Raw genomic sequence first — 71,867 nt, 5'->3', positions numbered from 1 at the left:
CTCAGGTGGGAGAGTTTAAAAGGTCTCTGGCAACTAGATTGCAGGGGTCTGCTGACAACTCAAATATGACTTGGTCCGGTCAGGAGGACCCACTCAGCAAATAGATTAGTCTGGGAAGGTTGATGCCTCCTTCCCCAACTTGCACCTCTGTCACACCCAGTCACTGATAACCCCACAGGGCTGTGACCCAGTTACCTCCAATGAGCAGATACTCCAGGGGGTTGCACCTGCCTGAATCACAAGGAAATCTATGTCTCCTCAGCTAGGCCACTGCTCTCTCCCTCTATCTGGCAGGGGGAGGTGAGGCCTGGCAACCTCAGGTGCTTGATGGAGGCTGTGGGTGTTCACTCAGTGTTCACTCAGCCCCACCCCTGATTGATGTTACTGACAGAACAGAACAACTTTGCAGAATCTGTTTCTGTCCCGGCTAAATTCCCCTGCAGAAGAGAAGCTGTGTTGAGTTCACAGAATCTGTACCTCAGGCCCTGTCTTTGTTGCTGTCTGGTAGTTTGTATTTGCAGCATGGTTAGCTGTTAGTTCTAACCTCCTGCCCTCCTTTGTCTAGGCTGATGATCCCCTGGGGGCCGGGTGTGTCTTAGGCTAAGTAAAGTGGTCCTCTGGGTCAGCCCTGCCCTGGGAGTTGGCCAGCACTGCGCATGCATTTTCTAGTCCCTGCACTCCACCCAGGCTGGTACTGCCTCAGGCAAACCCTTTCCTCACAGGGCCTGCGTTTCCATCCCAGATCTGTTCCGCCAGTGGTTGCCACCTGAGAAGATGTCCGGCCTCCTCTGGTTGCCCAGAGAGACAACCAGAGGGAGTGTGACTCCAGAATATCCAAGGGTGAACCCTATTATTGCCAAAAATGGCTGTTGCTCTGCACCTCAGGGCACCACTGCTCCAGTGTGGTTCCCTCTCAGCTTACTGTCCTCTCCTCACTCCCGTGCTGCAGAATCAGCACTGACCAGCTGCAGTCCAGGCCCTGTCCACCCCCCTCAAGAAATCATCCAAGAATCTGGACTCCTGGGAGACAGGCCTCCAGACCTCAGAGTGAGAGTGGAGGGGAGTACGGAGAGCTCAGAATTACAGGTAGAGAATACATACAGTTTTACACAGTTTTATGCCTGGCAGGAGAGCACCATGGCATCCTAGTAGGGGAAGTTGGTCCAGTTTTTAGACGATCTCTCCCATGGAGCATAATGGGAGGACTTTTGAACTCTGCTCATTTGTTTATGGGGTACTCCATGCTGTTCTCACGGGGGAGGGGACTCCCATCCACTTGGTGATGGATTTTGTACCTTTTGTTTGTATCCTTGGGGTCGCAGCTCATCTCAGCAGGGTTGATGTGCATTCTTCAACCTTCTCTCTTGGTGCAGTTCTAATCCACCAGGTTACTTGCTAAATTTCTGTCCTTTAACTCTCCTTCTGGACTCTTTGGAGAAACTCTTTGGAAAGCTGACTTCAGTCAGCCATCTTGCTCCACCTATATCGTCTAAAACTCTTAATGCTTGAACTTTTGAGGGTGTTTGTTTTTTTTCTCCTATTCTGAACATTGTTACCATGAACAACCTCATACATATAAGAGTGCCTTTTGGTTATGTACCAACTGTTATTCAACTTTACAAGATAATGCCAAGTAGGTTTTCAAGGGGATTGTGCTAGGTTACCTTCCCATCAACAAGGTGTAAGAAATCCCCTGTCGATCTCTCATCTTGGGTCATTCATACTGGCTGTCTCCTCAGCCTAGAATATTTTCTCCCAGGCATTTACACAATTCACTCTCTCACACCCTTCAAGTCTTTCTCAAATCTCACCTCAATGAGGTACACTCTGACTCCATTTAAATTAAAAATGATCCCACCATCACTCTCAAATGTCCTTATCCTCTGATATATCTCCCTTTCTAGCGTATTATAAATTATTTAATTATTACATGTATTGCCTATTGTCCTCGTCCTTCCAGAAGAATGTAAGTCACCACAAGAAGTGGCATATCTGTCTTCTTTGTTCACCTAAAACAGTATCCAGTGCAAAGTTGGACTCAATACATTTTTATTGAATAAAAGACTGTAATTTTGCCAATTGAACAGATGCATGTTAATTAATTGTGGTCTTACTTTATCTTTCCTTCATAACTAATGAGTTGAATGCCTCTTCATGTGTTTATTTGCCATATCTATTTCCTTTTCTATGAAACCCTTGTTCATGTCATTTACTCATCTCCCTATTAAGTAGTCCAATCTCTTTTTATTAAATTACAGGATTTCTGTATGTATATCAGCTGATCCTTTGCAACTTATATGCATCCCAAAAGTTTCTCTTAATATGCAACTTTTTTTTAAGATGTCTAATAGAAATTCTTTATTTTAATGTTTATGGTAAATTTTTTGTGTGTCTTTTCTTTAAGAATAAACAATTCTTCTCATGCCAGAGAGAAGAATGCTCGGGGTGAGAGGCAGTCCTTTCTTAAAATTTCTTTTTAATTAAAACCTTTTAAAACTTACTTTATTACAGAGGGGTCTGTGCATTAAATTCAAGGCATTACAAAGAACTCCAGGCCCCTCCAGAGAGACAAGCCCACCCACCCCTAGACTAGGCCTCTCTCTCTTACATTCTGCCTCTTCACCTTCTCCCCTCTAGCAATGTCATGAGAAACTACACCATTAATCATGCCTAAGAGCTGCCAGGTGGGGAAGAGGTGGGGGAGAAAGGAAAGAGCCAAAGGGAAGGGGCTGCAGCTTAAAAACACCAACTAGCAGAGGACCCCTCCTCCTGTCAGAAGACCGTGGGCAAGTCCCAACAGAGGGGCACTCATGGATTTGATATGTAGCAAAAAAGATAATAATGGGGGTGTTGCAAGGATAATGTAAAAGGAGAGCTTAGGCTAAGACAGAAAAGACTCTACTTTTGAAGAAAGAGACACCAAAAATGCCCTTGAGGTGGGCCCTTTCAAGGCAGGTGATGGTTGTGGTAACCCCCTTGCCTCTGAGACAGCAGCATCTGGTGTGATTTACACACTGGTACAGACTCCTAGAAATGAGTGGAGAGCCAAAGGCGGGGGAGGGAAGGCTATGGGGATTATTTGAGCTCAAGGGCTATCAACAGCATTTGTACCTTGGTGCTATTGCTCACTGATCATGGCTTCTAGCAGCCTCCTCGGCTTCACAATCCAAACATAAAATTTGTCCTTTATGAAGGAAAAATGGGGAAATTTTAAAACACAAACACCAGAAGGCGCCTTGTCCAACTTTCTAAGATTAGCGAGGCTGTCAGTTTATACCTGCAGGGATTTCTCAGGGCTCTGAGTGCCCCTCAACCAGATAATTCACTAAATCCTATTTGAAGTGTTCAGACTTTGCCTACAGTGAAATTTGGCTTTGACACTTTCTGTCATCTTGCTAAGACCAGAAGCAATCTCCAGTCACTGCTGCCAGAGTTGGCCAGGGGCGTAAAGTAAACCTCTCACTTCAGGTCATCCGACCTCTACCCCTGGAAAGACAGCTATGCTGAGCAAGACTGACAGCTAAAGGAGCTTCTCCTGGTCCCAGTCCTTCCCGTAATTAGCTCAAATCCTTATCTACCTAACAAAGGAGTTGGCCCTTTCTTCTTGGACAAAGAACAAGCTATGAAATTGAAAGGCCATCAGGCAGACAGAACAGGATCCAGGCCCCTTCATCCTACCCCACAGGCTGCAGAAAGGATAAAATATCTGGCAAAAATAATACAAGGCATGCAGAGGAAGCCCACTTTGCTCAGGGAATTCCCCCAGCCTTCAGCTGTCATCTGATTGTGATCAGAAGGAATTTCCTCTCAAGGTTCCTTGCTGTCCACCAGCCCATCTCCATTTCAGGAAATAGGTGCCTTGAGCAGGCAGACAGCACCAAGGCATTAGCCCTGATGGGACCCACATTGTTCACAATGTGCTGAGCCCTTAGACCCTAGCTCAAGAGCCTGTACACACAGCAGCCTACCACAGCATCTGAAGTTTGGCAGCAGGAGGGCCACAGAAGTCCTTCCCTCAGGAGCCCCCATTCTGAGAAAGAAATCATTGATCACGATTCTCCTGATCTAAAGGATGGGGTAAAGTCCCTGCTGTCAGGCTAGAAGCCTCCACCGGAAAGTCCAGAAAGTTCCTGAGTTCACCAGAATAGGGATGTTGGATATACCAAATAAAACACAGGGTGCCCAACTAAATGTGAATTTCAGATAAACAAGAAATAATTGTTAGTATTATATATGTGTACCTATACATACATATATATGTTTTGTGCATTATGTGATACCTAAACTAAAAATGAATTAATCCCCATCTATCTGAAATTCTAATTTAACTGGACATCTTGCATTTTATCTGGCAAACACAGAACAAAGTCACAAAGCCCAGACCTAAGTTCACATATGTGGCAACATGTGAGCATCAGAAAATTAAAAATCATGACCTGTGAGGATAGAAAACATAAGGTTGTTGGGAGTCTGCAGGGTGCTTCTGGGCCTGGTGGACTGTCTGGGAGAGCCTGGGTCGTCTGCCTCAGACTCTGGCCTATCACCACGCTGCTTCTGGCTGTGTCCCTGTGGGGCACACAGAGCTTGGGACACCGGGAGAGCACTCTGGGGGCTTGGCAGCAGCTGTGTCCTCTCGGGCCAGAGCTAAGGCAAGGCACACCAGGAGAGAGGATCCCAGGCAGGGCCCATGGGGGAGCGAGTGCCAGGACCTGGGAGAGTGCAGAAGGGTGCCTAAGGGACGGTGTGTGCTTTCAAAATAGAGTGACGGGAAATCTTCTTTGTTGCCAGGAAATAAACCTCATAGAGACTGCTGCTGCTAGGGTGCTGGTAACACTGGAACCTGAGAGCTGGGGTAACTGAAAAACAGGAAATGGATGCAATCCAGAGCAGAAGCCACAGACTCCGAAGGTCTGAGATCCCCACAAAGCTAGGTGACTGAGGCCCAGAGCCAGGCTGCCTCTTCCGAGGAGCCTGGCACCAGAAAGTCCCCAGAGAGCGTTCCACCCGCCACACCTGCAGACTCCCCAGTACCCAGCCAGGGGGAGCCAAGCAGAATAGCAGATCACCAAGTCAGGAACTGTTTTGCATCACTGCTCGCCATCACATCTGTTAACTCAGAGCACCTCCTTCTACAGAGGTTCAACTTTTATCCTCTAAGATGGGGCCAAGATGCAGCCTTCAGAAAGGCAGTTTTCCAGAGACACTTTAGCAATTTAAGTAAGAAGACAACTCAGCTTCCATGGCCTGAGGCTTGAGAACTGCTAATACTAACCAGTTTATAGACAGGAGCCTGAGGTCAGGGGAACTGCCTGGTGTCGTTTGAACGTCTCAAAACACCCAGAGTGAGAGAGCCAGCTCTCAGCACTACCAAGAGGCACGAATGCTGGCCGCTTCACAGAGCCTAAGGAGGTGGCACTAAAAACAGCCACCGCCATCACCACTGCCATTGTCACTAGCACTAACTGTGTGTCAGGCAACGTGAAGCCCTTTATGTACTGTCTCATTTACTGCACAACTTGTTGCAGTAGGCACCCTTGACTCCATTTTTCAGATGAGGACTTTGAGCCACAAGTGTCTACTAATCCGGACAGTTAACACTCAGCACGTGTCAGAGGTAGAGACCAGTGAGAGGAAATCTCACATCGGGTTAAACCCCTGAGTCTAAGTCCTTGCAAAGCTGCCCTGTAACAGCAGGGGGCGCCAATGTCTGACGAAAGCTCCTGTCACGGAAAGTCCACACAGTTGGAGCAGAGGAACGTAGACGCCAAACGGGAACCATGGACAGCCGAGCTCTTGGGCTCTATGGGCCCCCAGCATAGAAATTCAAAACAAAACTGGCCTGTGATGCGGGCACTCAGGCCCAGATTGACTGAGCCTTAGATGTCAGGTTGTTACGCCTCCTCAACTCCACAGAGCTCAGCAAATGCCCCTGGCGGGACACACCTCCCCTTCCTTGGGGGCTCCTCTGGCCTCTAGTCTGTCGCACCAACCTAGGGGGCCCCACAACCCCCTAGTTTTCTCTTTCCCTCTTGGAGTCTCCCCTGGCTCAGGTCAAGCCCACCCCATGCTCAGAATAGGCAAATCCCCCAGGGAAGGCGGGAAGGGGTCCTCCAGCCTAGGACAGACGTTCTCCCGTTCAGTTCATCTGCTGCTCTTTGCTTCCACTGCTCTGCGCTGCCTTTCAGAGTATGATTTTTACAGTTTACCCAATTTACTTCTGTTGCTGCCATTGTAGAGGTGGCCTGCTGCAGCTTCTGCATCCTGCCCAGGAGCCAAAGTCCAGATTACTTCTCTGGATTTCCGTTCCTTTGTTTGCGAAATGCTGGTGACTCTGTAAACGTTAAATGAGGGGAAGTGAGTATATAGGCACACATAGTGTCCAGGACGCTGGAGCCCCTTAGTAAGGTGTAGCCTTTCCTCCGCCATGGCAGGGCGTGGAGGGCAAGAAGGCGGTGTGGACTTGGTGGAGAGCACTGCCCTCGGGACCTGTGGCCCTGCTTTGAATCCCAGCTCCCCTGTTTGTAAGCTGTGTGACCTTGAATGGGTTCCTTAACCTCTCTGAGCCTCAGTTTCCCCCTCACAATGTTGTGAGGATAAACTGAAATAGCATATGTGAAGCCCTAACTCCATGCCTGGCTCTGAGTAGGTACTCAGTGGTAAATAGCAGCACATCTTGTTTCACTTACTGCATGAAATAAATACAGATAAATTAAGACATTATAATATTTGGACAGTGTCTATCAAAAGCCAATGAATAACGATTGTCAGAGAGGTATTGTCTCAGCTCATTCAGGCTGCTGTAACAAATTACCGTGAACTGTCTAGCTTATAAACAACAGTAATTTACTTTGCACAGTCCTGGAGGCTGGGAAGTCCAAGATAACAGTGCAGGCAGATTTGACTTCTGGTGAAGGCTTGCTTTCTGTTTCACAGAAGGTGCCACCTAGCTATGTCCTCATATAATGGAAGGGTGTAGGAGTTTCTCTTGGACCTTTCTTATATGGGCACTAATCTCATTCACCAGGGCTGTGTCCCATGAACTAATAACCACCTAGAGACCCTCAACTTGGGGGGCCATCAACTTGGGGGGTTAGATTTTAACATGTAAATTTTGGGACGACATAAACATTCAGACCACAATAGGTATAAAATAATGATAAATATTTCTTATGTTATACATCAATTTAGAAATTTTCTAAAGTGCTTTAACATTCTTTGTCTCTTTGTATACTCACCACCCCGTTAGCCCTCCACATCTGTGAGTTCTGCCTTCATGAATTCAGACAACTGCAGAATATGCCCCCCACGGGTGGTTGTGTCTGTACTGAACAAGTGAAGATTTTTCTTGTCACTATATACTAAGCAATGCAGCATAACAGCTATTTACATGGCATTTTACATTGTATCAGATATCTAGAGATAATTTAAAGTATACAAGAAGATAGGTGCAGTTTATATGCAAATATTACACCACTTTATATAAGGGACTTGAGCATCTGTAGATTTTTGGTATCAAAAAAAAGGGTTCTGAAATAAATCCCCCATGGATATCGAGGAAGGACTCTATATATAGTGAAGTGGATATTCAGATGAGGAAACTAAAGTTCAATGGAATTAAATGAATTAGCCAATGTCTACCCAGCTACACATGGTGGGGGGCTGACCAGAAAAATAATTCATTTTTATACTGTTAGTTCCTGCTCTCAAGGATATAATAATCCTATTACAAAATGAGCCTTACTAGAAGACTGTAATCAAGTGGTATAGGTGGCTATACCCAGGGATACAGCTGAAGGTCAGAGAAAGGAGAGCTGTAGGAAAACACGTTAGCAGAAACTAAGTGTGTGTGTTTGATCAAACCGTTCCCGCCATCGTGGCCTAGTGCAGGCCAGAGTCCTATAAAAAACTCATGAACTTCAGAAATCCTAATGAGAGAGGAAGATTGAGAACACAGGTTCATAGCTCGGTGGCCTCAAGGTCAGACTGCATGTTATTTTTATGCATTCATTCCACAGGAATGTTTGGACTCTACCCATGTACCAGACCCTATGTCAGATACAGAAACAGTCATGGACAGAAACACAGTTCCTGTCCTCCTGGAGTGAGGGAGACAAAAATAATCAAACAATCCACATGTAGATGTATAATCACAAATCGAGACAAGTGTCATGGTGGGAAAGCCCAGATGTGTTAAGAGAGTCCCTAACCTTATAAACCCGGCCTAGGAGAAACACAGGGAGGGCACAGGGAGGCAGACTCAGGGAGCAGGGCAGGCAGGAGAAAGCATGTGTGAGATCCCTGTGGTGGGAGACCAGGAAGCAGCCACAGAAGGGAGACAAGGAGGGTGAGGTGGGAAAGAGAGTGATGGGGAAGGTGGGATGGGATGGTGGGGCAGAGAGGTCAGCAAGGGCCAGATGGGGCTCATCTCTGTAGGCTGTGGATGGGACTTAGGTCTTACTCTAAAGGAAATGTCAAGCCATTTGCTATCATCTGAATGTTTTTGTGTCACCTCAAAATCCCATGTATTGAAGCTGAATCCCCAGTGTGATGGTATCTGGGAGTGGGGATTTGAGGAATTGATTCGGTCATGAGGCTCTAAGTCATAGTGGGATTGCTACCTTCATAAAAGAGGTCCCCAGAGAGCCCCTTGTTCCCTTCCACCTTCTGAGGATGAAGCAAAAATATGGTCTTCAATGAACCAGACACTGAATGTGCCAGCACCTTGGTCTTGGACTTCTTGGCCTTCAAAACCATGAGAAATAAATTTCTGTTGTTTATAAGGCACCTAGTGTGTGGTGTTTTTTTATACGTAGGTCACTATGAAAGTTTTGAGACACACTGGTTATGGTCCATTATTTCACTTCCAAGAAACACAGTTGACAGCGTCCTTTCTGATTCACCCAAAGAATTTCAACTTGCATGGCTTATCAGTGTTGCAGGGAGGGCTTCATTTGCTTCTGTTTACACATATTTTATGTTTCTTGATTTTTGTGTATCTAAAAACTTTCATAATGACCAGCGACTATGACACCATTAAAGAGCCTTAGATAGGGGAGAAGCCCAGAAGAGGATCAGGAAGAGGAAGTAGAAGGTGGTTTTTTCAGGGTTCTTTGACAATGAGCAACTGTAATAGAGCCTGGTTTATTTACTTTACATTAGAAAAAAACTAATGTATTGCAAGAAGATGTAGCATCAAAGGAAAGGCTAAACAACTGGGCCTTGAGATGGGCAGGAAAAAAGGAAGTGCCACTGGTGCAGGTGGCAGGGATTGAGACCCAGCACATCAGGACGGGGCCGCTCCAGTGCACTCCAGTCCTGTGTTATCTTCTCAAGATTTAATTCCCCAGAGACAGACTCTGACCGCCCCACCCTCCCACAGGTCATAGGCTCACTTCTTGGCTGAGAGACAACACACCAAGACTGACATCTTTCAGGAAGGAGAGGGTGTTCCCTAAAGGAAAATCACAAAGAAATTGGGGTTATCTCAAAGAAGTAGGGAGGGATTTTGGACAAGCAAACAGCATCTATCAGACATCTGTGACAGATTCTGAAGGAAAGGCTGGAGGACCATTAAGGACAAACTGGACTTGCCTTGGTTTTGCATAGGAAGCAAACCCTTGCAGGCAGCCCCTTGTCAAAGGGGGAAGCCATGCGGAGATTTGGGAGATGAACAGTAGACAAAGAAGCTGCCAGATGGTATCTCAAATGAGGTCACCCATCATACAACCCTCCCTTGGGCCTCATTCTCTGACTCATTTGTAGCTTTCAGAGAGATAAGGCATCGCTCAATAAATAAGCCACCAAATATAGCAGAGGTGTTGGGAAACGGGGAAGGCATTTATTCATCACACCAATAATTACGTATTATATAAACCTATATAATGAAGGCTGGCCCCAAGTGTTCCTTTTCCATGGAAGGGTGAAGGAAGGGATGGCATTATCTACTGAAGAGATTCTAGATGTGCAGGACAAAGTGCCAGGAAAACAAGGCATAGGATCTGTCAACAGACCTTTTGGCAGGAAGCATCCGACACGGGCCAGAGCCACTTTCCAGCTCCAGAGATCCATCCATCAGACTAGCAGGGTGGCTTCCCTCCTGAATAGACAAGTTCTGCTCAAAATATGTTAATTCAATGCGGACTTTCTCACAGGAAGAACATATCCAATGTGGGTCGTAGTACCTTAAGAAATCCACAGTCCCTCAGAGAAAGTAGATGTTGCAAAAGGGCTGAAGGTAAAAATTGCACAAGAGTTGCACCTTGGGATGGGCTGGGGAGCCGTTTCTTGCCCCGGCACTACTTAGTTTTATTGAGACAGAGCTCAACTTTCTTTGTGCACTGGCCTGACACAGTTTCTGGAAGTCTGATTTTTACCCTTTTTCATAGAATACTTCTTCCATTGCACTTAGATGAAAACTTTTTATTTTTTTTTATTGTTGGGGATTCATTGAGGGTTCGATAAGCCAGGCTACACTGATTGCATTTGTTAGGTAAAGTCCCTCTTGCAATCGTTTCTTGCCCCCAAAAGGTGTGGCACACACCAAGGCCCCACCCCACTCCCTCCTTCCCTCTCTCTGCTCTTCCTTTCCCCACCCCTCCCTCCATCTTTCTCTCTCTGCTCTCCCCTTTCCCCACCCTCACCGTGACCTTAATTGTCATTACTTTTCTCATATCAAAACTGAGTACATAGGATTCATCCTTCTCCATTCTTATGATGCTTTACTAAGAATAATGTCTTCCACGTCCATCCAGGTTAATACAAAGGATGTAAAGTCTCCATTTTTTTAAATGGCTGAATAGTATTCCATGGTATACAAATACCACAGCTTGTTAATCCATTCCTGGGTTGGTGGGCATTTAGGCTATTTCCACATTTTGGCGATTGTAAATTGAGCTGCAATAAACAATCTAGTGCAAATGTCCTTATGATGAAAGGATTTTTTTCCGTTTGGGTAGATGCCCAGTAATGAGATTGCAGGGAGGTCTAGGTTGAGTGCTTTGAGGTTTCTCCATACTTCCTTCCAGAAAGGTTGTACTAGTTTGCAGTCCCACCAGCAGTGTAAAAGTGTTCCCTTCTCTTCACATCCACTCAATGCAATGATTCTAAGGAAAGAAGCCCGGAGATGAAACTGTGACGTGTAATATGTCAAATCTGTAAAATACCCCTGCCAAAATTCAAGAAATGTCTATTTTGCACAAAGGCAGTAAGAGAGGTTGTGGGATCTCCCAACAGCAAGTCTCACCTCCATATGAAGCAAGCTGATAATTTACAAGGAGAGCTTGAGCAAGGATGGGGATTAGGGAGGGGCACGCACGGAGGTTCCCTGGGAAGGACATTCTTCTACTAATGCATCGTTGTAGTTTCCTTACTGGTCTCTCTAGCTCAGTTCTCTATTTCTTCCAATTTAATCATTTTATACCAGTTCTCAAATTGAACTTTTTAATGAAGCATTGCTTTTGTTTTTTTATTTTTTTTTTAATTTTTTTATTAAATCATAACTGTATACAATGATATGATTATGGGGCATTAGAGCCCCTATCCTCTGAAACCTTCCTAAACTCCTTACCTAAGCTCCCTCCCAAACTTTCAGATACTTGCATATTTCCTTGATGATTTTTATTACATGTATCTGAGCACCACCCACATTATTACTTTTTGGTAATTGATTAAGTTGCCAAACTTTCTTTTGTCATTATAAGCAATATTATCATTTTTGTTTAAATACTTTGAATGTATATTAATATAAACACTCACAAACTTAAAAATGTGGCCAGGTGTGGTGGCTCACACTCTGGGAGGCCGATGTGGGTGGATTGCTTGTGTTCACAGGGTCAAGACCAGCCTGAGCAAAATTGAGACCCCTGTCTTTACTAAAAATAGAAAAACTGAGGCAAGAGGATCGCTTGAGGCCAAATTGGAGGTTGCTGTGAGCTATGATGCTACAGCACTCTACCCAGGGCAACAGCTTGACTCTGTCTCAAAAAAAAAAAAAAAAATTTAAAAAGTAACACAAAAACCTATCTAAGGCAATGTTTTTCAATCTTTTTTTATCTCACACTTGAACCTATAGTTAAACCTCCACAGCACACTTAAATTATGTTGATCAAAAGAAGGAGTAAAGAAAAGAATATTCTTACATTGGTCTTTGAACTTCTTTCAAGAGTAATTTAATTAATGATATTTAAAAATGTTCATGGCACAGTTAGGATCCTCTCACAGCACACCAATGGAAAATCACTTATCTAAGGCATCCTGGTGGTACCACACTTCAGGAATCATATTTCAGCTGCCAATCAAGGCCTCCCCTTCACACATTCAGCACCTGGATCAAACTGGACAATGGCGTTCCACGCACTCACAATGTTTGTTCCACCACCCATCTCTGCCTTTCAAATCCCACGAATCATTCGAGACCCAGCCTTCTAATACCCTGCTCTCTTTGCCCACCCCTCCCCATCCTGAAGGAATCCCACCTCTGAGAACTGTCACTGCATTTAGAGCACTTGAGATTTCTCACATTGGACTCGATGCTGGGTCCCTCAAAATACGAGGTTTGGTGGACAGCTTTCCGTTCAGAACACAGGTGGGCTTCCCAAGGTCAGAGGTCATATCTAGTTACCTTGTTAGTTACCTTGTGCCAGATGAATGTGTGCTCCACATCGTCCAGTGCTCATTTTTATAAAACATAGATGTGATGATGTCCTTCTTCCGCTCTCGGCAAAATAAAGTCTCAATCACTCAGCAACCACAAAGAGACAATGTCCTTTCCAATGTGGCCCCAAATGCCATTTTATTCATTTCTCCCCCATCACCCCATCTGCCTACCAGCCACCCACCCTCCAAACACACACTCCATGCTCTAGCCACTCCCAGCTCCTTGGCATTCCCTGGATAGGACAGTTATCCCTTGGGATACTCCCCCTTGCTGGATGCTGGATCCATTAAACATGCTCCTTCACTGTCTGCCAGATTCCGGCTCTGTCCTCAACTGTTAGGTAGAAGCATGGCTTCTCTTCCTAGAAGCTTCTCTCCACTCCTTGAGTCCCTCCTCTGTATTCCCACATCATTCCATACATTGTTTTACTTGTCAATATTATGACTGCTTGTTTTGACCACCACTTCCATTAGCCCGTAAGTTCCACACAAGAGGTATCTTATTCAGCATCTCCAACGGCACTGCTAGGCACCCAGAATTTGATGAATGTCTAATGACTAATGTAGGGTTAAGAATGCACTCTCCGTAGCCAGAACTCTGTTATTCCAAATCAAGCACTGTCATTCTGTAGCTTGGGCAAATTACTTATCTCCTTTGAAACTCAGTTTCCCATTTTCAAAATAGTAATAACTCATAGGGTTGGTGCGAGGATTAAATGAGTTAATCACTGTAATGGTCTTAGAACAGAACTCTGCACATTAAGCCATCAATAAATTCTTTTATTCATATTATTCCCATCAAAAATGTACACATCTCTTCAAACCTTTTCATTTTTGGACCCTAAAAACTATTTAATGACTCAGGCATTTGTCTCTAGACTGGGTTCCTCGTGGTAGCAAAATGGCTGTAGCACTTTCAGGCCATGCATGTTCTTAATATCCAGCAAGAGTCCAGAACTTCAGACTGATTGAACCAATTTAGTTTAGATAACCAAACGTAGCCAGGGAAATGGGATTATTATTAATGGCTTAGCATAATCAGGGCCTATCCCTTAAGGTGGGGAAGGGTGTGTCAAGCCCACCCAAAACATATGGCTGCCACACCGTAAGACAAGAGAGGAAGATGAGGCCAAGGTAGCCAGCATTTTCTTTTTTTTTTTTTTCTTAATGTTGGGGATTCATTGAGGGTACAATAAGCCAGTTACACTGATTGCAATTGTTAGGTAAAGTCCCTCTTGCAATCATGTCTTGCCCCCATAAAGTGTGACACACACTAAGGCCCCACCCCCCTCCCTCCATCCCTCTTTCTGCTCCCCCCCCATAACCTTAATTGTCATTAATTGTCCTCATATCAAGATTGAGTACATAGGATTCATGCTTCTCCATTCTTGTGATGCTTTACTAAGAATAATGTCTTCCACTTCCATCCAGGTTAATACGAAGGATGTAAAGTCTCCATTTTATTTAATGGCTGAATAGTATTCCATGGTATACATACACCACAGCTTGTTAATCCATTCCTGGGTTGGTGGGCATTTAGGCTGTTTCCACATTTTGGCAATTATAAATTGAGCTGCAATAAACAGTCTAGTACAAGTGTCCTTATGATAAAAGGATTTTTTTCCTTCTGGGTAGATGCCCAGTAATGGGATTGCAGGATCGAATGGGAGGTCTAGCTTGAGTGCTTTGAGGTTTCTCCATACTTCCTTCCAGAAAGGTTGTACTAGTTTGCAGTCCCACCAGCAGTGTAAAAGTGTTCCCTTCTCTCCACATCCACGCCAGCATCTGCAGTTTTGAGATTTTGTGATATGGGCCATTCTCACTGGGGTTAGATGATATCTCAGGGTTGTTTTGATTTGCATTTCTCTAATATATAGAGATGATGAACATTTTTTCATGTGTTTGTTAGCCATTCGTCTGTCATCTTTAGAGAAAGTTCTATTCATGTCTCTTGCCCATTGATATATGGGATTGTTGGCTTTTTTCATGTGGATTAATTTGAGTTCTCTATAGATCCTAGTTATCAAGCTGTTGCCTGATTGAAAATATGCAAATATCCTTTCCCATTGTGTAGGTTGTCTCTTTGCTTTGGTTATTGTGTCCTTAGCTGTACAGAAGCTTTTCAGTTTAATGAAGTCCCATTTGTTTATTTTTGTTGTTGTTGCAATTGCCATGGCAGTCTTCTTCATGAAGTCTTCCCCCAGGCCAATATCTTCCAGTGTTTTTCCTATGCTTTCTTTGAGGATTTTTATTGTTTCATGCCTTAAATTTAAGTCCTTTATCCATCTTGAATCAATTTTTGTGAGTGGGAAAGGTGTGGGTCCAGTTTCAGTCTTTTACATGTAGACATCCAGTTCTCCCAACACCATTTATTGAATAGGGAGTCTTTCCCCCAAGGTAAGTTCTTGTTTGGTTTATCGAAGATTAGGTGGTTGTAAGATGTTAGTTTCATTTCTTGGTGTTCAATTCCATTCCAAGTGTCTATGTCTCTGTTTTTGTGCCAGTACCATGCTGTCTTGACCACTATGGCTTTGTAGTACAGAATAAAATCTGGTATGCTGATGCCCCCAGCTTTAATTTTATTACTAAGAACTGCCTTAGCTATACGGGGCTTTTTCCGGTTCCATACAAAACGCAGAATCGTTTTTTCCAAATCTTGAAAGTACGATGTAGGTACTTTGATAGGAATGGCATTGAATAGGTAGATTGCTTTGGGAAGTATAGACATTTTAACAATGTTGATTCTTCCCATCCATGAGCATGGTATGTTCTTCCATTTGTTAATATCCTCTGCTATTTCCTTTCTGAGGATTTCATAGTTTTCTTTATAGAGGTCCTTCACCTCCTTCATTAGGTATATTCCTAGGTATTTCATTTTCTTTGAAACTATGGTAAAGGGAGTTGTGTCCTTAATTAGCTTCTAATCTTCACTGTTATTGGTGTATACAAAGGCTACTGACTTGTGGACATTGATTTTATATCCTGAAACATTACTGTATTTTTTGATGACTTCTAGGAGTCTTGTGGTTGAGTCTTTGGGGTTCTCTAAGTAAGATCATGTCATCAGCAAAGAGGGAGAGTTTGACCTCCTCTGCTCCCATTTGGATTCCCTTTATTTCCTTGTCTTGCCTAATTGTATTGGCTAGAACTTCCAGCACTATGTTGAATAGTAAAGGTGACAGAGGACAACCTTGTCTGGTTCCAGTTCTAAGAGGAAAAGCTTTGAGTTTTATTCCATTCAGTAAAATATTGGCTGTGGGTTTGTCATAGATAGCTTCAATCAGTTTTAGAAATGTGCCACCTATGCCTATACTCTTCAGTGTTCTAATTAGAAAAGGATGCTGGATTTTATCAAATGCTTTTTCTGCATCTATTGAGAGGATCATGTGATCTTTATTTTTACCTCTGTTAATATAGTGGATAATGTTTATGGACTTGCGTATGTTAAACCAGCCTTGCATCCCTGGGATGAAGCCTACTTGATCATGATGAACGACTTTTTTGATGATAAGCTGTAATCTATTGGCTAGGATTTTGTTGAGAATTTTTGCATCTATATTCATGAGTGAGATTGGTCTGAAATTCTCCTTTTTGTTTGGGTCTTTTCCTGGTTTTGGTATCAGGGTGATGCTTGCTTCATAGAATGTCTTCGGGAAGATTCCTTCTTCCTCAGTTTTTTGGAATAATTTCTGCAGTACAGGAATAAGCTCTTCCTTGAAGGTTTGATAGAATTCTGGAGTGAAGCCATCTGGACCAGGGCATTTTTTAGTTGGAAGCTTTTTTATTGTTTCTTTGATCTCAGTGCTTGAAATTGGTCTGTTCAGGAGGTCTATTTATTTCCTGGCTAAGTCTAGGGAGAGGGTGTGATTCCAAATATTGATCCATTTCCTTCACATTGTCAAATTTCTGGGCATAGAGTTTCTGGTGGTATTCAGAGATGATCTCTTGTATCTCTGTGGGATCAGTTGTTATTTCCCCTTTATCGTTTCTGATTGAGGTTACTAGAGATTTTACTTTTCTATTTCTAGTTAGTCTGGCCAATGGTTTATCTATTTTATTTATTTTTTCAAAAAACCAACTCCTTGTTTCATTAATTTTCTGAATGATTCTTTTGTTTTCGATTTCATTGATCTCTGATTTGATTTTGGATATTTCTTTTCTTCTACTGAGGTAGGCTTAGATTGTTCTTCTTTTTCCAATTCCGTAAGATCTTTTGTGAGATTGTTGATGTGCTCTCTTTCTGTTTTTCGAATGTAGGCATCTAAAGCGATGAATTTTCCTCTCAAAACTGCTTTTGCAGTATCCCACAGGTTTTGGTAGCTTGTGTCTTCATTGTTGTTATGCTCAAGGAAGTTAATGATTTCCTGTTTTATTTCTTCCTGCACCCATCTGTTATTCAACAGAAGATTGTTTAATTTCCATGCCTTTGGGTGGGGTCGAGCATTTTTGTTAGAGTTGAGTTCCACCTTTAGTGCCTTATGGTCTGAAAAGATACAAGGTAAAATTTCAATTCTTTTGATTCTGTTGATATTTGTTTTGTGTCCCAGGATATGATCAATTTTGGAGAATGTTCCATGGGGTGATGAGAAGAATGTATATTCTTTATCTTTGGGGTGGAGTGTTCTATATGCGTCTATCAAGCATAGTTGTTCTAGGGTCTCATTTAAATCTCTTATATCTTTGTTTAATTTCTGTTTAGAGGATCTGTCCAGCTCTGTAAGAGGTGTGTTAAAGTCCCCTGTTATGATGGTATTATCAGATATCATATTGCTCAGACTGAGTAAGGTCTGCTTCAAGAATCTGGGAGCATTTAAATTGGGTGCATAAATATTTAGAATTGAAATGTCTTCTTGTTGTAGTTTTCCCTTGACCAATATAAAGTGACCATCTTTGTCTTTTTTGACTTTAGTTGCTTTAAATCCACATGTATCTGAGAATAAGATTGCAACTCCTCTTTTCTTCTGAATTCCATTTGCCTGAAAAATTGTCTTCCAACTCTTACTCGGAGCCTTAATTTGTCTTTTGAAGCCAGGTGTGTTTCTTGCAACAGCAAATGGATGGCTTGTGTTTTTTAATCCAGTCAGCCAATCTATGTCTCTTCAGTGGGGAATTCAAGCCATTAACATTTATTGAGATAATTGATAAGTGTGGTAGTATTCTATTCGTCTTATTTTGTGAGAGTCCATTGCTTAGTTTTATCTTTTGCATCAGTGTGGAGGTTAGGTTCTGTCCTTTGATTTCTGAGTTCTTACTTTGCTGCTGATCCATTGTGGTGGTCAGTGTGCAGAACAGGTTGAAGTATTTCCTGTAGAGTTGGTCTTGTTGTGGTGAATTTCCTCAATGTTTGTATATCCGTAAATGATTTGATTTCTCTGTCAATTTTGAAGCTTAGCAGGGTACAGAATTCTGGGCTGGAAATTGTTCTGTTTAAGTAGATTAAAGGTAGATGACCATTGTCTTCTTGCTTGGAAAGTTTCATTAGAGAAGTCTGCGGTCACTCTGATGGATTTGCCCCTGTAGGTCAACTGGCGCTTACTCCTGGCAGCTTGCAGAATCTTTTCTTTTGTCTTGACTTTGGACAGGTTCATCACAATGTGTCTTGGAGAAGCTCAGTTAGAGTTGAGGCGACCTGGGGTCCGATATCCCTCTGAAAGCAGTGTGTCAGAATCTTTAGTGATGTTTGGGAAATTTTCTTTTATAATATTCTCTAGTATGGCTTCCATTCCTCTGGGGCATTCTTCTTCCCCTTCTGGAATTCCTATAACTCGTATGTTGGAATGCTTCATAAAGTCCCATAATTCTGACAGTGAACGTTCTGCTTTCTCTCTCTTCTTTTCTGCCTCTTTTACTATCTGAGTTATCTCAAGAACTTTCTCTTCTACCTCTGAAATTCTTTCTTCTGCATGGTCTAACCTGTTGCTGATACTTTCCATTGCATCTTTAAGTTCCCTAATTGACTGTTTCAGTTCCTTCAGCTCTGCTATATCCTTTTTATATTCTTCATATCGTTCATCTCTTATTTGATTCTGTTTTTTAATTTCCTTTTGGTTATTTTCCACTTTATTAGCAGTTTCCTTCATTGTTTCCATCATTTCTTTCATTGTTTTCAACATGTGTATTCTAAATTCCCTTTCTGTCATTCCTAACATTTCTTTATAGGTGGAATCCTCTGCAGTAGCTACCTCCTGGTCCCTTGGCGGGGTTGTTCTGGACTGGTTCTTCATGTTGCCTGGAGTTTTCTGCTGATTCTTCCTCATGAGTGATTTCTTTTATCTGTTTCCTTGCCCTAATTTTCCTTTCACTTCCTCTTGCTCTTTAAGTTCTTGTGCCTGTGGACTAAGGGTTACAGGACCAGAAGGGTGAGAAGGTTGAAGAGCAAAAAAGGGATGAAAGAAAGGAGGACCGAGTGATAAGAAAAATAGAGAAAGGAGAGGGGGTGGGTAAAAGGAATATTGACAAAAAGAAGAGAGGCACAGAAAGAGGGAGACAGAGCAATATAGGTGTACAGTAGGGTACTTTGATACAACCTTAAAAAAAAAACACCTTCTGGGGGTGCCCAGTGGGGTGGTTCCCTCGAGGTCAGCAGCTCTTTGCTAACCTGATCAGACACAGTACTCCACCTCCACCAAGTGGAGAGGAAAGACAAAAATGCTATAAATCAAACCAAAACAAGCAAACAGAAAACTTTACGGGGATAAAATTGGGTGAAAAACCAAATGATAGCAGTAGAAACACTAGCAAAAATGAAGTTCTAGTTATTGAAAAAGGCAGCAATGGGAAATTATAATTAAACTAGAAAAATTGAGAAAGAAAAAGGGATCTGTATGGAAAAGATTGAAATTAAAAAACAAAAGAACATCAACAACGTCAAAATAAACAAAAAAAAACAAACAAACAAAAAAAGAAAAAATACACAACCAAAAACAAAGCAGTTTGTATATGTTATTGAATATTGTCTGGGCAACACGTGGTCTTCTGGGGCATGAGATGTTAATCACAGTTCTGATATGACTGGAGGCTGCTGATTTCTCAAACCCCAGCAGGTAGACAACCTAAATCTCTCTTCAGCCCACTTAAAAGGCACTTTGAACTTGTAAACTTGCTGAGCAGAAGCTTTCCCAGCTTTCTCGCTGGAATCACTGCTGAAGTGACTATCCACTTACCCAGTGTGCCAAAACCGGTCTCACTCTGCCCCTGAGGGTTAGGGCTGCAAGGCGGCTCAGACCCCACCCTTAGGCTACTTGGTTGCTGGGTTACCAGCTCCCACCCGTTTCTAGCTCTGCGACCCTGAGGGCGGAGCTTGCGGGGCAGATCACTGACAATGGTTCCGTGTGACCCACCGCCAAACACTATTAGCTCCGTCTGGCTCAGCGGCTCAGACTGGGGCCCTAGACAACGGCCAAAGTTCTCCGCACTCCCGCTCAGGCCTTCCCCAAGGCCGTTCAGCTGAGTGCCAAGTCCAAAGACACCAAAACAGTTCACAGGTAAGGCCTTTCTGGTTTGCAGTCTCGCTGCTGCTGAACTTACAGTTGTGGGCGGGTTTAGACGGATTGAACACACGCGACCACTTGCCGGTTTTCCACTGTTTTAGTCCTCCTCTGGGGGTCCAGAAGTCTCTCGCTGACTCCCTGTATCCTCATAGGAGTGATGATAGGCAGTTCCCACCAGCCAGAGATGCCTGGAGTCCTATCTCCCCAGACTCACGGTGCCCAGATGCAAGGAAGCTGTTACTCGGCCGCCATCTTGCTCCGCCTCCCCGGTAGCCAGCATTTTCACACTGCAGGTAAGTTTATAAACTCTGTTCTGTCCTTCAGCTCCTGCAGTATTCTCTCTGGCCTGTATCAACCCAAGGAAGAGGGCATTCATCCTTGCCTTTGAATGCCCCAGAGAAAACAGCACTCACGCAGGCAGTGTGAGTCAGACTTATGGCAGGGTAGGTGTTTGCAGTACAGCACAGCTCACATATTTTTAAATGTAACATTAGGCATCCTGTTTCTTTTTTAAAAATTTCAGATTAATGTGAGAGTACAGAGGATTAGATTACAGTATTTGCACTTGTTAGGTGAGGTCCCTGTTATAGTTGTGTCCTGCACCCAGGAGGTGTGCCGTATACCCTCACATCATGCCCATTAGGTGCAAGCACACCAATTCTCTTCCCTCCTCCCCTGTCCCTTCTTCCTTTTCCCTTCTCCCCTCCCCCAAACATGAATTGAATCTAGTTTTTCTCTTGTGTGGGTGTGTTATTAGTTCGTCTACTGGCTTCATATTAGTATTGGGTACTTGCTTCTCCATTCTTATGATACTTTACTAAGAAGAATGAGTTTCAACTCCATCCAGGTTAATACAAAAGATGTAAAGTCTCCATCTTTTTTATGGTTGAATAGTATTTCATGGTATACATATACCACAGTTTATTAATCCATTTATGGGCTGATGGGCACTTGGGTTGTTTCCTCATCTTGGCGATTGTAAATTGAGCTGCGATAAACAATGTAGCACAAATGTTCTTATGATAAAATGATCATTTTTCTTCTGGGTAGATGCCTAGTAATGGGATTGTGGCATCAAATCAAAGATCTATTTTGAGTTCTTTGAGGATTCTCCAAACTTCTTTCCAAAGAGGCTGTATTAGTTTGCAGTCCTAACAACCACCAGTGGGATTCTCTCTACATCCTTCCCAGCATCTGCAGCTTTGTGACTCTGTGATGTGGGCTACTCTCACTGGGCTTAGGTGATATCTCAGGGTTTAGATTACATTTCTCTGAGGCATCCTGTTTCTCATAAGCTTCTTGACTATTCTTGTGACTGGCATTTTACCACTGAAACACTGTTTTAGTCTTGGGCCCTAGGCTACCACCTTGTTATTGGTTTTAATTTATATTTCCCTCATTTCTGAGATTCAGAACATTGGCAAATATGTTTATTGTTCATTTGGATTTCCTCTTTTACAAAATACTCTTTTAAGTCTTTTTGCTTATTTTTATGTGGGGCAATCTGCCTTTTCTTATTTCTGTGTAGGAATACTTTCAATATTCTATATATTTTTTGCTTGTTGAGTGGTTACAGATATCCCCTTCCATTCTGTGACATCTCTTTACTCTCTTAATAGTACCTTCTGATGAACAAGAAATCTTAATTTTAGCATAAAAAATTATTTGTATTTATGGTCACATTTGTGACCAGCCTAACAAACATTTTTCTACCTGTGAGTAGAGAATATGCATGTATTCTCTTATTAAATTACTCTGGACTCCCAGAGTGCTAGGATTATAGGCATGACACACTGCACCTGGCCTTGATTGATTTTCAAACATAAATCAACACAGCATTCCTGGGAAGGGAAATCTTATATGGTTGTGATGCATTAAGCTTTTTACGTATTAATATATATGTTTTAGCTATTATTTTGCAAGGATTTTTCCAACTACAATCATAAGTGAAATTGACCTATAGTTTCCCTTTTTTATACTGTCTTGACTTTTTTAGGTGTAGGTTTCAAGATTATGCTACCAGCCTCATAATTTATTTTTTAAATGCTCTCTCTTTTTCTATTCTGTGGAAGAGTTTATATTAGATTAGAATTAATTCATACTTCAATGCTTGTTAGAACTCAACAATGAAGGGCAATCAGAGACTAGACTTTGTTTATGTGGAAAGATCACATGTAATTTCTTTAATGGGCATAGGACTATTCAGACGTTCTAGTTTTCACTGAATCAGATTTTTTTTTTTTTTTTTTACTAATATGAGGGTACATGTGTTTAGGTTACATTGTTTGCATTTGCAAGGTAAAATCTGAGCTGTAGTTGAGTCCTTCACCAGGAGGTGTGCCATATATGACAACATCAGGCTCGTTAGGTGGGAACTGAATGAACCCTCCCCTCTTTTAAAATGTAATTGTGTTTTTCTCTCATGTGGGCCTATAGCTATTAATCTACTAATTTCAACTTAGTATTGAGTACATGGGATGCTTGTTTTTCCATTCTTGAGATACTTTATTAAGGAAAATGCTCTACAACTCCATCCAGGTTAATACAAAAGATGCAAGTCTCCACTTTTTATGGCTGAATAGTATGCCCTGGTATAAATATACAAGGTCAGTTTTGGTAAGTTACTGTTTTAAGGAATTTGTCCATTTCATCTAGTTTCAACATTATTGGCATAGAGTTGTTCATTCTCAGATCTGAAATTATTAATCCCTTTTTATCCCTGACATGGGTTATTTGTGCATTCTCTCTTTTATCTTAATTAGTTTCAACATAAGTTATGGATGCTGTTAGATATTGTGAAGAACCAGCTTTTGACTTTGTTGGTCTTACTTTCCATTTCATCAGTTTTACTTTTAGCTTTATCATTTCCTTTTTTCTGCTTTCTTTGTTTTTCTTTTTCCTTTAGGTTTTTTCTTTATTTTTCTTTATTTGGTTTTAAACTTGAGATGAATGTTTATTTCATTGATTTTCAGTCTTTTTCTCATGTATACATTTAGGGCTATCATTGTCTAAGTTCTGTTTTAGCTGCATTCTACTTTGTTCAATATAGGATTTTTATTACCACTCAGTACACGATGATGTCTTATTTTGGTTATTTAATAGTATATTTCTTAATTTTCAAATACATTGAGATTTTCTAATTGTCTTTGTATAATTATATCATTGCCAGTATGTGAACTGTGTGATTTTTGCTGCTTGGAATTTGTAGAGATGTGTTTTATGGCCCAGTACTAAGTTATTTGTTGTAAATGACTCACGTGTGTTTGGAAAGAATGCATATTCTGCAGTTTTAGAATACCCTGCTATATCTCTTCTCCATTGCTGCTTATCAAACCACCCCCAAAACTTAGTGGCTTAAAATAGCAACCATTTTTATTTGCTGACAATTCTTTCATGAACTCATCAGGGACTCACCTCCCCATTTGCAATTGATTAAATTGGCTAGCAACTAGCTAGTTATAGGCAGACTTGCTCACATATCCTGGCAGGTAGTTGGGAAGGCTTAGCTCTTCACATGGCCTCTCCAGCCCACCAGCTTGAACTTGTTCATGTGGCAGCAGCATTCCAACCAGGCAAGAACAAAACCGCAGGCCTCTTGGGGCCTTGACTGAGAAGTCATACAGTGTCATTCTATTGGTCAAAATAAGCAACAATGTCAGTTCAGAGGCACAGGTTGGGGAAATATACTCAACTTCTTGTTGGAAGGAGTTTAAAGAAATGAATGTGTGGGCACTTCTAATCAACCGCAGTGGTACATGGTTTTCCTCTGATAGTAATATGTTATATCAGCTTCTCTTTCTTTATTTCTGTGATTAGTATGTGTGTTTCCATTCTTTTGATTTGAACTTTTCTGGGCCCCTATGTTTTATAGGTGATATGTCTCTTAGAAATAGCAAGTTTTGGGATTTGTTTTTGTCTTTATGTTTTCATCTGATCTAACTTTGTTTTTAAACTGGAGCATTTGCTCTGTTAATGTTTAATAAAGTTACTAATGCATCTTGGATGCTAAATTTACCATGTTATTTTGTGCTATCAATTCATCCTACCTATTCTTTATTTCTTTTGCATCATGAGATGGTTAATTTAAGTTTAATTTTTTTTTTTTTTTTTGCAACAGAATCTCACTCTGTTGTCCTGGGTAGAGTACTGTGATGTCATAGTTCACAGCAACCTCAAACTCTTGGGCTCAAGAGATCCTCTTGCCTCAGCCTCCCAGTAGCTGGGACTACAGGTACCTGCCACAATGCCTGGTTAATTTTTCTATTTTTAGTAGAGATGGGGTCTCAATCTTGCTTATGCTGGTCTTAAACTCCTGAGCTCAAGCAATCTTACTTCCTCGGCCTCCCAGAGTGCTGAGATTGTAGACATGAGCCACCTCGCCTGATGGATGGTCAATGTTATATGTCAGACTTGACTGAGCCATGGGAGGCCCTTATGTCTTTGAGGATGTTTTTGGATGAGATTAATATTTAAATTGGTAGACTGAATAAGCAGATTGCCATTGTGAGTGGCCTTCATCCAGTGAATTGAAGGCCTGACCCTCCTGTAAGTAGGAAGGAACTCTTCTGCCTAATTGTCTTAAGCTGGACATTGACCTTTTCCTGCTTTTAGACTTGAACTGAAACATCAGCTCTTCTCTGGTCTCGAGCCTGCCAGCCTTCAGACTGGAACTATACCATTGGCTTTCCTGGATCTGAGCTCGCTGTCTACAGTCAGATCTTGGGACTTGTCAGTCTCTATAATCATGTAAGCCAATTCCTTGTAAGAAGTCTCTTATATATGATGACTGACTAACAGACAGTCCTGCACTTGCTTTATAATGTACATATAATTAAGTACCTATAATTTTGCTCTCAGGCTTTGGGGCCTCTGTTGAAACTTAAAGTCAAGAAAAATCATGTTAAAATTATGCCATGCCAGGTGCAGTGGCTCAGGCCTATAATCCCAGCACTCTGGAAGGCTGAGGCAGGAGGATCACTTCAGCTCAGGAGTTTTGAGACCAGCCTGAGCAAGAGAGAGACCTGTCTCTAAAAATGAAAAAACTAGCCCAGGTGGTGGCACATGCCTGTAGTCCCAGCTGCTCAAGAGGCTGAGGCAACAGGCTATCTTGAGCCCAAGAGTTTGAGGTTGCTGTGAGCTACGATATTACCACGGCACTCTACCTGGGGCAACAGAGAGAGATCAGTCTCAAAAAATTGCATATATGCTATATTATTATTCTGTAATTTTTTAAGTCTTTCCTAATTCAGATAATTCAAATGAAGATGAATGATGAGGCACAATAAATACTCAGACTTAGAACTCAGACTTGAATGAATTACTTATATCCCTTTCCTTCCCCCAACAGCCTGTAAAACTGAAAACAAAAATAGGCCAGTTGTTCTCACAGGTCCTCTGGAAACAGTTATCCTTTGAGCTTACTCTCCTTTCCCATTTCATAGTCCCTTCTCTTGCTTCACACATGCCTCCGCATGCAGGTATACATTCCTTCCTCTCACTAGCAAATACCAGAAGCTAAAAATGGCAAAAAAAAAAAAAAAAAAAAAAAAAAGCTATTACTGCCTGAATGCTGCTGGAAAAACATTGTAAATGAGCACCAGCAACCTGTGACCATGGAGATGGCTTGTAATCAGCAAACTAAGGCCCTTGCTCTCCTTCCTTCTCTCGGCATCCAAGAAATGGTTGGTTTAGAAACCCTGAGCCCACAGACTATTTTCCACAATAGCTACACAGCAGCAGCATAATATTTAAAGTTTTAAAGTTTACTCCTGTAAACCCAAGAGTCAAAAATTGTTTGGGTCCTGCTTATGCTTATCAAAACCAAAGTTGTGATAGCAGGCACATCAGGCTTCTTTTTCTAGCAACAGGACAGACTCGATATTCTGAACCATCTTCTCAACTGCAAGGAAGATGCTGGATACAACATGTAAATGTTTAAAAATATGGCCACTTGGCTCAGTGCCTGTAGCACAGTGGTTATGGCTCCAGCCACATGTACCAAGGCTGGTGGGTTCAAGCCTGGCCTGGACCAGCTAAACGACGACAACTGCAACAAGAAAATGGCCAAGCACTGTGAGCTGTGATGCCACAGAACTCTATCGAGGGTGACATAGTGAGATTCTGTCTTGAAAAAATATATATATATATATACCATTTTGCTGAGCTAGAACAAAAGGAAAAGAATCTACAAAGGCCAAATGAAGAGAAGCAGGCACTAAATGCACCATTTGCTTCAAGTTTCTGTCTCCATAACTGCAGTGTTTTGGGGTTCATGAAGTAAAGCCTGAAATGCCACTAACAGAGTCTATTAAGAGACCCCACCCAAATCTGTTGACCCCTCTTCAAGGTTATAGTCTCAAGATATGAGTAGACAAGAAATAAATTTATCTTGCAAAAAAAAAGACTACAGAATGTGTATGTTTTGATCTTGGTGTTGAGGTGGGGAAAAATCTCCCCGAGAACTTGTCACCACCAGCCAGGCTTCCCACGGCTCTGCTCGCTGCATGATCCTCTACAGTGGTGCCCTGAGATGATTTGCAAAAGGTGAAGGAACAAACTCTCAACTGAAGAACTGAAGAATTTCCCATAATTTTCCAGGGAAAATAAGCATCTTACAGTTAAAAAAAGTCACACAACACACAAGGAACAAGACACTAAGGTCAACAGGTAGAAAATTCCACAGGCAGCGAAATCAGGTAATGGGGAGTTCAGATAGTGGGCTTACGAGGTATAGAATACAAAAATGTTTCTAGCACCCCATCCTTGCCTTTTTCTTTCTGTCTCCAGTGCAAACCTCCATCAGTGTCTGGCTCTTGGTTCCTATTTCTTCAGAGACACTGTTCTTGCTTTTCCTTTCTTTCGACCTCTCTCTCCCAACGACTATGAAAACATCTAAATCTTTCCCATGAAGGAAGGAAAGAAAACTTGCTTTCACTCATCTTGCCACACTGCTCACAGCTAAGCCTCTTGAAAGAGCAAATGATGTGATTCCCACACTATCCATTCTGCCCCAAACTGTGGTCCATCTTCTCCCTCCCCACACTCCATCTTCCAAAGTGGCTCCCACCCGTGTAGTTAGCATGCTAAGGTACCAGGTCACCAAATGACCTGTTGTTGCTAAGGCACTTGCACTGCGGCCACGCCCTCTGCCAAGAAACTCTTTCAGCCTCCGTGATACTTCATTTTTTCTGATTTTCTCTTACATCTCTGGTCGTTTCTTCCTGGTCTGCTCTGAGTGTTACATTTCTTCTGCCAGCTACTTAAAATACTATTGTTCTAAAGTTTCTGCTCTTGACACTTTTCACATTCTCCGTGGGCATACCATCTATTCTCGAGGCTTAAAATAGCTGTATGTCTCGGAGGCATGCATATCCTGAGATTGTAAGAAATCTTCCCAGAGGGTACTCCAACATGAACAGTTTTAAGAGAATCACTTTCCAGATTCTCAGTTTCTAAGTGTCTTTCTCCCTAGAATCAATCTGCCTGAGAACATGCCTGTGATCAAGGTGTCTTCCTACACAAGCTACCTCTCACCCATCCTGAATCTGGAACATTTCCCCAGGCTGTAAAAAGTTCTGGGCTACCAATTTGCAAAACTGCTGTAGGTGCTGAGGAAGTGAATAACTATAATATGGGTAATAAATGGCAATAAGTGAGAAGGGTTCCAACTCTATGCTTTCACTAAAACTTAAAAAAGGCCAAATGGAATTGCTAGCTGAATGACTGATTATTAAAAATACCTGGGGTTTTTTGAGACATCTAGGTTGGAGTGTAGTGGTATAATCATAGTTTATTATCGCCTCAACCTAGCTCAAGTGAGCCTCCTGTCTTAGTCTTCCCAGTAGCCTAACTAAATTTTTTAAAACTATTTCTATACAGATGGGGGGCAGCTGTATTGTTATATTGCCCAGGCTTGTCTGGAACTCCTAGCCTCAAGAGATCCATCACTTTAAGCCTCCCAAGCAGCTGGTTGAGGTGGCTCAGCTGGGCGAGACAGCTAACGCCTATAATCCTTATACTCTGGGAAGCCAAGGCAGTGGAGCAGTGGATCGCTTGAGCTCAGGAGTTCCAGACCAGCCTGAGCAAGAGCAAGACTCCATCGCTACTAAAAATAGAAAAATTAGCCAGGTGTGGTGGAGCACCCTATAGTCCCAGCTACTCCGGGGGCAGAAGCAACAGAATCACTTGACCTCAGGAGTTTGAGGTTGCTGTGAGCTATGACACCAGGGCACTCTAGCCTGGAGCAACAGAGTGAGACTCTGTCTCAATAATAAAAAAAAAAAAAGCCTCCCAAGAACTGGGATTTAGGCATGTCTGGCCCAAAATAGTTTTTGATGATGGACCAGTGCGTGAATTGGGGCATATAATTCAAGAGTTTAAAGAATTGATGGGCATTGCTATGACAACTTCTTTCATCTTTATCTACTTATTTCTCTAAATGAAGTTTTTCAGGATTAATATCAAAGCAACGAAAAATATTAAGGGAATTTATGCTAAGCTCTATATTGTTCTAGCAATAAGTAATACTCATTCATGGATACAAAAACTAGTAGGAAAAAATAGCAACTCCATCAATCTCATTAAGAGATGCATTTCCAGTAGTATTTTACCTTTATGTTTAATTACTGTTTATTTAAAATTGTATTTATTCTAATGAATTGTATACTAAAAATAATTATAACAAAAACTTAATCTAGAAGAAATTAATTAACACAGGCTTATGGTCTCAGGCTGAAAATTTCTTTTAATAAATCCAGTAATCTTTGTTCAGATGAGTATAAAAGGACATTCAAGAAGAATCTTTCAAGCATAAAAATGCATTACTTTAGGATTACATGTTGTGGAATAGAAATATAAGTTCAAGGAGATAAAGGAAAGATTAAAATTTTCACCCTGTAAAGAGGTTCTTGTTCATGTATTTTTTTTAAATAGATGAGACGACAGATTACACATTTATTTTCTATTGGATACATTAAAATGAATGATGTGAAAATCTTCTCTTAAAAGACAACATATCAGATACATCAGATATGACATATTTTGAAAATATTCAAATTTGCAATAAATAATTTTATATGTTAACTTAAAAATGCATGAGGGTAAATACTATATAATTCCATTTATATGAAATTCTAGAACAGGCAAAATTAGAATGAAAGAAAATCAGAACAATGTTTTCCTCTAGGAGGGCATGGGAGAGTAGATCAGTTGGAACAGGTTACAAGGGAACTTTCTAAGGTGATAGTAATATTCTCTCCCTTAATTGGGTTTGGGATTAGAAAGACAAAAGAATTTGTCAAAAATTATTAAATACTATACTTAAAATACATACATTTCATTCAGATAAGACGAACAAATATTTCATAAACAAATATTTGAACACTAGTTAATGTCATGCATTTTAAAGAGCTGAGGAGTGAAAGACATTGATGTCTAACATTTTTTGTAAATTCATTACAACGATATAGATTGACAAATGAAAGCAATGTAACCAAAGCAAAATGTTTATTATATTATAGAGTGGTGAGTGTATGGTGTTCACTGCACTATTTCAACTTTTCTAGATGTTTGGAAATATTCCTAATAAAATATTGAGAAAAAGTTCAAGGGGAATTTTTTTTTTTCATAATTCTTTTAGGGCATATGTGGGCAAAAGTTTGAAAATCACTGGCTTCCATTTATCACCATTTGCTGATAAATCTTTACCCTAAATTTAAAACCCTTTTTCTAGCATCCTAATCATATTTCCACTCCATCAGGATTTCCCACCAGATCTAAAATTCAGCAGATCCAAAAATGAATTTACCGTACTCCCTCTATTAGTTAGGAATATCTTCAGCTACATGAACAGAACACAAAATCAAACAAAAAGAGGGTTATTTTTCTTACACAAGAAGAAATCTAGAAATAGGTGGCAGCTAACATTGGTTCATTGGTTCCACAATGTCCTGGCTGGCAGGTCTGCAGTTTTTTTGGCTTTTCCTCATGGTCACAAAATGTTCCAGAGCTTCAAGCATCATGTCTGAGTTCAAGACAGGAAAAAAGGGGAAAGGAGCCATGCCGGTGATAATTAGTTTAAAGGCTAACTTCCTTCCTATGTCATTGAATATAGTCCCCTACTTTCATATAATATCGTCCTCTTGTAAATGTATCAGTTAGGACACCTTTTGGTCACCACACATGCACACACATGCATGTACACACACAAAAACCTGGACTACAACTGGCTCCCAAAATAGCTGACTCACTTACGGGGTAATGTCATCAATGGTTCAGGTTTTTTAACTTTCCACTTTGCTGTTCTAAATTTTGGATCTGTGCTCAGGCAGAAATGAAGATGAAGACAGAAACTCCAAGTATATCATCAAGATCCAACAACTTCAAAAGGAAAAAGATCATTTGGCTTCTCAAAATGAAGCCACACCACTCCTATCCCATTAGCCTGAACTAATTACAAGGGAAACGGGATTATTTTAGCCTACTCCTGTCAAAGTTGGTCAGCTTCTGCTAAGACACGTAACTTTGTGACAGGGAGGGCTGGACAAGTCTCTATTCATAATCTAATACTGTTACACTGCAGGCAGCCCCCTGTCTCTAATACATGTGAGCTAAAATTGTAGTATGAAAGCACAATAGATTCTCATGTTATAATAGGAACTCTGTTCCCAGAATATAGAATATATAATCTGGAAATATATTTTGTCTTAGAGACATAAAATTCAACAATATCTTTAAATTATAATATCATTGTTGCTTATTCAGTTGAAAAATTGAATGCCTGGATTGAAGCTAAAGAATCACCTCTTTCATCTTTGTCTTTATTTCAGAGTTTGACAATTATCCTTATTATCAGAATCAGCACTTTCCTTTTTCTGCCTTCTATTCATTTCATTATAAATAAAATTCTGTCCAAAGACACAGATATAGGCAAAGATACATGGCAGAAATGGAACAGCTAGCCCACAGTAACACCGTACTTATTCTGTGCCAGGCAACGTTCTAGGCTGTTTATAAATATTAACTCATTGATCTTTACAGCTCTGTGAGGTAGGTACTATTTCCCTGTTGGAGATGAGGGAACGGAGGCCCAAGCATGGTGCTGCAAGCTGTTCTGCTGAGGGAAAGCTGAGATTTGGCCCTCAGCCTTCCTGGCACACCTCCCCCTCTGACTTCACAAGGCTCCTGCTCCACTTGGGCTGACTGTGGTTCTCATCCTTCTTCAGGTTTGCTTTCCCCAGCACTGTGCTTTTTGCACGTTCTGTCTGCCTGGACTGCTCTTCCTCTCTGCTCAGACTTGTCTTTCCAGACCAGGTCGGGTCCATTCTCTTTCCCCACTCCTTCCCTTCCCTGGCCTACCAGGGCTGGTGAACCTGTGGCCTTGGGACATGTGGCCTTCTGATTTGTTCTGTAAAGCTTGGATTGGGTGGAGGGGTTGCTTTGGGGATCTGGAGGGCCATGTGTGTTCTTGAGGCCGCCAACCCTCCCAGCTCTTTAACTTACACATCTGTCTCTACCACCAGACTGTGGTTCCAGGCCCTGCTGTCTAATCATTGCCGAGTCCCCGGCACTTGCTACTATGCCTGGCTTATAATAGGCACTTAAAGTTGTGCTGAATCAACACATTAAGCTTCCTGAATTTTACACGTTTCTCTCTCCCCCATACTGTCTGACACCACATATTGTAGACACTTAGTCAATAGGAGTAGGAGCCTGATTTCCCTGCCAAGAGCCAAACTTAATAAAAACAAAGCAAAACAAAAACCTCCCCCTTTTCTCCCACCTCCACATCACAATTAAGATCATAAGAACTTGGCTTCCTTCCAAACTCTCCTATCAGCAGACCCCAGCAGGACCTGGGGAACCAGACTCCGCTGCACGGGCCTCCTGAGCAGGGTGGGAGCAGCTGTCACGGCCCAGGGCAGCCCCCTCCCGAGGGCAGCCCCCTCCCGCCCCTTCTCCCAGTTCTTGCCTATTAAGGTAAGAATCCTCAGAGGAACGCAGGAGGGGCGGGAGGCAGGGTCCCCTCTCCGCGGCCTGTGGGCTGGCCTGGCCCCGAGGAACCACATCTTCTGCCACTCAACCGGGTGCTCCGCGATGGGTCCAACCAGCATCGGGGAGACCTTATCTCTTCTACCTGAAGTCACCTTCCTACGGTTGCACATCCGTGTCCTTATCCCTCAACCATTATCGCAGGCATAGGGCGCTAATTAAATGGGCCCCGCGTTCCAAGTGGACGCTCCTTGGTCGCCAAAGAGCGGACAGCCGCAGGAAGGTTGGGAAGGCTGTCCCCGCATCAGGAGGGGAGGAGAGGGTCCGTGCGACCACGGAAGTGCTGAAGTGCTGCTTGGGGTGGCTGGATCTCCACCCTGGCGGTGCCCGCACCTCTCGCCTGCCGAGCCGCTTGGGGTCCTCGCAGGCCCCCGCCCCGCGCCCCGCCCCGCGCCCCGCCCCGCCACGACGCCCCGCCCCCTCCTGCCTGACGCCCCGCCCCCTCCCTGCCGGCGCTCGCTGCTGCCGGCGCTCCGAGCGCGGGCCTGGGGATCTGAGACTCGGGATCCCGCCGCCAGGGTCGCAGCATGGGGCGCTTCCGTGGGGGCCTGCGGTGCATCAAGTACCTGCTGCTCGGCTTCAACCTGCTCTTCTGGGTGAGACCCGGAGCCGGAGGGCCGGACAGGGGCCGGGCGGCGGGCGCGGGGCCGGGGTCCCCGGGGAGCTGACCGCGGCGGCGCCCGAGCCGCGCTCCGGGAGAGGGCAGGGTGTTCAAAAGGCGAAGGAGAGAAGGCGGCAGACAAAGAGGGCAGGAGGGATGGAGGAGAGAGAACCGAGAGAGAAAAGATTGATCACCGAAAAACGACGAGAAGGGGAGCGACATCGTGCGGCTGTCAGGAGCCCCCGCCTTGGTTTTTATCTCCCAGCTGGTGATGCCAAGTGCAGGGTACCAGCCCCTCCTCACCCACCGAGGGCTCGGGGCCCGGGCCCTGGCGGCCACCGCTCCCTTGCAGCCTCCCGTGCACACACCCCCTTCCGCTCCGCCTTCCAAGTGGAGCTGGGGCCTGGCCCAGGCAAGGGGAGAGAAACCCCCGCCCTTGGGGCTGTCTGGGGTGTAACCCTCCGAAGTGTGCGGACACGCCACCTGGCTATGATAGTTTTGCTTAGGAAATCGGGTGTAGGAGTGAAAATTGAGGCAGGGACGGTCTATTTCTGGGCACTGGGGAAGGGTACCGCTGGATGAGAGGAGGTGGTGGGGAATGGAGGGGCTTCCAAGGCAGCATCTCCCCACAATCGCCAGCCTGCTGCCTCTGCTAAATGCTAATACTCCCAGAGATGATCTCATTCAATTTTGCAGGGGGTTATGGAACTGACAGCATTCCTGGGATTAATGGCTCACAGAGAGATAGGGCCTTGACCCTTGTCTCCTGTATTAATGAGACATGATTAGGGCTAGACCATCACTAGATCCCTGGATACCCTTTCCCAGGCCCTGGAGGATTGAGAGACAAGATCTAAGAATTGTCTTTTCTGCACATTTTCTTTTGGGCTTTCTTAAGAGACTGTCAGCCAGTGTAACTGCTCAGTTAGGCCCTGAGGGGAAATACAGGTCTTGCATTGGATGAAGTGGTGTGTGGGGGGGGAGGTGCTGAGCTGGAGCAGGTAGCTCTCCTCTCTGCTCTGGGAAAGTTATCTTCCTATGACTGCAACTGTTTAATTATTAAATGATGGTCTCCGCTTGTGTCTGCCAAGCCATTAGCCCAGATGGCCTGGTGACTCCAGCAACTCCAAGCGCTTCAGAGGCCAAGGGGCCATCTTCAGCATGCTTCTGCAGTGGAAGGTGTCAAGGAGGTACTCTAGGGACATCCCCAGAAGGATTTTGTCCGCCTGGGTATTTAGATCCAGCATGCTATCAGGAAAGACATTTCTAAAGGCCATTTATGTTAAGTTTTTTTAGTAGTCTAGCTTTAATTTCAAAAGCTATTAATTATAAATGTCATGATAAAGTGACACCCTTCACTCCCACTGCTTACAAATTCAAAAGAAGTTTTAACCCTGAGAAGGAAGTCTAAGGCTGCATACAGCATTTATTCAGTGCCAGATATTGTGCCAGCCTTCCCAGGGATAATCAGAAGCATTTATTGAGTGTTTTCAGTGTGTCAGGGACAGTGCTAAGTACATTACATTCATGTTTACACTTAATCCTCCCAACAGTTCTGATGCGTATACTATTATTATCTCCAGTTTTATAGATGAGGAAACAGAGGCTCCAATGGGTTTACTTGCTCAAGGTCACACAGCTAGTGAGTAGCAGAGATGGGACGCAAACTCACCCTACCCACTCTTAAGCACTGTGCTGCATTCAGTTAATTAGTGGTCCTCAAAAGTGTGGTCCCTGGACCAGAAGCATCAGAATCTCCTGGGAATTGTCATAAATGCACATTCTCAGCCTGTCCCAAAGCTGCTGAATCAGAAGTTCTGGGGAAGGGACTCAGCAATCACGTAATTCTGATCCAGGCTCAAGTTTGAGAACTACTCTATTAAACAATTGTCAAACAAACAATAATTTATAAATATAAACGCTGTTCCCTAGGCTGCTAATCTAGTTGAGAAAATGAGGCCAATGCATGTAGAACGCCACCACAAAAGTAAGACAGTGCACCAACTGACAAATTTCACACTGTTGACCATGAACATGGTGAGAAGGGAAGTGGGCACAAAGCAATGTTTGAGAGCCTCCATGTGTGAGCCACTGGGGTTAGACATGACCTTTCATGTGTATGATCTAATTAAGGACTTCAGAGAAAGGATCACACTAGTGGTGAGGAAACAGAAAAGTTCTCCTTAACCAGGAGATATTCAAGCTGACCCTGGAAGGCCTGGGAGAATGGAGGTGGGCAAAGTGACACACCATTCGCCCTGGGAGGAGCAGAGAAGGGGGCGTGTGGGCCACCATCTGACAGAGACCCTCTGGCTCCAGTGCACAGATCCTGAGCTGGGTGGGGCTTGGACTAGCAGGGTGTGCTTGAGCAAGTTATCCTTCCTTCTAGTCTTGTTTTCTCGTCTGTACAATTGGAGTAATAAAGTTACACGTTGATCTCATTTCCTCAACTAGATTAGCAGGATTCAGAGGAAATGTGTAAAGTATCTGACCTCAACTTTCTATGAGCCTAATACATACCCTGTTTCCCCGAAAATAAGACAGTGTCTTATTTTAAGGTGTGCTCCCAAAGATGTGCTAGGTCTTATTTTCGGAGGATGTCTTATTTTCAGGGAAACAGGGTAGTAGGCTCATAGAATTTTAATGATTATTATTCTTATTAAGTAAGCATTCAGACTTGCTGCTTTCCTTCATTTTAGGAGAACAACATACTCTCAATTTATACCTGTTAATTTTCCCCACTAGAACTTAAAAGACTCTGAAAACAGGAATTTTTTTTTCTGTTTTGTTCACAGCTGTATCCCCAGCACTCAGAACAGTACCCAGCATAGAGGAGGCATTCAATAAATAATCTGTAGGGTGAATACATGACTCTTCAGGTTAGAGAACTTGGTATGAATAGCTCTCTTGATTTGCACAATCAATAGTCAACTTTATCTGAAGGACTGAATCTGTCTTCTCCTGATCAGTACCTAGCTCTTTGTTCTTTGCTTACATAGATGGAGCACAGTAGGGAAATATGGGGACCTTCCCCTCCCCCAGTTCTATGGTGGGGCAGGGTGGAGGGGAGCTCTGCACAACCAAAGAAAAAAGGACAAACCCAACCAAGTACCTAATGATTTGGGGGAGAGCAATTGTGTGGGATTAATGATCTAGGTATCTACCTTCACTATAACTGAAGGAACCTGATTCCAGAAAACCTCCACCCTCGTTTCTGAAGTTGTTTTTTCCTGGTTGGAGGGCTTTGTAGGAAGTTTGGGGAAGGCTCAGAGGACAGTTTTCCTGGAGGGAGTGGCTTTCGCCTTGACTTAAAGTGTAACATGTACGCACACCCTTAGCAGCTCATGTGCCTGCCCTTCTGAGGTATAAGGTCCTCTGGCGACAGCACTTCCTTTCCTGTCAGAAACTCGCCAGAAGCAGGCGTGGAGAGGGGGCAGGGTATGTTTTGTGATCTGTGACTTGACAAATTGTTTTGCAGCCTCTTCTGGCAGCTTGGTTTAAGTTTCCTTAGGCTGTGCTCCTGGTTCTATAAACATTCAACCAGATCCTCCCGGAGCCAGCTCAGTACTCCTTGGTCCAGAGCAGCTGACTGTATTCGCCACTGAATTTTTAAAAACAAAAGAAAAACCTAGCCCTTCACCCCACTAAATTGATTTCTGTTATCACGGTTGATGCCTAACATGAAACCCCTCGCAACATCAGTCTAAATTCTGACACTGCAATCAGATAGCACAGCCTATTCCTGTGCCTTTCATTGAAATCACCTTTATTTTTTTTCCTCCGTTGCATAGCAATATAAATAAAACACTACAATCCACCCGCATATGTGAGTTTAAAGAAAAACCTGGGCACTGTTTATTCCTTGGTTTGTTGTTGTACGCTCAGCGTTTTCCTATCATTGTGCTACACTAACTGTTCCGCGGTACCGACCGACAGGAAGCAGGGCGTTCATTGTTGACAGTCAGATGCCATATATGGCAACTTTGAAATTGCTGTCCTTTCCTCCTAACGGCCAGTAAGGCAGCTTTGGGTTTTCACTTGGTGATGCCTCACAGGTGCTTTAAGGAAAGACTGGTTCATTTGCTTGGGAATGAAAGAAGTTTGACTCAAATGAAGTTGGTAGAGGTCACCTCTGCCTCCTTCTCAAACTAACTTCAAACAGTAACTTCCCAGCAATCACCCACCAGAAAGACTGGTTTAGGAAAAAAATACCCAAAGAAAATATTCTTTGAGGTCCACCCAAAAGCTAGACCACCCAAAAAGGCAGATAGGAATTTCCTCAGCCTTGCTGTGGGATAGTCTTCATTTTTGATTTCTATCAAGGCAGGAAGAGGACAGCAGTGCTCCGCCTCCCCTAGTGTAGACAAGAAGGACCGAGTGTTGCTGGGAGGGACAAGGCGTCTATACTAGGGGCCAGTCTGTGGAGGCCGGAGCTGGGGTTCTGGTAGACCTCAGGCAGATCCCTGAAGTGTGGCACTTCAAACCCAGGAATTCAAAGCCTGGGAGGTGGATACTGGCATCACACTGCCTGAGTTTATTCCTGGCTCCATGATTTACTACTTGTAGACCTTGGCAAGTTCAACTTTTTGGAATCTCAGTTTTCTCATCTGTAAAATGGACATTAAAAAGTACCAACATAAATCTGTGATCTTTGTGCAGATAAAATGAATTAGTATATCTAAGGTAATAAGTATGGTACATGCACATAGTAAATACTCAATAATATATTAGTTATTGTCACATTTAAATACTAGAAGTACATAGGGGAAGTCGAATCTGGAATCCAAGAGGTTCCTAAAGGTAAGGGGAAGTAAGCAGGTGGCCTAAGTCCAATCAACCAAGCAAAGGAGCGCGTCTTACATAGTTTATGAAGGGCATGGAGTGAAAAGGAGAGATCCCTTCCTTGACACTCAGTTCTCTCAGCAAACGAGGGCTGCCCACCTTCCAGGTGCCTGACATCCTGCTCAGTGCTGAAGACCCGAAAATGAGTCAGACACATTCCTTGATCTTGATGCGCTTGTGCTGGTTGTAGCCTCTGTTTTACCTTGATTGTAGTTTATTCCCTCTCTAGCCTTTGCTTCTTGAGGGCACTCCTACTCGCATCCCCTTCTAGTCCCTCGGTGCCTGGCGGGGTCAGCATGCTCCGGCCAACAGGAGCATGTGCACGGACCCTAGTGCAGGACTGCTATGCCCCACCCTGCCTCTGTGCTATAAACGAGGGGGGCCAAGAGAGGACAATGGGAAGCCTTTGGTGACCAGCACCCTTCACACCTTAATATGCACACAGGCCACCTGGGTGTCTTGTTTAACGGCATGTGCTGAGCTCTGCGTTTCAGCAAGCCCCTGGGTGATACTCGTCTGGGACCACACTTGGACAACCGCTGTTGTAGACGTGGCCTGAAGGGGTGAGAGACCAGAAAGTGGCACTTGTTTCTGAATGGGACAGGGAGGACCCCTTCTCTTGGCTTGCTCACTTGGCTGGCTTTTGGCAGTTCTCTTAATTCAGCTGCCATTTCACCTTTTAAGTCTCTTTCTTTACGCTAGTGGTTGATGGTTTCTAGAATGGCCAGGAGGCCACTTGTCCACTGTCCATTGCACTTCACTGTGTTATTCTAAAACATCATCTTTGGGCCTCCAGCCATGTGTAACAAAAGAGAACATGACCTCCATCCCCCACCCTTAATACTGACAGTGACAGTTAATATCACAGCACAGCCATGATGCTCTGTAGATCACTGAAACAAGCCATGTCATGGTTGCCAAGGAATTAAGACAAGAACAATGCCAGCAACAGGGGGATACCGGATGGACGGGAGCACATCTTAAAGTTACAGATGAATTACCTTGGGTTATACTGGCCAGCCCTTTACATCATCTTTAGATTTGATGGAAATGATCAAATTAACATTCATTTGATGTTTTAGTTTACAAAATGCTTTCACCTGCATTATCCTATCTGATAATGAATCACAACTATCCCATGAAATAGTGGGGGTTATTCCCATTTTACAAATGTGGAAGCTGAAAGTCAGGCACAGTAGATAATCTGTCCCAAGACTTCTGATTTTAACCTCCATGCTTTTTCAATGTTCTAACCTATTGGGACCTACAAGAAACGCTACTAACTGGGAACATGTAACGTCTGTGATCAGGGAGATTGTATCCGTGGATTCTAGAAATGCAGGGGCAGACAAACAGGATTCTTAAATATTGGCTAACAGTAATGATCCTCAGGCATATGGGAGAGGCAGGAGAGATGCTGAGAACTCTACTGCTCAGTTCACAGCAGAGTAAAAGTAGGAGGTGGGTTGAGAGAGGCTGTGTATCAGGAGTCAGTTTAACAAATTAGTCTCAGCAGCAAAATCTTGCAGAAGAATAGTAAGTGCTATATATACAAGCTGTGTGCCAGCTGCTTTCCTGAGCATATTTTATTGTTAATTCCTTTAATCCTCACAACCACTCTACGAGATAGCGGCTACTATCACTCCGTTTACATATGAGGAAACAGATGTACAAAGATTACAAAGATTTGAAGAGCCCTGCCCAGGTCCTGGAGTAGCCAACACAGAGCTGGGCCCGTGTGCGTGCCCCCGAGTCTCTCTAGGCTCCAAGTTTACAGACTACTGGGAGAGAAGGTTGAGCCATGGCTTGAGCCAGTGAGTTCTCCACCGGTGCTGTCCAAGACACTGGTCATGCTGCTGATCACATGAGGCTATTTAGATTAATTAAAATTAAACAAAATGCACCATTCCATTTGTCAGTCCCACTGGCCACTTTTCAAGTGTTCAGTGGCCATAGTTGGCTACAGTATTGGTCAGCAAGATGGAGGACATTTACATCACTGGAGAAAATTCTACTGGACAGCGCGAGCCTCAGTTTAATTATTCTTTCCTAACTGCATCTTTTCATGTGTTTCTATTATTGGGTCTTAAAAACACTAAAGAGGAGAGGACATGGTCTCTGTAAAAGGCCACTAACTTTCTGGTACAGAAGGGTTAGGAAACTCCAGAGAATTCCAGCTGTCTGGAAAGAAGGAGCATAGGGCTGAAATAAATGCGAGCAGAGGACGGTGGCAAGAGAACTCCAGGAGTGGGGTTTCCTCTCCTGAAGGTGAAGCCTTCAGTCTGACGGCAGTGCCAGTGAGTTTACCAGCAACACACCAGTGCAAACGCTGGGCTCTCCCTGTTTGCCATGTGTGATGTGGACTCATTTGATCTGTCAAGGAGGCGGGTTTGTGATGACCATTTTGCAAGTGGAGAAGCTGGGGTTAGAGAGGCCAAGTGGTTCTCCTCAGACCACAGAGCTAGGAACTGGCAGAGCCTGATTCAAACCCAGACCTCTCGGACCCCAATGTGTCCCCCCGCAGCTCCTCCACAACACAGCGCTGCAGGTGAGGACGGGTTTGTATGACCCTGTCTAAGGACATTGTCATTCACTCTGTGCACAAAGAACTAAAATTTCTGGAATAGCAGTTGGCAGATGTTCCAATATGTGTACCAAGCTCTGTCCTCCCCCTCGTAATGGTGACTGGGAAAGAGTCAGATTGTGAACCAGGGGCAGAGATGGCAGGATCCCCCTGCCAGGGATGGACAGGGCCAGGGGTGTGTTAGAAGCTGCCAGCATCTTCCGGGGAGCTGACTGTGTCTTCCTGCACAAGTCCCCATCTGGCCAGTCCTCTGTGAATGGGCCAGTGCTGCCCCCTTCCTGACCTCAAACAGATCTGGTAAAATTGCTATTAAAAAAAAAAAATCTCTGTAGGGCTGCGCCTGTGGCTCAAAGGGGTAGGGCGCCAGCCCCATATACCGGAGGTGATAGGTTCAAACCCAGCCCTGGCCAAAAACTGCAAAAAAAAAAAATCTCTGTAGCACATCAACCCATATTTTCATGACTTCTGCTGGATTCCATCCAAGGTGACTCTTATACATTATACAGAATATTTTGGGTTGTTGCGATCTAGCCTGAGTTCTACTTGAAACTTTTTTTTTGTCTTTGTCTCAACTGTAACTGGGAAAAGATCATTATTATTGGCCAATATTTAAGAATCCTGTTTGCTCCAAAGTAGTTCTGTCAAACACCTTGAAGAATATTAGGCTATAAAATAAATACTGTTTAATGTCCCATCTTGACCAATGTCTCATCTCTATAAAGACGAGGTGTCACATAGTCATTGGGTGTCTAAGGTATGTGATTATGTGTTGCGGTACAAGCCTAGGATAAGAGATGCTGGAAGGAGGAAGCTCAGAAAGCCTGGGAAGGACATTGTTATCCTCCCAGAGCTTATCCCCTAGCGGAGGTGGGGTGACGCTGAGTATTCCTCACTCCTGTGGACTGGATTGTATGTACTTGGTCTTCGCTTGATGGAGCTACCTGCTCTCTGGAATCATTACCAAGCAGTCTGTGACATTTGCCTGCCCTAGGAAGAAAACTACACAGGTGTCATCTTTTTCCTAACTCTTGCTGCTTCCCTTCTTCCTTACTCTCCTCCTCCTTTTCTCTCTATTTTTTAAGAGAAAAGGCATTGTGTGTGACTGCCGAATTAACACGCCGCACTTTCCACTGTCTGTCTGTAAATTGTCTACTCAATCATTCACAGCCAGTTTTTCACCCCAGGTAAACTTCCATTCCCCTCCTGCCCCTCCTCCCCCCACACTTCTAAACCGCCTCCCAGCAATGTCTGTTGATCCATGCGAGTTGACATTATAACACCTAAACAAAAAGAAGAGGGTGTCTCTGGCACAAATAGGCAGCCTGATGTTCTTTCCAGAGATGAATAGAACATTCCTGATTCTATAGTTTGAATTGTGCACCAATGCAGAGAATTAAGCATTGATTGATTGTAACATATACTCTTTCCGATGGAGGTCTTCCTTAGCATGAGCTTGTTCTTGTGAAATTGTGTGAGGGAAATAATAAGGAAATCGGAAAGCAACATGGCCTTCTTGTCACCACGTGCTGACCAGTCCTGCTCCCACTTCTCTCACCTGGTCCTGATGTCGAGGCCAAGGCAGCAAGTTCCCTCAGAGGCCATTTGGCATGTCATATGGCATTCCACTTCTGTGGGGTTTTTTTCTGGTAAAATCCTTGCTTTGAGAAAGTGCCATCTGAATCCTTGCCTTGTTTTTTCCACGTAACAGGATGAAAACCTTCAGAGCTGATTTTCCTCTTTGAGAAAATTAGTATCATCTTCCAGAGCAAATGTGCTTCTGACTCTTGCTGCTAAAAGGATGAGACCCCATTACCCTCATGGTATCATAATGGGGTTTACAGTCAGATCAAGAATCGTAAGTGCTCATTACATGATTCCATCTGGGATGAGAATTGCCACCAAGAGCAAGTGTAAGCTTAAAAGCATTTAACGAAAATTCTCGGGCTGGAGCATCATTTTCAATTTTGCGTGACTTCATCCCAAAGAAGAGACTTATACTGAGCTGGGTTGTATATACACCCAGCATTCATCCTGTGTTCATCTTTCATTTCAAGTGCAGTGTGTGTGTGCGCGCTGCTTAAATCTTATTAAATATTCCTATGCCCCTACCAGTAGAAAACATAGTATGTATAGATTTATTTGCGTGTCCATGCATGGTGCTGGGCAAGCATCCCCACGGGCTTAGGAAAACACAGAACTCACACTCCATGCTCGAGTTTTGTTTTCTCTTCCTCTGTGCTAGTGTTTTGCTGGGAACATTCAACAGTGTGTTTACCCAGTGCCTGCCAAGGTATCTAGAGTGTGTTCCAGGTGCAGATGAATTTGAAAATAGTACCTTGTGAAGTTATTATTCCCTTGGAGACTTGTGAGAGAATTATGGACAATTGCTTCTGTCAGCCCGTTTTAGCTCAAGCTGACATTTTTTAAAAAATACCATAGACTGGGTGGCTTAAACAGAAATTACTCACTGTTCTGGAAGTTAGAAATTGGGGATCAGAATGCCAGCATGGTGATCTGGTGAGGGCTGTCTTCTCAGCGTGCAGACAGCTACCTGGTTGGCCTGTCCTTGTGTGGTGCAGAGACAGCAAGAACTCCCTGGTGCCTTTTCAGGTAAGGGCACTGGTCTTACAATGTTGTCTCCATCCTCATAACCTTTTGTAAACCTGGTGCTCTCCTAACCAAAGGCCCCATTGAGGGTTAGGGCTTCAACATGAATTTGAGGGGATACAGTTCGGGCCATAACATAGCCTGAGTGGTACCCTCTACTCGTCCATTTATCAAATGTCTGTTGGGAGCCCTCTGTGCCCCACAGAAAGGAAAGTGTTTGGGAAACCAGCAGAACTGTGTCCTTAATTAAAAATATGTATACAGAAATATTTAAGTAGAAAAGATTAATGAGCTGTAATGGAAGCCTGGTAGGCTTCTCCAGGAATGACAATAGAGCTAAGGGGAGAGAATTCTACGCCAAGGACAAAGCAAGAGCAGAGGCCTCCAGGTGGGAGAAGGGCCTGAAACTGGCTGGAGCATCTGAGCACCATTAGTAGTGGGTTCCTACTCAGGTATAAGACAGGTGCTGTCTAGAACCCCGTAAGGGATAGTTTATTGCCCATAAAAAGAGGGGCTTTGGCTGGGCATGGTCACCATGGAGCAGATGGCATATATTTGCTCTTTGTGATCCAGCTGGCTAGCATGGGGGAGGAAGGGCAGCTGGGCAGACTGGAGGAGCCACTGGGGAGGGCCGTGATTTTTGCATTCTTGCATCTCTGCACCAACCCCCTCCAACAAGACTGTGTCCTCCAAGGCACCACGTTTGCAATTCAGAAAAGCCTTTTTAAAAAAATATATATATATGTCCTCATAGAGTAACATTTTATTAGCAAACGCAGGAAAGTGGAAATAAAAACAGTTAAATAAAATGAAAATCCATTAATGAGCTCTGCCTCCTGCTAAATGACTTGTTTGGGGCGGATGGCCATTGAAGGAAACTTTTGTCCATCCACTTTGCTTTAAATGCTTTCTAATCAGGTCTCAGTCTTGCCTTCTGGCTTTTTAGTTTTAGAACACGAACTGTTTTCTCTAAAGACATATGCTTACAGTTTGAAATTTTGCATCCTGCAGACTGTGGAATATGGTTAGCTACTGAAATAACTTGCCCATGAAGAGCTGTATTATAATCGTATCTTAGGATTCTCTGTTTAATGACATGGACTTACATGTTACTTGTCTGTTCCTTTCCCTATTTCTTCTTATCTTTTGTTTCCTATTTTACTTCTCTTCTCTTATTAAATAGTGGACACACTCTTGTCCTCACAATTCTATTTTATCACATTCTCTGAGTGCCTCGCACAAAGCTGTCTGCAGAAAAAGAATAATGGCACAAGGGATGATGCTTTCCAGAATCTTTTCATGTGGATTCCAGTGGGCTGTTTATGGAGGGCTGGGTTCCCTCCTGGGCTACCCAGTTGGGATTAGAGTCTCCACAAGCCCCTGAGATCCTTGGGAGAAGGACTGGATCTTCCTGACCTCTGGATCCTGGCTTTTGGTTCACAATAGATGCTCAATAAATGTTTCTTAAATTATTGACACCAAAGTCTAACTCATGCTTTTGTATAAAAAGGTCCATTTCTAGAAAAATAACTATACTTCTGGTTGTAATTGTTCCAAAGGCACGCAGCTTGGGACTGGTCCAGGAAGCAGGGCAGCGCTCACCAAAGTTCCTTAGTGGGTCCAATGATGCTGAGTGGTTCTCATAGCCCTCCGCGTCCACGCCCTAGTGTCCTCTGTCTGGTCCTCAGCTGCTCAGGCCTGTATCTCTTGCTCTTGATTGTTTGCCCCTCTTTTTCCCTCCCCCCTTCCTCCCACTCCCCTCAGGACCCCCCCACCATGGAATTTCCAAGGTAGTAGCCAGTGAGCAGCTAGTCCAAGTCTGCCCCAAGTCCCCTCTCAAGCCCCGGACTCAGATGCCCTGACTCATCGCCTTTCCCCTGCTCATCAGCTAAGGAGAGGAAGCCGGTCGCTGTGCTTCTGCCTGGAGCTCTTTCCAGCTCTGTGACTTCTAACTCATTCTTGAAGATGTAAATGAAAATGTCCTGGCCTGTGCCTCCCGCCAGCGTCTGCGCTTTGCTCCAGTCCCGTGGCGGCCCTTCCTTGGCCACACACTCCCTGCACCGGATCACGTTTGTTACTCTACCTGGTTGTCAAAGTGGGAGCTGTGTCTTTATCATCATTTCCCTGATGGTGAGCCCAGCATCTGGCCTGGACCATACTTGACTCTTAATAAACATGCAAAGAAGAAAGACAGGAAAGAAAGGAAAGGAGGTGAGAGGAGGGGAAGGAGAAGAAAAGAAAAAGAGGCAGCTTCTTGTTTGTGTTAAAGTTGGCCGACGTGCGATGCTGTGTCTCCATGCAAAAGGGTGGATGGGACTGAAAGAGAGAATAGGGACATGGCGAGGTTAGGCCCCCTAGGGTTAAAACTTAGAGGGACTTGCAGGCTTCCCTCAATTCATGGGGACACCATCTCTTCCATCTCAATGGAAGTGGAGAATGGTGAGAACTTAGTGATTCTCGCTTGCTCACTTTGTTCCTGACTGGACTGGAATCGGTGTGATTTTTCTTCAAGCAATTTCTAGCATGTGGTAGACCAGCCCAAGTCCCATGAGCGCAGAGCATTCCATGAGCCTTTCAGGAATGGTGAGTTTAAAAGAACTGGAGGGCTACATGGTCTCTGCTGATGCCGCTTTCCAAAGCAGGGATCACCAACTTGTCACAAGCACCATCAGCCTGGCCAGGCCCTCGCCACGGTGCCCCAGCATAGCAGGTGGCAGCAGGCTGGGAGGATTCCCTTCCACACAGTGATGACATTTGGCTAAGCCACAGTGTCCTTGACCCAGGAGGAAACCCATGTGGTTTGGGGATGGGGCACATGGGTAAGCAAGCGCAGATTTTTTTCCAATTGCCCGATGGCTTTAAATTGCAACCTCTCTTTTAATTTTCCATTATGCATCAAACACATCTGTGCCAGAGCTGGACAAATGTGCTCCGTCTGGGAGGACGATCCCAGACAGCTATAAATTAGAGTTTTGTGTACAAAGATTCCAAAAATGTGGCCTCGTGGTAGGGTGTCCCTGGGACCGGTCACCTCCTCCGCAGTCTGCTCAGAGGCCGCTGGCTTTGGCCTGATGCCTCTGTCAATAGATGTTGCTTTGTGTTTGGAAACTCCGTCAAGTTGCCGCAGAGACAAGGGTGCGCAGGGCTGCCTATGAGGCTGGCTGGGTGCTCCTAGGGACAGAGCCTGATTGAGGGCATTGCTCTCTGCCTGTGCAGGAACTGTGAGGACCTCAAAGTTGGCTCCCTCCCGGGTTGAAGCATGGCTTACAAAGACCCTCCCCACTTTTTCTAGATTGAAAAACAACAACATCATTTAATGCTTTTAAAAACCAATGTTTTTTAAAAGATAAAAGAAAATACATCCTTAATAAGAAAACTTAGATGATACAGTGAGAAAGGGGAAAGGTCGCATGTAATCCGCCCTTCAATAATAAATATTGCTAATGGCAAGACTTCTTTCAATAGCTTTCCATGTCCTGCTGCCCTTTTTGAAAATGGAGAGGTCTTTCAAAAGCTGGTTGAGCGCAGTTCCTTTAGCTGTCCCTCACATTATCCAACTAGTACTTTCCTCCGAGTACTGGAAACTTTTAGTTATTCCACGGGGGAGACTCCAGCTTGCAGAGCTCTGCCCCTCTGACTCCTCCTCACTGGAGTCACACTGCTTTTCTGAAGGAACTATAAGGGGAATGGGCCTTAGGGGGCAGAAGTGAAGAATGATGTCCTCGGATAAATGCAGCCAGATAGTCCTAAAGGATGGTGCCAGATCCTTTATAAGCCACCCCAAAGGACAGAAGCATCCTGCATAAGAAAGCCTCTGATCTACCCCTGACTTTGACATGGCATTTTCTCATTAGCCCTCTGCTCCTCCGACTTTTGTCCTCTGACTTCCTGTGGCTGGCATCTGTACACGCTCTGCTCTGTTTGGGCAGGGGCAGCCGCACAGCGACTAGATGGGTTGGCAGAGTCAGGAGGCTATTTTTACCTCCCTGCTTACTTTCCCATAGTGCCGCCAGCCCAGAAGGTGCCCAGTACATGTCTGTTGATTGAATGATACAGTGAAATTCAACTGGTGTTTGTGGAGAGAGCACCCTGACTCCAGCCTTCTGGCTTGCAGTTGTGACAGTCCTGTGATGGCAGAAAGGGCTTTCTGCTTCCATGCTGGGCCTCACAAAAGGCTTCAGAGTGGAGAAGGAGAGGAAGCCGGTGATGACTCTACCAGCCGCCAGCCTGCCCAGCGCTGCCCGCGCCAGCCACTCAGCCTCTCCATGAGCCACACGGCACACAGACCATGCTTTTTCAGAAAATTATTTTTTCCTTCCTCACTTTCCATGGAAACTCAAAATAGCAACCAAAAAAGAAAAGAGAAAAAAAAAAAATGACCAGGCTGCCTCCCTGCCTTCAAAACCAGCCCCAGGCTGGGCAGTGACATGTAGAACTGGGGGGAGCTAGGGTTACAGACACCCCCAAAGTGGCTTTCTAACTGGGGACTGTGCACTCATGAAGTGTGGGTGGGTGCTGAGGTTGGTGTATTTTCTGCCAATTTAGAAAAGTGGGTTTCCCCCAGGTCTTAGGGTTCATCTTGCTCTCGGTGACCTGGCGGCTGAGACACAAGCACCTCTCACTGTGAAACTGGTGAGGAGGTCCAGTGCACCCCACAGGGGACAATGAAGCAGTGGGCAGGTGTCCTCCAGGGGAAACACCATGGGAGCATTGTTTTGAGATGCTTCCTAGCTGTGCTGTGTGTGCCCAAAACCGCAGGGCATCCAGGCAGCGTGGAGAACCAGGAAAGCCAAGTTCTGACATCCCGTTAGGGGCCTAAGGGGATTTGAACACCCCCTCTCTCCTCTCTGAGCCTTTGCTTCCTCCCCTATAAAACTTGAAGGGTGGGCTAGGTAATTTCTAAAGGGTAGCCCCATCCAGCCGGCAGCATTCTGTGCCGGGGCCAGCCCTTACATCTGTGCACTCTGTCCCCTCCCACTATAAACATCCTCTTGTTTACCTTCTAGCTGGCTGGATCAGCCGTCATCGCTTTTGGGCTATGGTTTCGGTTCGGAGGCACCATAAAGGATTTATCATCAGAAGACAAGTCCCCAGAGTATTTCTATGCGGGTGAGTGACTCGGCTTCCCTAGCTTTAGCCCAGGGTAGGGCTGCCCAGAGGCTTAGAAGAGAACCTGCACTTGAACTTGAGTGGGAGGAGGGGCGGAGGGACAGGAAAGAGGTGGAAAGCAGCCAACACCTGCGGCCCTGTAGGCTGCACCTGCCCTCGGAGATGTTCACCGGCCAGTGCGGTCTGCTGAGGGGCTGATTACCCTTCCTCTCCACCCCTTACAAGGTCCATCTTGCGCTCTCCAAAACCAGGGAAGGCCAGAGCCAACAAGATTGAACTGCTGCTTTTCTTCTCAATGAGAGTGCTGCTTTTCTTCTGAATGAAAGAAGTCTCTAGAAAACATAACTAAAATTCATTTCAAAGAATTGGAAGACTCCCCTTTGCCCTCTGAGTAAGATGGGTACACGCCTGTCATTCACTAGTCTATCTGAGGTGACATGGGGGCCCTCCCAAGTCATAATTTTATTTTGTGATCTTGTATTTTAAATTATCTAGGGTGGAAACATAACTTAAAATGAAGAGTGACATCTCAAGGTTTGGAGGTGCTAATCTCAGCCCCTCTACCACTGGGGACCGCAGGGAGAAGGGAGGAGAGGGGAAGGAGGCGGGCAGGGGGAGAGGCTGTGATGGGGAGGGTGCATAGCCCTGCCTCTGGCCAGCAGTGGGAAGGGCTAAAGAGTCCCCTGCTACTCTGAGGCTATGCTATTGGCAGGGGCTGAGCATTGCTGCCCTGGATTTAGTTGACCCACTTGTAGCCCTCTCCTGTGGTCTTTTCTTACCTCCAGCTAGGTAGGCCTGGACTCTAAACTTCAGAAAGCCCAAGACCATTGTCATTATAGGTGACACCCCCATCTGACTGGTTATTTTAAGATCTGCACCAGCCATAAAGTAAGCTTCAGTTACTTCAGTGATGCTGCCTAGGGAGAAGGAGGGTCCTGCACAGGTGACTTGCTCCAAATCCCAGGAAGACAAGAGTCTCCCCCAGGGGAGAGTCCAGCCACACTCTGGACTGTCTCCATCATGTGCTGATGAAGGGTGGGTAGCAAAGACTCTTCCCACACGGTATCCTCCTCTGAAGAGAAGAGCTGATCACCGGGGAGATTTTCAGAGGAAAGTAACAGAAAACCTGCTAAAGACAACTAACAATAAGGACATTTCACAATTCATGAAATCTTCAATGCAGCTTTTTGTGAAACATCCAGTTATTTTAGATTTCATTAAGAAAGAAAAAAAGTGCTGCCAGTATAACTATGGCATGCCATAAAAGATGCAGCCTAAGATGTTAAATTTCAGAATTGTTAAAATCTCACCAAAAAATACATCTCAAAATTGATGCGAAGTGGTAAAAGAAGTATGGAGGTGTGGGATTTCCTGAATTAGTTCAGGGCTCGGGGAGCCGGTTTCTTCCCTCTCCCCAACTCTGCCATCTTCACTCTGTCCTCAGGCCTCACCTCCGTGATTAAAAGACAGCTGTAGTGGCACCAAGCATTGAATCCTCACACTGCAAAAAAAAGGAAGTTACATGGACTACAGCCCTTTTTAGGAATGAATAAAACCTTTTCAGACATCTCCAATGCATTGACCCTGTGAGGGCAGCTAATTGGCCAGAGTTGCACTGTGCACTCCTGCCCACACCACACACGGCCAGGAGGAGAATTACTACAGTGGCTACACCTACAGCTGGTTCTGACTAACTAGGGAGCAGGAGTGGCCCAGTCCCCTCAGAGAGTCTCTGACTCTTAGACAAGATTGAGGTTTAATGACAAGAAAACATGGAGGATTCTGTAGTCGAGTAAACAAGGAAATGCCCATTTCTACCTGCGTTGTTTGGTGGTGCATGTTCTTCCTTCCAAAAGCAAACACACACATTTGGTATGTTCTTCCTTGGGGGACTCTTGGCTCTGAAAACCTCCCCAGACACATTCTCCTATCCCAGGACCTGAGTGCTCCAAGGACGAGCTCAGCCTGTCCTTGTCCTGCACCACCTCCAGGAGTCAGTGTGTCCACCCAGCAGACACGAAGAAGCAGGCAAAGAGAGGGCAAGGGAGGGAAGGCACCTCCATGTCTCTGGCATTCCAGAACTGCTGCTTTCATAGCTGCAACCCACGGGCTCTAACTCAGCGTTAGCTCAGTCACAACTCAGGCTCACTGGATTGACCCACAGAGAGGTTCAATCCCATTGTAATGGGATTCTTGCCTCTGCAGATGTATATAGAAGAAACGTTCTATAATCTATAGCAGATGACAGTCACAGTGTATGGCAGGTGCCACACAAGTGGTCCAGACTAGCCACTGAATTAAGAAGTGAGGGAGCGCTGGGGACTCGTGGCACAGGCTCAGGGCTCACTGGGCTTAAATGGGACTTGGCAGGACAGGTGGGTTTTTGATGGACTGAGTTAGGGAGGACTTTTTTCGTGACTCTTAATGAGGGTTGGCCAATACATGGCAGGCAGCTACCGTCTTTTTCCTTGTCCATGGAGAATATGGGTAACCTCACTCTCCCCAACCATTTATAACCGAAGCTCAGGGTGAGCCATATTTTCTTTCCCTATTCTGAGGTCAATAGTTACTTGATGTCCAAACATGTCAGTACCAATAAAACAGTGGGAGTCATTTGCTCCTAAAATTCAGGAATGTTGGGTTTGCGGGTATTGCATTTAGTCGGTCTACTCTTACGTACTATTGGGTTTGCTATGGAACCCTATTTATCTCATCTTCCTCAAGTATTATTCTAGAACTTTTCAGCAAAAATTTCACTTATGCCCTTAGTTTAATGAGGAGTCCACCCTTAGTTAGAACAAAAAGTGGGAAAACATCAATTCAGTTACATTCACAAATCCTTGAAGATTTTTGGTGGTAACTGTCTTAAACCTGCCACTTACCCACCTGCCACCAGTCCCACCAAGTTTGGAGGATTTAAATTTCTATGATGAATTTTTTCTGACATTAAACTGAACATTTTTAAGCAATAGTAAAGAAGTCATTTTAAAGACCAGAAAGGGTTATATGAGAAGTCAAGGGAAGCCGTTTCCCTGACAGTGATAATCAATGTCTGTCTATTTCAAAGTCTCTCCATGGCTACTTTTGTTTTTGGATTTCACCAAATGTTTGCTTTTATATGAGTATGGTTATTTATTCAAGCAGGAATGCCTCTATTCTTTCCTTTTTTTGCCAGTCCCTCTACTTGAGGAGGAAAAAAAGCATCCTATCAATATAACCTAAATAGAATCTAGCAGCCAGCAATTATATATAGTCCTGGGCTCTGGGGTCACACAAAAAAGTATAAAAGAGTGTCGCCTGTGGCTCAGTGAGTAGGGCACTGGCCCCATGTACCGAGGTTAGCAAGTTCAAACCGGCCCCAGCCACACAGCAACAAAAAGTAGCCGGGAGTCGTGGCAGGCACCTGTAGTCCCAGCTACTTGGGAAGCTGAGGAAAGAGAATCGCTTAAGCCCAAAAGCTGGAGGTTGCTGTGAGCTGTGACGCCACAACACTCTACCAAGGGCTACAAAGTGAGACTCTGTCTCAAAAAAAAAGCATAAGAACCCTGTAATTGACCCCATGTAACTTACAATACATTTGAAAAGACTCACAGACATGATAATTTAAATTATAATGAAACTAATGTGTAACTAAATGCCAACCAAGGGTTTTTAGCAGTGGGTGTGTTAAAGGTCATTTAAAACTAGCATTAGAGTTAGCTTTTATTTACATTACAGTTAGACTGGACTGTAATCAACAGAGAGGAAGGTGAATGGGGTCTGCAAAAGTTGAGGGGCAGCAAAGCATGGGAATGTCTACTGGGAAGCAGTCAGCTCGCCCAGACTGCACCAGGGGCTGTTGCTGGAATGCACAGCATCTAGACACCACGGTGGAGAGTACAATTAGGAAGATTGGGGAGGGAGCAAGCACAAGTTTGGGGGGCCTTGAATATCAGAGTTCATTTTGTATGCGGTAGACAGACCATCTGGGGCTTGGGGCAGAACCTGATCTGCACTACACATAAACAATTATTCTGGGGAAAAAAAAAAGAGAGAGAGATTATTCTGGCAGCAGTGGAATAAAAGGGGAGTCATAGGACAGAAAAAATATGGTAGGTCATTGACCTTGTCAGGCTTGAATAAATAAGAACATCAGCCACAGCGGTACCAGCAGTAATTACGAAGAGAGAGGGAGAAAGGAAAGAAACATTATTAACCATTACTAAGCCTACCTAACCAAACTCAGGGACAGAAGAAATGAAGTGGTGAGACACAGCAGTGATAGAGTTGAGCCTACAAGTCATAACCCACGGTTGTCAGGTGGATACATGAGTTCCAGGAGTGAGCAGGGCACTTCCTACGCAGCCAGAGAGGGGGCAGTGGGGTTGCTCTCTGTGTTGCTCCAGAAACAAAGTGCTGCTAGCAATTTTACAGGTCAGAAAATGTTTGTCATGATTTATTAAGTCAAAAAAATTGGACAGACTCCCACAGATGAAAGTGAGTTCTCGCCTGCATGTTGGTATTTAACCAATGCTAGGATTATAGGCCACCGCATCTGGCCTTACGTAGTGCTTAAAGCAATAACACCTCCCAGCTGAGACTCTTCTTTCTGAAAGGCACCCCAGGAAGACTTGTTGTGTATCTCCCTACTTCTGGGTAGACGATCGCCGTACTTTGTAAGAGAAATTCTCCCATATTTAGTAGGATGCTTTCTTCTCTGGCATCCTTCATTCTGTCTCCTTGGTGATGGAGAGACCTGCCCCTCCTGTGATAAAGAGCAGGCTTGATTTCTCAACCAGGCAATGGTAGATCCTAGGACAAGGCAGGAGGACTCAGCAGTGGGGAATGAGGACAGGGAGGGATGGTCATCAGACTGTCACCTGCCGATTCTTCTCAAGGACCTCTGGGGTCGAGGAGGCCTGTAGGCCCATCCAGGGTCTCTGTGTGTACTGGTTGCTAAGGTGGAGAAGGGAGAACCTGGCAGGACTGGAGCTGGCAGCAGGAGGGCTGGGGTTGCTCGCGGTTTCCTGGCCTCTCATCTCTCTCAGGGCACTCTTGGGAGAAGCTCCTGCATCTTCCAAATTCCCGCCCTGCCCATCTGACTTCCTGCCACCCTCTCTCTCCGGCCTGCCTCTTGAGCAGGCAGATACTCCAAGGATCTCTTTATCGGCGTGCAGCTGGGGAGTGATCTCAGCCCTTGGGGAGCTGGAGAGGCTGAGCCAGAGGTGCCGCATGAAGTCACATCTGTGTGCAGGTTCTTTCCGTGAAGGGGCTGCCACACACAGGAGTCACTTGGGTCTCCGGGATGGCAGCCTGACTGCAGCTATTTCTCCCTGTCAAATTCAGTCTCTGAGCCTGGTTTTGACCGTGGCTGGATGTTGTGTGTAAGGAAAGCCTTCCAGTCTGAACATTCAGGGGCTAGCTTGCCTTTTAGAGAACTCTGACCCACTCTGGCAATAGTTTTGACTGCTTGGTTCTCGGTTGTACCAGACAGTCTCAGTAGCTGAGTAACAGCGAGGTACTAGAGCTTACACTGTCCTGACAGTTTCTCCAAAGCCTTGTCACCAGGAGTTGGAGGAGATAATCATTTCCATACTGTGGATAACAAAGCTGACCTAAAGCCGTGGCTGGCAGGCTTGGATTTCTGGCTCCCAGCCCTGCCCTTTCAGGGGAGAACCCAGGAATCGTCAATTCCAGATTCCCCGAGCACTTTCCTCAAGCAAGAGGGAGAACCCTCCAGCCATTTATAAATCACAAATCAACCAGTTTCTAGCTGAGAGAACCAGTGTTCTGAGTTCCTACTTAAAGCGTAGCTGGGAGCAAAGGGTGTACACTTTGAATTAAACCCCCTTAGTTCAATTACAATTTTGTCCCTCTCCAGCTCACGTAATCTTAGGTAAAGCACTTAATTTCAAATGCCTCAGCTTTGAAATATGAACATACCTAAATGCTATACCAGCGGCATATTGAGCCCTCAATAAATATTGGGTGTAGCATTCCTAATTGGGAAATTCAAAATTACCCCAAATCTGAAACTTTTTGAATGCTGACATAACATTCAAAAGAAATGCTTGTTGGAGGCTCAGCACCTGTGGCTCAAGCAGCTGAGGCACCAGCCATATACACCTGAGCCGGCGGGTTCAAATCCAGCCCAAGCCTGCCAAACAACAATGAAAGCTGCAACCAAAAAATAGCTGGGCATTATGGCAGGAACCTGTAGTCCCAGCTACTTGGGAGGTGGAGGCAAGAGACTCACTTGAGCCCAGGAGTTGGAGGTTGCTGTGAGCTGTGATGCCACAGCACTCTACCCAGGGCAACAGCTTGAGGCTCTGTCTCAAAAAAAAAGAAATGCTTGTTGGAGAATTCTGGATTTGGGGTTTTCAGATTAGGAATACTTAGCTGGTACAATGCAAATATTCCAAAATCCAAAAGCATCTGAAATTGAACACGCTTGTAGTCCCAAGCATTTTGGAGAAGAAATACTTAACCTGTGGGAAATGAGGACATGCCGAGGCAGGGGCCTCCGCTGAGGGGCACGATTACCTGAGAGAATGTGGAAAGAAAAGGTATAGAGGGGGTTTAGATGCCGTTCAGTCAAAATGAGGGACTTGTGTGTAGCACTGAGACTTCTCAGCCTGCAGGGTCTTGAGATGATGTCCATTAAGCACAGAGGCCACCCAGAGCAGGCTGACCCTGCCAAGAAGTGGTGGTGGAGGACTCCCTGAGACACGGTTCACAGTTAGAGTGGTGCTCAGTGATTGATAGCTGCTGCTGCTTCTGCTGCTGCTGTTGTTCAGAAAGAACTCAAGTCCTTCCCCTTTCGAAGCACTCAGTCCCACCCAATATTCTAGATATTTACATAATTATGTGCATTCAGGGAAAACTGGAAGGGAGAGAGTTTTTATGCAGAGGCATAAACAAATTTTAGCTGCTAAATAGTTATGTAAAAATTATCTGCTGCCAAAAAACCATTGAAATTGATGACCACATCCAGTCCCCAAAAAGGAGGAGCCATTTTCAAATAAATTTATGCTGGTAGGCTTTCAGGAGGCCCTTTCTCATTTCCCTGCTGCTGGGCTTAAAAAGATGTATCTGAAACCTGAGAAAGAGAAGTGATAGGATTGTCTGGGAAGAAAGTGCCCCAGATCTCAGAATTAATGTCCTATTATCAAAAAGATAATAAATAACTGATGCTGGCCGGGTGCAGTGGCTCACGCCTGTAATCTCAGCACTTTGGGAGGCCGAGGCAGGTGGATTGCTTGATATCAGGAGTTTGAGACCAGCCTGATCCATGGACAGGCTGGTCTCTACTAAAAGTAGAAAAACTAGCTGGACATTGTAGCACATGCCTGTAGTCCCAGCTGCTGGGAGGCTGAGGCAGGAGATCACTTAAGCCCGAGAGTTTGAGGTTGCTGTGAGCTGTGATGCCATGACACCGTACCAGGGCAACAGAGTAAGACTCTGTCTCATAAAACAAAATAAATAAAATGCTAGTGAGGATATGGAGCAAGGGGAATGCTCATACACTGTTGGTGGAATGTACAGCCATTGGAAACAGAACTACTATGTGACCCAGCAGTCCCACCGCTGGGTATATATCCAAAGGAAGGGAATTCAGCATATTGGAAAGATATCTGCACTCCCATGTTCATCACAGCCCTATTCACGATAGCCACAATGTGGAATCAACTTAAGTATCCATCAATAGGTGAATGGATAAAGAAAATGTGATACATACGTGCAGTGGAATATCTTCATCGGTAATAAAGAATGAAATCCGATTATTTGCCCCAAAAGAATGGAACTGGCGGTAATCCTGTTAAGTGGAATGAACCAGGCACAAAAAGACAAATATATCATGGTCTCACTCTTATGTGAGAGCTAAAAAATTGATCTCATGTGAGTAGAGAGGAGAATGGTGGTTACCAGAGTCTGGGAGGTAAAGGGGAGTGTGGGACGAAGAGAGGCAGTTAACAGGTACAAAACACAGTTAGATAAAAGGAGTAAGTTCTAGTATTCAATAGTACAGTAGGGAAATCATAGTTAATAATTTATTACATATTTCAAAATAGCTAGAAAAGAATGATTATAATGTTCTTAACACAAAAGATAAATGGGCTGGGAGTAGTGGCTCCAGCCTATAACCCCAGTGCTTTGGGAGGCCACAATGGGAGCATCACTTGAGGCCAGGAATTCAAGACCAGGCAACATAGCAAGAAAAACATTTTTTTTACTTGACCAAGTGTGGTGACAGGTAACTGTAGTCCCTGCTGCTAGAAAGGCTGAGGCAGGAGAATTGCATGAGCCCAAGAGGCTGTAGTGAGCTATACATCACGCCCCTGCACTCCAGCAGTACCCTGTCCTGAAAGGAGAGGAGAGGAGGGGAAGGGGAAGGAAAGAGGGAGAGGAGGGAAGGGGAGGGGCCAAAAGGGAAGGAGAGGGCAGGGAAAGAGAATGGCAGGGAGAAGAGGGGAAGGGAGAGGAAGGAAAGAGAAGAGAGGGGAGCAGAGGGGAAGAACAATGGTTGAGGTGTTTATTAATATCCCAGTTATCCTGATTTGATCATTACACATTATATACATGTATCAAAATATCACATGTACCCCCAAAATATGTACAAGTATTATATATCTATAAAAGGTACAAATATAAAAATAATTTACAATAATTTTAAACTAAGAAAAAATGGTGTCCCAGGGAAAGCTTCTGTGGGTGGCTTGTCACGAGAGATCACTGGCATCCCAAAGCCCAGCTATTAATGACAAAAATGTAGTTTCAAAGTTTTTCTCTTTTTCAAATCAAGGGAAATAGGACACGGAAAGCATGAGGGATTTTGGAAATAGGTCAGACCCTTGTCACACATGCTTCTGGGGGAAGATGCGGGCTCCACAGAAACCATCATGGAATTAAAATGTGGCCGTAAACTAACGTATTTGCTCACTGCTGTTTTTGAGGGGCAGACGACAAAAGGGTAAGGTACCCTTGGAAGCCACAAGTGGTGTGCAGAGCACGCTGACCAGACGTGGGGACTGGATTCAGCAGGCCCAAGAAATTGTGCCACTCAGTGGAATTTCCTCTGATTGTCCCTTCGGTCCCCACTGCCAGGGCCCGTGCGGAGTGGAGCTGAGTCCTGAGCCCCACATGTACCGAACGTGCTTGGCGAAGAGGCTCAGGGGCCCACGGAGGACAGTTTCAGGTCGTATTTACCGTGATAGTCTGAGAATGGGCCAGCGTTCAAGCAGGTGAATTTTCTTGGAAAGCTCATTATTTCCGAAGGCAAGGACGGCTGTCTGGGGGACGGAGCAGGCTGTTGGCCGCAGGAGCAGCTCCGTCCACGCCCCTGCTATCCCGCTGAGCCCTGGCCCCCTCAGGAGCGCCCATTTTCCTGTACTCCACTCTCAGAGTGAAGCAGCCATCTGCATCTGCTTGACCCGGGAGAGTCCACCCCGTGGAGGCTTCGGGGGCGTTTGCTGAGACGTGTCCCCCCTCCCCGCACATACCCATCCTCTCTAGGCACAGACGGGCAGTGACAGTCCAGACCGATTTGATTTACTCTCCTCATCCACTCGCTTAAACACTGATCAGGAACTCTGCCTTGTGATGGGCGTATTCCAGACAGGTCTGTTTGCAGACTTGAACTCTACTGAGAGAGACAAACGCGAGACCCTGCCAAGGCTCAGCGCGGGAGAGCGCCGGGCCTGGTCAGCGCGCGAAGGCCAGGTGGCGGGAGTGCGCGGTGGACGAGCGTCTGGGGAGGGCGCCCCAGCCTGCGGCTCTGTAGAATCTGCACACTGTATTATGCAGCAGCTGCTCTGCAGCAATGGTGGCAGGGGGCAGGAAGGTGGCTCCGGGAGACATTCCGGGAGGGGACTGAATGCGGGGTGGCTGCTGCCCCTGCCCTCCGCGGGTTTCCAGGGGATGGTGGAGAGGAGGGCGGGGCGGGGGGCAGGGTTCCAGGCCGAGGTCCCGCTGCAGCCTTCTCGCTTCTCCCCCGTGTGTAAAGCAGAGTCACAGTCGCCTCACCTAAACACCTAGCCGGCTTGTTTTTGAGGAGCTGATGAGATGATGGAAATGAAAGAGCTTTGAAGACATTGAAACACGGAGAAAGCCATTTCTAAAAACATTAAGATATTTAGACAGTGGGGCTAACAATACTATTATTTTTAATATAGTGTCATTTCTCTCATTACTACATCCATTCCCCCGTGAACTTATTCTTAGAGAAAGGGGACTGGGAGGAAGTGCAGACCTGGATGGCAGGACATAGACCCCTGGCTCAGGAGCGGGAGCAGCAGGGCCTGGCCGGTCCTGAAAGCGACCCTGGGGACTCACCCCACTTGCCGCCAGCTGAGTCTAGCCTGTGAGCAGGTGACTCTGCCCACAAACCACACTCAGAGGAGCCCCAGGAAGCGCCTGAATGCCAGCCAGGCTCAGGGGTTCCCCACAGAGGCAGGGCACCAGCCTCCCACCCTCTGCTTTCCAGGTGACTCATACCAGTGAAATGCAAAACATGACCCAGAGGCTGTGAGCTTTACTCAGTGTAAGTCAAGTGCAGTGTTTTGTGTTGTGTTCTGACTTATCTCAGGATCAGAAAAGGAAATAAGAAAAGCTTGAGGCAGGATGGAACCCTGTGAGCTGAGTATTTTTGTCCCAGCTCTGCCAAACAGCAGCTCCATGGTCTTGAGCAAGACTCTTAACGTTTGGGGGTCCAGACCCTTAAAACCTGGAGGTAGTTGTAGCACCTACTCACGGCACCAGCAAAGTGTTCTGCAGGGCCGAACTCTTCAGCCCGCTGGGCAGTAGAGGAGGCCCCGCTGGGCACTGAGCGCCAGGCTCTTTTCTCAGTGGGTACTCAGTGGTCACCTCTTACTTCTCCCCGCAGGGCTCTATGTTCTGGTTGGAGCCGGGGCCCTGATGATGGCCGTGGGGTTCTTCGGATGCTGTGGAGCCATGCGGGAGTCGCAGTGCGTGCTGGGATCAGTAAGTGGGGCATAGGGTACACGGGGGTGGGAGCTGGTCTGAAGACAGTTGGGACAGCCAGCCCCAGCCCAGCCCCAGCTCCTCCCTGGACTCTTGAAGACCTTGGCATACACTCCCTGAATCTTGCTTTCTCCTTATCTTCCATATTATCTCTGTTCCTGCTTCATATGAAAAGTGTGAAATAAAATGAGGTGTAAAGATGTTTTGAAAGGAAAAGTGCTTAGTAATTGTAAGGAGTGATTATTATTATTTTTTTTAAAAATAGTATTTTTAGGGCGGTGCCTATGGCTCAAAGGAGTAGGGCACTGGCCCCATATGCTGGAGGTGGTGGGTTCAAACCCAGCCCTGGCCAAAAACAGCAAAAAAAAAAAAAAAATAGTATTTTTATTATTTGCATGGGTGAAGCAGCTAAAATATTCCTATAGCCAGGGAAATGCTATTATCTATAATCAAAGCATTTCTGCTTGAGATAAATAACTTAACCAAATATCCCTCTCTGTCTTATTTCAATAAGCAACCTCTGTTTAGAAAATAATAATAATTTCAATTAACTGTTACACATACTACACCAACATAGCCTGGGAGAAACCAGGCAAAGGAAGCAGAGGGAGGAGGGAAAGTGCGCACATTCCTTCTCGGGGAGTCAGAAACGGCAGTTTTATTAGGCAGTCTCTCATATCTCATGACTCATTATAATCTTTGGATGTTTTATCTCGGGTTACTGCTTCTGATCTCTTGCTGTGTGAAATTTCCGACTGGTTCTTTAGCCTGCCATTCTCTCCTTCTTTCCCCTGGTGCCGAGCATCTCTGTCTTGTCACTAAACTTAGTTTGATCAGAGCAAACCCAAAAGAGTCCAACAGAAATCCACCCAGAATGACACGGCCTCTGGCACTCCCCTCTCCTTGGAGAAGCCTTTCTAGACCACGAAGTCTCGCGTGACACCCTTCCCCAAGTCCAGGCCCAGTCAGTGACTCTCTGTCTCCTGATCTTACCTGATATCTTTATAGGCCCTTTCTGATCATGAAGGTTTTCTTGTTTGGGTTTTGGTTGTTTTTGTTTGTTTGTTTCTTTCTTTGTTTTAGAGACAGTGTCTGACTCTACTGCCCAGGCTAAAGTATAGTGGCATTACCACAGATCACTGCAACCTCGAACTCTCGGGCTCGAAAGATCCTCCCATCTCAGCCTTCTAAGTAGCTGGGATGACAGGCATACATCACCAGGCCTGGCTGACTTCTTTTATTTTTGTAGAGGCAGGTCTCACTATGTTGCCAAGCTTGGTCCTAAATTCCTGACCCCAAGCAATCCTCCAACCTCAGCTTCCCAAAGTACTGAGACTGATATCTTTATAGGCCCTTTCTGATCATGAAGGTTTTCTTGTTTGGGTTTCTAGTCACCTGGAAACCAGGGCAGGGGGGTGGGGTCAGGCTGGTGCTTTGCCTCTGTGGGGAACCCCTGAGCCTGGCTGGCATTCAAGCGGCTTCCTGGGGCTCCTCTGAGAGTGGTTTGTGGGCAGAGTCACCTGCTCACAGGCTAGACTCAGCTAGCGGCAAGCGGGGCTGCTCTGCTCATTACAGGCATGAGCCACTGTGCCTGGTCTCATCAAGAATTTGTTGAGCACGTGGGTGCCAGACAGCATTCTAGGTGTTAGAACTTCTATATCACTGTGTGAAAGTGTCTTTTCATGTTTTTACTCCTTTACTTATTTATCATATCTTCCTCTATCCAAATAAGGTCCATGATAACCCAGATATGGGGATCTGATCTTGTTCACCATAGTATACCCAGCACCAAAGACAATACTGGGGCAGGATGGATGCTCAATAAACAATTGCTGAATGAATGAATGAACCTCCATGAAAGTGACACAGCCATTACATAAAGGAAACTAGGGGCCAAATGCTTTCTGCTGGATCAGTTCAAACTAATAATCTTGCCTAATGTTTTCCCAATGAAACTAGAATCAAAGAGGCTAAATAAATTGAAAAGGTATTAAATTAATGAAATTAGTATTTTCTTTTCTTTACAGTTTTTCACCTGCCTACTGGTGATATTTGCTGCTGAAGTAACCACTGGAGTATTTGCTTTTATAGGCAAGGGTGTAGTAAGTAAAAATCACTTACAATGGTTTTTTATGATGGTTAAAAGTGTTCTCTTTGTGGCAAAAGATGAGAATATCAGTACCCACAAGGTGACTAAGAAACCAAATAGCCCCCAATATTATAGTTGAAGCAGAATGTTTTTAACCTACACGTGCACAGAACTGAGCATACATGTATGTGAGTGTGCATGCTCATACGGGCACACGGCTTACAGCTTTCAGGAGATTTATAAGGTGGTCTATGGTTTACAAAAAAAATAGTTAAGATTATCCTCAGTTTACAACGGAGTAGGAGCTAGAGTACAGATTTGAGAAAGAAGGCTGGGGGAAATGATACATTCTCATCCCTCATCAAACTGTCATTTGTCCTTAAAGCTTGGCCCAGACAAAGGCCATTTCACCCTCAAAGAGTGAGAGAAGCCTGACCGGCTGTGATGCTGCTTTAGATTTGTTGCCCAACTCCAGGTGTCCTGGGGAGGTTATCAGGAGAACCCACAGAGGAAGTGGTTTTCTTAGGGAGTATAAAACAAACCCACTGTGGGATGGAGAGGAACGGGGTTGAAAAGAAGAAGGAATGGAACCTTTACTATGTTCAGGTTAATGCACCATAAAGACTGTGTCTATGGAGTTATGTTAGACTAAAAAAAGGGTAAATAGGTAGAATAAGTAAATATCCCCTTTGGAATTTTTAAAAATTAGCTGGCATGTCTATGGGTTAGTTTCTATTCAGCCACATATAGAAATAGAATCGTATCTTAGGATCTTCTGAGATTTCTATGGATTTGGGGATCACATGACTTTATACTACAAAAAGCATTCTCTAAGCTTTCTGTGCACATTATGTTTGAGTGTAGAAAGTTCTCCTTGGTGATTAATACCTTTTAAACCATGTCATTAAAAGAACGGAGTCCTTTCAACCCGTGGGGTACCAAGATTGCAGAGGTCCTAGCCCTGGCTGTACATCAGAGTCACTTGAGTAGAGCCCAGGAACCTGGGATCCTGTGCTGCTGCAGCCCAGTCAGGTTTGGGAACCTCCACTCTTAAGAGATATTTCTAGTCCATGAAGACTCTTCTTGGTTCTTTCCACCCTCAAAAGCATCTTAGGAACTCTGGAATCTATAATCCATTCCATATATGTAGAATTAGCTTAAAATACAGCTAACCTAATGGAAAGGCAGTATTTTTGAAGGGTATGGAATAGGGGATTTTCCTTGCTGAAAGGAGAATGTTTGAAACTTCCTGCTCATTGTCCCCTCAATTTTCCTGGCATTGTTTCAGGCTATCCGGCATGTTCAGACCATGTACGAAGAAGCTTACAATGATTACCTGAAAGACAAGGGGAAGGGAAATGGGACTCTCATTACCTTCCACTCAACGGTGCGTAACTTTACCCCTTTATTGAAATCATCTTCTGAAGATTATGTGTGAACCAGATGCTCTCTAATCACCTGGATTAAAAATTTTAAATGCAGTAAAGCCAAGCAGTGGGGTCCTATTTTAGCCCTTAGACAGCCATAATTTCATTATGTAGAGAACCCTAGAAGAGAAAGAGGCCTGCCACACAGAGTTCACAGGAAGAAGTCAAGATATGTTCCCAAAACACACAAAAGAGTGAGACATGAACACGGGAAAGCAACCTAAATAAGTATCAGGCTCTCCTAAAGGGTAGCGTTGTGACACAACAGAAACAAGTGTGACCTTTAAGTCAGAAAAGCTCATTTCTAGCTGCAGCTCCACCACTTAACAGCTGTGTGAACTTGAGCAAAGGGTACCTGACCTTCCTTAGCTCCCCCATTTGTAAAATGAAAGTCACAGGAGATAGCTACATTCCCTTCTGGAACATTCTGTGGCACTGTGCTGTCAGTCACATGCTCAGAGCTACATACTGTTAACCAAGAAAGACTTATGGAAGAGATGGGTGGGCCAGAGTCATTCTGATCTTTAAACACTGTGATCTGGAAGAAGTGTCTATGAACTCCCAGGCTGTTTTTAGGTACCTAGTTCTTGTCTGTGACAAGGCTATCTTAGGAAGTAGCCACTGTTTGTACGGTTTGGCCTTAGCCACCCCAAGGACATCAAATAACACACAGGTGCCTTTGTCTTAAAGGGCCAGTGCTAAGGCAGGACACCTGTTTGCTGGCCAGTCTTCATGCCTGATCTTTCAGCCACTTCTCCTCTCCTTCCCAGACCATCTCTAGCTAATGAGCCCTCCCTAAAGCTCATAAAACTTCAGTTCCACAGCAGGTTAAATGACTCCCAGGCTGACAGGAGAAATCCAGAAGCCCCAACTCCTGTCTAAACAGCAGCAATTTGCACAGACACTGTCAAACAGCTTCTTGCCTTTCTTGGGTTGCCTTGAGTCACTTCCCCTCATAAAACTCATCAGCATAGAGAGGTCATTTTCTTATTTTGCCAGCATGATCAAGGGATTCTTCATTCTCACTCCAGGAATAACAGGGTTGTAGAGACTGGGCCTCAGAGCTGCTCCGCGGCCTGGGCAACCCAGTCCTCGGCAGGATGCCAAGACTTGCAGCTGGTGCTGCTCCCTCCCATGTCCTAAAGTCTCTTTTCTGACTATCTAGTTTCAGTGCTGTGGAAAAGAAAGCTCAGAACACGTCCAACCCACGTGCCCAAAGGAGCTTCTAGGACACAAGGTGAGCTTCTGCCAACGTTCCTGCCCTACCCGTAGAGGGAGGTGGTTGTTACCTTTGGGGTGCAGATAGGAAGATCAGGTCCCACCTCTGAGGGGTCTGGGAGGCCTGGCTTTATTCTGTGTAAATAGGTAGGAGCAGGACTTAGTCTCAGTCCCTTGGTACCCAGGGGCGATGTACACTGACCTCCCTAATGCTCTGTGCTTGTGGTATTAATGAGGCTCAGCAGGGCCAGGGATGCGTGCCCTAGAAGGTTGCCCCACACTGCTGAGAAGTGCTGGGAGTCACAGCGCTGATAAATGTCTCACTATTAAGTGCTATGTGTCAAGCACAAGGCCTATTTCTAGGAACTTTAAAATGAAAAAGACATAGCTTCTTCCTCAGTGGCCTTGGAGAGCAACCATGGGCAACTGTGTTGTGTGGGAAGTCTGTACACAGAGCCCTGGAAACATGGCAGAGTTAGGAAAGCATCACAGAGGAGGGGATCCTGGAGCTGAGTTTGACAAAGGAAGGTCATCCCAGGCTCAGAAACCTGCAGGAACAGAGGCGAGAGGTGGTGTGAAGCCCCAGGGAGATCAAGGAGCCCAGAGGGACCAGTGAGCACCAGGTGGGGGAGGCAGGCAAAGGCGTGATTTCACTCCTAGAGGCTGGAGGAAGCCATCCTGTCAGTGGACAATGGACATCATTGGTTTTGCATTGAAGGAGGAATTCTCGGGCTGCTGGGTGTGAAGGGAGTGGCCACAGCAGCTCACAAACAGTAGGCACAGAGAGGAAGCAACAGATTCAGGAGAGGTTCGGGAGGTAAAACCGAACAGGCAACTTACTGGGTGGAAGTGGTGAGTGAAAGGAAGGAGGCGAAGGATTCCAGATCCTGCTGGAGTGACTGAGGGGTAGAGGCTCCACTTACCATGAGAGATGGAACAGAGAAAAGAGGAGGAGGCGGATGACAACTTGCATTTTGGTCACATTTCTACTCTGCGTGCCTGTGGGACGTAGGTAGTCTGCGGTGAAGGCACAGGTGAGGGCATCTTAGCATGTTGGCAGGAGCCAGAGCCACAGGAGCGAGTGAGAACGCCCAGGGAGTACCGGCACTGCTCTTAAAGGAGAGGCTGAGGAGGAGACAGGCGAGAAAGAGGCTGCGAAACAAAAGTCAGAGGGCCAGACGGGTCCAAAGACAGTGGCGTTCAGGAGACCCAGGGAGCAGGTGTTCTGCCCACACGGTAAGTGCTGGGAAAGAACAGGTGATGACGGTTGAAAATCATTCACTGAATTTGATGCTTAGAAGATGACTGATGACTTTGGTCACACAGCTTCCATGAAATTAGTGGGGAAAGCACAAGTACAGCCAGTGGGAATGAGAGAAGAAACAGAGATGGAAAGATAGTGACGCAGATGCTGTTTGGCCCTCTGTTGGGAAGGGGTGGGTGAGATTGAAGCTCCAGCTTATGCTGTGAATCACCCACGGAACACCTGTTGCATCTCTCCAAACTGGATAAAGGGAGCCAGACTCAGTGCTGCCCTCAACATGTTCACATCTGGCTGGGAGACACGCCAGGGGGCCACCAATGTCATGGCCACATTAGAGGGAGCACAGCAGATTCACAGGGGACAGAGGATCCAGAATCCACAGGAGGCGTTCCTGGGGTAATCTTAGGGTGGATTTTGAAGGATGAATAGGAATTCAGTAAGCAAACAATGAAGAGTGGGATATTCCAGGCATAGGCCTGGAGAAGGGAGAAAGTCCTTGTCTCCAGCAAGTGCCGGTGGCTGGGAACCCTGGGAGCCTGTGAGAGATGAAGAAAGGCCATTCTTAAAGGGCTTTGGATACTCTTGTGGAATCAAGTCTCACCGCTGTGCTGCTAGCCTAGGAAGCCATCTGGGATGGGATTTGCATTTTCCTGATTTTGCTCTAGTGACAGTGTGGGGGATTGATGGAAGATGAATAGCAATGCTGGAGGAGACCAGGGTGGGAAAGCTGCTGTCCTCCTAGTCAGCCAAGAGCTGGTAGGTGGTACAAGCCAGACCGAGCTGCAGGAATGGAGACGAGAAGGGCATTTGGAAAGTAAAACCTACAGGCCTGGTGGACAGTTAGAGATGAGAGAAGGGGGAAGAATCACTGCTGGGTTTCTGACTCTACCATCTACAGAGATGACAGCATCATTTTACTGAGGTAAGGGATGGAGGAGAAGGAGCCGATTAAGGGGAAAAATGAGTTTAGTGGTCATTTTTGAGGAGCCAGTGGAACTTCCAAGTGGAAATATCCAGTAGTCAGTTGGAAAATCTGGTTTGTGGCTCAGGAGAGAGGTTTGCATGTCAGCACTTTATGGGAGTCTTAAAGCAATAGATTTGAATTTGTCCCCTTTGGAAGAAAAGAAGGATGAGTGCAGAACCCTGGGGAACATTCAAAGGTAGGCAGGAGAAGAGTTACCAAAGAAGGAAACTGGGAGGAGCAGCCAGGCCAAGTGAGGAGGAAAGAGAGGGCTCCAGGGCCAGGGCTGCTGGTGAGTTCAGCTCAGCAGTGATCAACCACCTACCTGTGTTCAGCATGGTGGGCCCCCAGATGAACAAGGGAAAGCCCTTACTCACAAGGAACTTGCAGTCTAATAGGAGACGTAAGCACAGGAATAGATGTGGTGCCATGCTGTAGGCATGCACAGAGGAGAGGCCAGTGAGTGAGGGACCCACTGTCTAGAGCAGTGGTTTTCAAACTTTTACCAGAATGTACTATTTCTTCTGGATCTGTGTCCTTCTCTAAACTGTGAGCTCCCTGACAGCAGAAGCTATATCCCATTATCTTGGCTAATGCCAGTGACTAATGCCAGATGGATGCTCAAGAAATGTTTGTTGAATGAATGAATGAAGTATATTAGTAAAAGATGAGAGTGGTGAAGGTTCCATAGAGCATATGTGACTATCTGAGAGAGCTGACTAGTGACAAGGAACAGGATCTGAGCAGCCTGAGGACGCTGGAGTGGGTTGCCAGCCTCCCTCCACTTAAGAGGATTTTGAATAGATTTTGAAGCTGTGGGAACTAATGATTACAGGTGGTCTAGTCTACTCCCTGTGCTATTTTTCTCCCACCCACAAAAGTCCTTTGAACCCACCCTGCACAGGTCTTTTGTGGGCACAGATGAAAAGATAGGGACCCACCAAGTCCAGCCACCGTAGAAGAGAATGGTCCTCTAGCTCCCAAGACGTGGCTGTCTTTAATGGAGGCTTTCTTTTGTTTAATTTGAAACTGTACAGGAATTTTAGTTTCTTGACAGGTAATGACTACCTTGCATGTAAATTTGATCAAGTACATAGGAAGGCTTTTAAATTGTAAATGACAATACAAAAACAAGAGGTTATTATTTTTGGCATAGTTTGTTTACTTTTTTGTGCTGAAAGTAAAAATGGACCCCCAATTTTTAAATGCCTTATATACCAGAGAAGTAGCTTCTTCCAGCCAGATTTCAAGACCCTGAAGCAATCATTGGCCTAAATAGGAAAATCCCACCAAAAGGAGAGGGCTGTAAACTACACTTTGCGCTAAGATTGTCGGGATGATGTTATCCAGGAGGAATGGTCCAGATATGAGTAGAAGCTGACCTGATTAACTCTCACAGGATGACCTGCAGTGCTGCAGAGGGTTGGATGAGGGTAATGATTCATACATACGATCAGTTTTTATTCCTGACCTTTTTTCCCCCAAAACAGAATTGCATTGATGAAATTGAGACCATAATCAGTGTTAAGCTGCAGCTCATTGGAATTGTCGGTATTGGAATTGCAGGTTTCACGGTGAGAAAGTTCCAGAACTTACATTTTTAGTACCCTAAGAAGCCTTGAACCTTTGCATCTATTTCTGTTTATGTATGATGTGGCAGAATCTTAAGAGAGAATTCTCATAAAGAACAAGGACATTTGGTCAAGCGTATCTTCTAATAACAAAGCTAATTAAATACATCAATACTTAGTCCTCTAAAATATAATACAAACTTCAACCTTTACCAAATTATAACCTTGAATTTATCATTGTCATAACTTCATTTTAAGGCCACCAATCTTAACCTACCTGTGATTTTCAATTCTAGGGCTCTTTCTACTGTTGCAAATTCAAAATTATATAATGTCAGGTTACTCTCTGTGATTCGAAGAGTCAGCCTAGCATGGTGATTCCATAGGGTGAGCTCTGGCATCACAGTCTGGATTCAGTTCCTGGCTCCAGTACTTACAAGTGCTGCAATTATAAGGAACTTTCTTCACTCCTCTATCTCTCCATTTCTTCATCTGTAAAGGGAAATTTAATATGCCAACCTCATAAAAGTGTTATGAAGATTAAATGGTATATTGCATATTAAATATTATTACAAATTAATACATACAAAGTGTCTGGAGCTTATGGCACTCAATAAATGCCAGCTCTCTATATAATCTGAGTGTTCTCAAACACAGAATCCAGGAACGGGAATTAGCACAAATGAGAAGATAGAAGGCATAGTGCATCCAGGCACCTGTTGGCGGCTCGGTACTTCTAGGGAGAGAAGAGTGTGCAGGAAGAACAGATAGCAGCAGATGAGGATAGCAGACGTAGTAAGAGATAGCAGTGGAGAGGTCATTGGGTCCACATCACTGAGGTCTTCATGAGAGGCTGGGCTTCATGGAGGGAGCCACTGAGGGTCAGAAGGACCTGTGGTGCAGGAGGAAAGAAAAGCTGGAGGGAGAGGGCCAGGTATGGTGGCTCACGCCTATAATCCTAGCACTTTGGGAGGTGAAGGCAGGTGGATTACTTGAATTTAGGAGTTTGAGCCAGTCTGAGCAAGAGCAAGATCCTGTCTCTACTAAAAATAGAAAAACTACCTGGACTTTGTGATAGGTGCCTATAGTCCCTCCCAGCTACTCAGGAGGCTGAGGCAGAAGGATCGCTTCAGACCAAGAGTTTAAGGTTGCTATGAGCTATGATGCCATGGTACTCTACTGAGGGTGACAAAGTGAGACTCTTCCTTTAAAAAAAGGAAAAGATGGCTCAGTGCCTGTAGCTCAGCAGCAGGGTACCAGCCACATACACCAGAGTTGGTGGGTTCGAATCCAGCCTGGGCCTGCCAAACAACAATGACAACTATAACCAAAATATAGCCAGGCATTGTGGCAGGCACCTATAGTCCCAGCTACTTGAGAGGCTGAGGCAAGAGAATCGCTTAAGCCCAAGAAGTTGCTGTGAGCTGTGACACCATGGCACTGTACCGAGGGTGACATAGTGAAACACTGTCTCGGAAAAAAAAAAAAAAAAAGGAAGAGAAAAGAGGGGAGGGAAGGCAAGGGGGGGAGGGGAGGGAAGAAGGATAGGAAAGGAAAGTAGGAGGGAAGCAAGATTGGAGTCAGGGAGGCCAGTTCAGAGATGAGTTTCATTGTCTAGAGCTTGGACACTAAGCTAAAATAGCTCGCTTTTTAGCCCTGTACTAGATTAACTCATGGCTTAAAGGCAGGGGCTATGAGAATTATGAGGAAATCAATGAACTGGCAGTTCTCAGAGGACATACATCCCGCTTTTCAGTATTTAAAAAACAGAGGCATGTGGCAGTGGCTGGAAATACTATGCGGAGGACCTCCAACCAGGGACATCTTTCAGGCCCTCCTCACCTGCTCTGGGGTTAGCCTGGTTGCAGTTCTGCAACTCCCCCAAAGACAATCCTGAGGGAGGAGGTTTGAAAATGTTCTACACTATGGAGGTCTCCAACAGACCCTCCTGATAATCCTACAATCTTAGCAAAAGAGCATCCTGGAAGCATTCTCCCGACTCATGTCAGTAACAGGCATGATAGAAGGAATCTCTTTCCCAGGGGTTCCTTCTGAGCACAGAAAGGTGGAGTGGGGGTGCACCAATCTTACAACCGTGGTAAAGAGGAAGTGCCACGTGGGCTATATTGAATCAGCAACCCCACCATTTCTTTAATTCTTTTCCTTATAAGGTGAGAGTTGCACAGTGTAATTAGTTAACCGAGATGCTCATTGGCTGTCTCCCCTGCCACATACTGGCATTGAGTCTTATCAGCCAGAAGCTTGAAATCCTTCCCCTGACTATTCCCTTACTTAAGTCTGCCCCCTCCCCTTTCAAAACAACTGATCATTCATATTTGGTTGAATTTAGCATTTATACAGTCTGAATTAGGATGGAATTGAGGAGAGAACCAGAGAGTGATGATGCCAAATTTCTTAAACAAATATTGACAGTAATTTATAATGTGGTGCCCGCAGAGATGATTTCACAGGCTCTGCAAAATTGTAGGGGAAATGATTGCAGACAGCAAGGACCTCTTGGCATTCTTCTATTCAAATCATGCAGGTGGATGTTGATTTCCCCCCAATATTTGACTTCTCAGAGAGCTATCCACGAGGCAGAAGAAATCAGTAATATGATTCGAACACCTCAGTTATACTTTGGTAAACTGAGTTAAGCATTATTCGAAATTGGAAATGGACCAGGAATGAAGTGATGCTCCACTTTTTAATACATGTCACTGTTGTAAAAACAGAGAGCTTTTCCAACAGTAGAAAACTATTTAGACCACAAGCATATTTAAATAAGCGGTTATGAATACTTTTTCAAAATGAATATATTGACCTGAAATAAAATTCCAAAACTAGTAGGTATCAGTCTTTCAGAATTATTAACAACTGCTCTGTAATTCTGAAACAGAACTCTTTTCTTATAGCACGGCATTGTTATTTTTTATTTATTTTTTTGCAGTTTTTGGCCAGGGCTGGGTTTGAACCAGCCACCTCCGGTATATGGGGCCAGTGCCCTACTCCTTTGAGCCACAGGTGCCTCCCGGCATTGTTATTTTTTAATGATAATAATATAATAATGCATTTCAAGTAGAGTTAATATGAAAATCCTTTTTACCCAGTAGCCAACATTAAGTAACATATAAAAATGTCAATTATAACCAATAATAATAATTGCTGACCTTTTTATAGTTCAGGGCACATTTGAAAGTCACTAACGAATGGTTCCTTCTGTTTCAGATCTTTGGCATGATATTCAGCATGGTCCTTTGCTGTGCCATACGAAACTCAAGAGATGTGATATGAAGCTATTTCTACAAGAAAATTGCCACCTAGGGCTTTCATACCAAATGTCACAGGAGCTGTCTCCCAGCTCCTTTTTAATATCCAAATGGCATTAGGATCTAAATTAATTTGCTTTCAACTGTACATTTGCACATGTATGTATGTTTGGCCCATTACTGGTTTACCCCTTGAGTGAATGCCTGTCTATGTTTGAGGTTATATTCGTGTGTGGTCTGTATGTTTGTGGTATATGCATTATACCTAATGAAATCTGTTTGCTAGGAATTCCTGAGTCTTGTTATGTAAGAAGAACAGCCCATTTAAACCCCCAGAAAATGATCGAAAATTTTGAGAAACTTTTAAAACTTAGCTATTCAGAAAAAGACTCTAGCCATTGAAAATTACATACAGAGAATTCAGAGTTTTCTAGTTAATGGAAGCAATAAACTACAGGAATTGAGAGGTCACCATGGAGTGTTAAAATTGACTGTGTCTGAGTTGGGTGTAAAGGTTTCCTGGGATTTTTTTATATACATGCTCTCCCCAGAATACAGTAAACCACAGTTTTAGAACTAAAAGCATCTGTAAAACTAAATATGGTGTGGAAAATCGAATTTGAATAAGTCATCTGTTCCTAGTATTTAAAAACAAACAAAAAGAACCTTCCTCTGGAAACAGAAATCACACAGACAATCATGTGTCCTATAAAAGTGAATGTTTATAGCACTAAAAAACTTTTAACAACTTTTTAAGGAAATATTTGTTCTTATATGAAGACATATAAATACTGCTTTATTACTTCCTTTTCTGACACTGCAACCCTCCCGTCCCCCAAATGGCTTTTATTTCAAATTTTTCTGTGTTTCTCCAAATTTAAGGACAAAAAAAACTAAAGCAAGAGATCAGGCAGTTGCAAATTGTAAGAAAGAATTTTTACTGGTATTGTATCTTTGAAATACCTCATAACTTGAGTTTACATGTTTTCCTAATCTTTTGTATTTTTATTATTTATTCACCTAGAGAATTCTTCTTCATAGATTAAGAACTACAGTTTTCACTACTTAAAGTGAGTAAGACGAAGTCTTTCATAATCTAAATATGGCTTGGTGCCCATAGCACAGTGGTTACGGCGCCAGCCACATGCAGCAAGGCTGGCAGGTTCAAGCCCAG

General features: G+C 44.6%; 1 protein-coding gene across 1 annotated transcript; it reads left to right on the top strand.

Annotated features, from left to right (window-relative positions):
* The first annotated feature begins 32,640 nt into the window (after positions 1–32,640).
* TSPAN2 (tetraspanin 2) lies at positions 32,641–71,597 on the top strand. The gene is made up of 8 exons (XM_053592562.1): positions 32,641–32,788; positions 47,833–47,935; positions 58,797–58,894; positions 60,922–60,996; positions 62,272–62,370; positions 63,576–63,647; positions 67,344–67,427; positions 70,653–71,597. Exons 1-8 carry the CDS (start codon positions 32,720–32,722, stop codon positions 70,716–70,718), a joined length of 666 nt encoding a protein of 221 aa, XP_053448537.1. The 5' UTR covers positions 32,641–32,719; the 3' UTR covers positions 70,719–71,597.
* Positions 71,598–71,867: the final 270 nt, after the last annotated feature.

The sequence above is a fragment of the Nycticebus coucang genome, chromosome 5 (assembly GCF_027406575.1).
Source record: "Nycticebus coucang isolate mNycCou1 chromosome 5, mNycCou1.pri, whole genome shotgun sequence".
Lineage (NCBI taxonomy): Eukaryota > Metazoa > Chordata > Mammalia > Primates > Lorisidae > Nycticebus > Nycticebus coucang.
The sequence above is the reverse complement of the archived record's forward strand: the minus strand, read 5'-3'. Positions and strand labels throughout refer to the sequence as shown.

Coding starts and splice junctions, on each gene's coding strand:
- TSPAN2 (XM_053592562.1), top strand. CDS start 32,720: ATGGGGCGCTTCCGTGGGGGCCTGCGGTGCATCAAGTACCTGCTGCTC. Junction 58,895..60,921: donor CGCAGTGCGTGCTGGGATCA/GTAAGTGGGGCA, acceptor TTTTCTTTACAG/TTTTTCACCTGCCTACTGGT. Junction 62,371..63,575: donor TCATTACCTTCCACTCAACG/GTGCGTAACTTT, acceptor CTGACTATCTAG/TTTCAGTGCTGTGGAAAAGA.